This window comes from Pelmatolapia mariae, linkage group LG13 (genome assembly GCF_036321145.2).
Source record: "Pelmatolapia mariae isolate MD_Pm_ZW linkage group LG13, Pm_UMD_F_2, whole genome shotgun sequence".
NCBI classification, from domain to species: domain Eukaryota; kingdom Metazoa; phylum Chordata; class Actinopteri; order Cichliformes; family Cichlidae; genus Pelmatolapia; species Pelmatolapia mariae.
Window position 1 is genome coordinate 7549785 of NC_086238.1, and position 72089 is coordinate 7621873.

Below are 72089 nucleotides of genomic sequence, written 5' to 3' on the forward strand. Positions count from 1 at the left end.
CACATATGTGGACGCCAGGTCCTAGGAGGTTATAGATGAAAGAAATTTTAAGAAATTTTGACCCTGAAAAAGAGGTCAGAGGTGCAAACTAACATGAAAGTGAGAATTACGATACATCCCATTCCCTTTATGCCTATATGTTGTCAATACAAACAACAGCAGTAAGAATCATAGTTTTAAATAGCTCCTTTTAGTTATTATCACTTTGGACTTCAGATCAAGCAATTAACCTTGAAGGAGAGGTCAGAGGTCAAATGTGACATTTTTCTGTTGACAGAATACCCATACTTCTAAAAATCCTACTCTCTAAGTTATAAGGCTTTCTGTCTATTTTCGACCAATAAATCATTACGTTGAAGACCTTGGTGGATGTGAGCCAAATTTTTATGGACCTTTAATACAACCCTTCTCCATACCACTAAAATGTTTATAAGAATGCATTCAAAACATTTTGGGCTATTGTGTTCACAGGCAGAACAGCACACAGGCATGCACACACGCAAACACTACCAAACATGTAACCTTTTTGATAACAATTAGTAAGACATAGTAATAAGAGGGCGTCCTTGTAGTGCAGTTTTAGTACTGCACAAACTCAGCATTAATGAACATATATCATGATTTAAGCTATCAACATTTACCAAGATGCTTGCTTAAGGTCATCTTAATATTTTAGGTGTTTTTACACAAGTTTCTGTTAGGTATATTTTAAGGTATAATAGCTAGTATACAATTAGCATCAGGCACATTTTATAAACATTTTGTCATTTATGAAGATAAAATGATTTAAGCAGAAACTTAATATGAGCATAAGCTGCATATTATGAATAAGACCTTAAAAGTGAATTCATTACAGTCTTGGATACAGTGAATGCAAACACTTAAACACTTAAGCCCTGTCAAATGTAGATCTCTCTCTCTCTCTCTCTCTCTCTCTCTCTCTCTCTCTCTCTCTCTCTCTCTCTCTCTTTAAGTCTCTTTACCTGGGAGGACTTGCTAATGGAGAATAATCCCTTTAGAACTCCCCAAATCCTCTGTAAATCAAAATACAGGGGGATTTTGTGGGACATGTATTTACTTCAATGAAAAATGTCTTCAGAGCACACTAGTAAAATGATAAGCATCATAATCTGCTCCAGTTTGGGCTTTTTAGACCTAAATTCCATTTCTGAGTGCACTTTGAGTTTTTGTATACCCATGCTTTCCCCTAGTTCTCTAAAAAAAAAAAAATAACATTAATAGAAAATCCAGATTTAATGCAATTCCACATGACTGATGCTTTTAGCATCTTCCCAAACAGCCAGAGAACCTAAACACATCTTGCAATCTCTCCACTCTGCTGTTCCCTCCATAGGCAGAGGTGCGTGACAGGGGCATTATAGGTGCATTACTCTCCACTGATTCAAGATAGTCCATGCTAGTCCATGCACTGGGTCTGAGCATAGACTGAAGAAAACTGGGGCCATGTGTGTGTATTTTTTAACAATATTTTGTGTTTCTTTTTTTCTGCTGAGATGCAAAAAATCCATCACAGAGAGTCTGAGTTGAATCATTAAATGTATTACTTTATGTGGCTTAGTGAAAAAAAATGTACACAGCAGCAGCCATTAAAAAAAACGTACCTAGGAAAATACTTGATGTATTATAAAGAAGCAAAGTGGAGAATGAACAACGCACTGTAAAATGCATGCCATTACATTTAATTTTAAAACGCACTGGAACAAAGAGCATTAAAGCAAGAACCAATGACTTTTCTTCTTTTTCATTCTCACACTGCTCCCCTTTCCCCTGCTCTTTGTGTTGAAGAATGGAAACAGAGAGTGTGTAATAGTGTTCTCCACTATCAAAGACAATCATTCATGGAGCATGAGGGTCCATTAACCGGAGGTTTGCAGTGCAATTCAGGCCCACATTTTGTCTTATTGTTTTGCTACCCATGTTTGCTGAAGTCACACTAATAATAACAATGCAAGTTTTCAACTTACTTCCAGTTTTCTTTTTTTTACTTAAATATAACAATGTTTTTGAGAAACTTCAGTCTGGATCAGGCATATTGGTGTCTTATGAAAAAACATTACACTGATTAACGACCGCTTTTACCAGGTTTTCCCCTCTTGTAGAATCCTAATCTACAAATCTTCTCTTTTAGTGGTATCAGTGAAAAGATTTTGACTTTACAATGTATGTTTAGCTTTATTAGGGTAGATTGTGAGTAGATATCTGTAATCTGGGCTGTCTTTGGTGTGAATATGTTGGTGATTTAAATCTGAAATTGGTCTTTTTATCATGTGACTTGAAGGAATGACCTAACATGTATTCTGTCATTTCTCTAATTTACACTGAAAGGTGTTTGACATCAATTGCTGCAAGAGCTTTTAGTCAAAGTAGATATGTCTCCTTAACATGTCTTAAAATAATCATATACTATGTCAGTGTAAGTGAAATAATATACAAATAGAAGAGAAAGATGACTCTACTATGAACGAATGCCAAAATAATGTATTTTTTAAATAACCATACAGCCCATGGGAGTTTTTAAAGTGAACTGTCCCTTTAAGGGTCTAAGAAATATTGAAGTTAAAGTTATAAAATTAAATATTAAATTCAGGTGTGTGGTATGTGTGCTCTCACTGCATGAAAGTCAGGCGCCCTTTCCCTGCACTGGCACTGCATATTGGCAGTAAGTAATGAAATGTAGATTCATCTAATATGAATATAATTCCAATTTCCATTATCCTCAGTGCACCTCTTTTCCAGTCCAATTTCTCTTGGTTCTTTTGTAAATAAGTTTGTTAGTAAGCCTTTGAAGATATTGCAATTACGGCCCAGAAAATATCCATCCATTCATCCATGTTCATCCATCCGTCCATCTATCCTGCTTATCCAATTTAAGGCCCTGCTGGGCTAGACCCACTCCCGGCTGACATAAGGCACACCCTGCACAGGTGGCCAGTCTAATATAGGGAGACAGACAACCATTCACCTGTGGCCAATTTAGAATCACCGTTTAATATAACTAGCGCTGCTTAGGACTGTGCTTGAAGGTTGGAGTGCCTGAAGAAAAGCCACACACACACACACACACACACACACACACACACACACACACACACACACACACACACACACACACACACACACAGAGAGAGAGAGAACATGGAAACCCTTTGTGCTGTGAGGCAACAGTGCTAACCACAGTCCCACTGTGCCCATACCTAAAAAAAAACAACAAAACCCCCCACAAAATATAAATCCTTCCATCAGTGGAGTACAACAATACTATAATAATGTCATGAATAGCTTGAGTGCGCGAGAGGAACTTGCTTTGTTTTTCATGTCTACACTACAAAGGTTTGCAGGAAAATGGTTATTGTAAAATATAACTAGATTATTTGAGCACTATAAAAACGCAATTATCTTTTACCATGCAATCTGGATAATTATCTCTATTATCCGGCTTTCATTATTTGCCTTTGCTTACATTGTTTCTTTCTTTAGAATGGCAGAGTTGATAGAAGTGCTAATGTAACATTTAGGGATTCTACAGACACGAGTCTGGCAGGCGTCCTACTTTGATTTGTATGGAAGCCGTGATGCATGTGCAATGCCACTGGCTGAGTTAAAAAGAAGTGGTTCTAGTTGATGAGACTGAGGAATTGATAGGACTTAGCCCACTTAGATGGTGTGTCCAGAAAGCATAAGGAACACATATAGCACTTGGAAAATCACAATTTGGGGAAAGAACTCTGATTGCCTCAGTAAGTTGTAATTTCAGAAGTGACCCATGTTTAAGTGTGAGGTCTCTGCTTTGCTAGTGTGTGGCTGTTGTGTGGTTTCTCAGGTAACATAAAACTGAACTTTTTCTATATAATTGATGTATCTGGTAGAATGGCTCAACTTGTTCTCTGCAAATTGATAAGTAAAACTTCACAATTACATAGTTTGTGTTACAGTTTGAAATGTTTTTTCGTGGATGTGTGTGTGTGTGTGTGTGTGTGCCACCCGTGTTTGAGAGGTTGAAAGAGAGGAGAGGGGTTGGTATTTGCAAACTGAGCCGCACACATCGTGATGTCCCACTGTGCAGGTAAGAGGGCCTGTTGTATTCAGAGGCAAAAATGTTACGCATAATGTGATTATGGTCTCAGTAGAGACAAAATTGGAAACACATTTCAAGCCATTATTAGGAGCGCTACTCAAATGCTAAGCCAGAATTGTTTGTTCATGGCATAACATGTTTATTGTTTTGGTTTTTTTCCTTCTCAATATTTCCGTGCTGCTGAAGAGCTCTTCTGAGAGCAGCAGGTGCTTCTTGATCCCAGCAGTGCTACTCTGTTCCTCCCTGTGCTGCTTGTCAGAATGACATCTACCTCTGCACCCAGGTCTCGCCGCTGCGGTCTGTTTACCTGACAGAGAATTAATAAAGGTTCTCCACTGTACCTTACTCCTGCTCTGAAAGTCTGTGGTTTAGCCCGCTGTGCTTCAATTATCCCTCGTGCTTTTGACTCAATATACATACTGTAGAGTTGAGCAACTAAAATGGCTCAGAGAGTCTAATTTGTACACTTACAATTCAGACAAATGAATTAGTAATATAAAGTGTACTGTGGAACACTGATTGAAACTTGTAGTTGCCAGAGGGGGGAAAAGAGATTATTCTAGTAAGCAACTGAATGTTCAGTAAATCGCTGCCCTGAGGAGGAATTGTCCAATCATAGCTTAACCAATGTAAGCTGAGCCGACTTGTCAAGCTTTGTAATTCTGCTCATGCAAGAGTGACGTAAGAGTGATACTTCGAGCATAGTGTCTGTTTTTAGCAAACAAAATCAGAAACACAACAGCAAAAGTGTGAGGAATGGATTAGACTGTGCTCTAATCTGACATTTTTTGCATGTCCAACAAAGTGAACATTTAATGAACTTGCAATTTGTTGCCTTAGAAATGGTTGCTTTGAAGACAGAGACCAGGCCTGTGACCACCTGAAGTCGGTTGCCAACTTCAAAGTGTGATGAGGGCATGCTGTATGCTTTCCTGTTTGTCCTTCTATGTTGTCGTGCAGGTTGCTTGTTGGTAGTGTTCAATGGTGCAGCTAGGAGCACTCAGCCAGGCTCCATTCATCCAGTACCAGGTTGTGATGCATATTTCATGTATTGCTGATGTATTTTGATTGTGTGAATAGTGGTGGGCATTACGTATCGGAGACGTTTGTTTGCTCATTCGGAGGAAGTTGTTTCTCTGTCTCTTAGCGTTGCTTTGTCTACGTTCCACCTCTTTCAGGGATTCAGTTACGTTTATGTATCTTTCTCACTGGCTGGATGTCATGGCAACATTGCTCAACTAGCTTCAACCACACCGAGGGCTTGCCTGGGGACGCTTATCAGATGCATGCCGTGGTTTGGTTTTTAAACCCTGATTGATTGCTCCAAAGACAATGGTGCTGCTACTACAGTGTCCAGCTACACTGCTCACACACCCTATGCAGGTTATCATCCTGTTTTATTGTGGCGGGGGGGGGGGGGGGTTGTAGTGTGACTGAGCCATTATTCCGTACAGTATAGCTGCGATTAATCCAAGAAAGACAAAACAAACTAATTACATTAGTTTGTAGAATTAGAATGTGTAATGAAATGGCCCATTCATGACTACTACATCCACACTTTACCATTACCAGCTGGACATTCAGCTTTTTCAGCTAGGAACTTAATTGGTAAGCCAGCTGATAAAGTCTGCCAACTCCTGTTGTGACTTTCAGCTGGTAATTGCTGGCTAGAAAAGCAGAAAAGAAAAGCATTCTTTTGTGTACTTCTGTTTGAATCCAACCCCACTGTTCCAAATAAAGGTCGTTCCAAATAAAGCAGTAAGTCTCCTATCGTATTCCAACATTTCAATTTGAAAGCTTTAGCCAGGTGGCATGCTTAAACAGATGGTCAGTTGTTATAGGAGGAAAAAAAGTTTTTTGGCATCCCTGTCAAGTTTCCATCTGAGGACATCAAACCTTCATCCATGCTGACAGTGGCTGCTCTGGAAAACAAATGAAACATGACAGCACAAATTCCTTATGCTTAGATGCATCAATGGCCAGTTGCCAGAACATGTACTGGTCAACATCTGGACTTCTCATGAACTTCTTATAAGTGCAACTAAAGACAGCAGAGCAGTACTTCTCCTTCAGAGACATGGGAATAGACCAGTTCTTAAGTTACTTAACTGCAGTGATGTCCCTCCACTGATGGCTAGCATTATTTCATTATTTTTGACGTGATTAAAGGAAGCATGCAACATTTATCTGTGGGTTTTGTTCTGCTGACTGCTGTCAACCACATCCATTTCCTCTCAAGAAGGCCGATCAATATTTAATTGCCTCTTTTCTTTTGTGTTAGATGTCTAAAGTTCATCTCACCTCAAGCATGTGGCAAGGACTTTTGTCTGGTCATCAGCTCCTCTCGCTTCAAAGTGAACACCTAAAATATTTAGCAAGAACAGTCAGGTATTCAGATGCAAACCCTGTTCGGCCAGGAATCCTGGATGCTGGATGTACTTACCAAGCAAAACTTTTTCTAACACCTGAAGTTAGATGTAAACAAGTAAAAAATGTATGCTCCTTATAGCTTTCAATCCTCCATGAGTGCTGCATTTTGCACAGCTAGGTTCTTTTTTTCTAAGGTGTGTGTGTGTGTTGTTTACACCAGTTGACCGAAGGAATGACATCTAACTAGAACAAGCAATCCAAGCTACAGCCTTGTGATTAATAAAGCACATATTGTAGTTGAAGGGAATTGGTGGGATAAGGTGAGGCTGGGATGAGACAGCTTTCACTTAAGTGTTCACGCATTTTGGAAAATGTATTGGCTTACAATCCGAACAGAGGAAAGAAAGTATGGTCAAATCTCTGCAGATTTTAGTGAGTCTGAGACAGAATCGTTTTCTCCCTCAACAGGCAGCTTTATATTGTTTTGTCTTCCATATCCACTGTACACTCAGCCTCTCCTCTGTACACACCAACACCGTTTCAGGATTTGCAGATAAACAGTTGCCTGCAAATTACATTAAAGACCACTTGCTGTACATAAAAGGAATCAAGTGTAGATATGACCTAAATGTTAGGTGTTGCCTCTGGTATTTCTTAAATCTTATAAACGAAAAAGCCTCTTTTTTCATGAGCTGATAAGCGGCAGCTGCATCATGTGGCAGTGAAAAAAAATCACTTTTTTCTCCTGGGAGATTGTCGTCTTGTCTGAGCTGTGGTAAAGCTCCACTGGAAATCCCTGGTATGCTGATGAGGGTTTAAAAAGGAATAGCTCATATAATGGGGTGATCCTGGGTGACTTATCCAGATCCCTCACTCATCTTCTTTTATTGCTGTTCACTTTGTCCCCTGTGGCTGATCCACACATGGTGGGTGAGCAATGCTGGAGAAATCCTCAGTGTATTGCCTGTTAATTTTCGTCTGCTCAGGTTTTGTCTCATCGGAACAGACAGAGTTATCAAGAATGCATTTTAAATGATTTTGAGTACAACTTTTGCAACAGCCAAAACAGTGATGAATCAAGAATTTTGCCAGTGGAGATTTTAAAACCAATGAAAGGGACTATTATTTAATTTCCATTCATGGCTCAATTATTAAACTTGTAGACACAATTTGAAGGCATACAGGAAATCACAGTATAATACAGTGCTGCAAAGTCTTTTGAGGATACAAATCGTAAGATATCTACTGGCTCCTGCTTGTCATTTCAGCATTTAGCAAAATGTTCTCAGACTATTGTATCTTATCAGTTACTGCACTACACAGTTATTTTTCAATGCTAAAGTGTGGAAGATGAGTTCAGTAATCTCACAGCCTGAGGAAAGAAACCACTCCACAGTCTCCTGGTATGGCAGCAGATACTATTGTTTTCCAGGTGGTAGCTGAGTGAACAAATTGTGGCTGGAGTGAGCGTTGTCTTTTAGTATACTTTGGACTTCTCACTCCGCTGACTTCATTGATTTCTATTATAAAGGGTGCCAGCGATGTTCTGGATACTTTTCATCACCTGTTACACTCCAGCAGTTATGATGCTTTCTATCTAATACAAATCTGGTCTTCTATAATTTTATTAAACAGTTGTTTGTAAGCTTTCTGTACTGGGTAGGCCATGACATCATCTATGTGATATTGTTATAAATTGGTCAACCTAATATTGATGTAAACAGGAGTGTCTTAGACTCCTTTTTTTCATTTTCCTTAGGTTTGTTGATACTGAGCAGCAGGTTGTTCTCTGTGCACCACAGTGCAAGATGACTGATCATTGTTTGTAAAATTCCAATTTCAATACACAAAATAAAGTGTAAGCCACGTCATTAAAATCCAATTTCTATGAACAACTTTTCTATTGTACAGGTAACACGCTGAGACATTGTTTCCATTTCTGCTGCCAAACTGCGCAGAGGCTTTGCAGATTACAGTTTGTGTCCTCTGACTTATTTCTGGGATCAGTATAATATTTCGCAAGTCAGATCACCACAGATAAAATATTAATTTCACTGATTGCAAAGAATTCTAGATGGCAGACACAAAGATGCAGTTAATGTTCTGAGCCTCGTTGTGTTTGTGTAATTAGACTTTTGCAGGCCTTTATCGGCATAAGATGGTGTTTCTTTGCATCTCATTATAAGCCGTAGTTTCATGAATTAATCATTTTTTGCAAAATATCTGCCGGATCCAATTACATTGTTCCTTGCATGACCAATATTCAATTTGTCATCATGGCATATCTCTTACTAAACTTTTAAATTAGGCACACGATCTTTAATGACGATTCAGCAGCTAAATACAGGATAATTGCAATACGTAAGGATATTAATCAGAAGTGTCAGGTCATGTTTTACACGGAACCTTTTAAAACTTCAAATCAAAGACAGAGAGGACATGATGAGGGACGCTAGACGTTACACAGAAGAATGCTTCACTAACAGTTTTCTGACTCTTAAAAGGATCTAGTCAACTCTTGACAACGCTAACGTGGCTGTTAGCTATGTTCGAGTTGTATTTTCCATTTCTGGGGATATTGTTTTCCGTTACAATACAAAAATGAATTTTATATAATAGCTAAATTTACAAGTTGCACTATTTTGCAGTGTTATGTTCCAGTAAGTTTCAATCACCAATACATTACTGAATTTTAGTTTAGGCTGAAAAAGTTGACCTCGGCAAGGATGTCAAAGGAGAATGAACTTTGCAGTGGATTTCAACAGGAGCAGAGTAAACAGCAATATTTGACTTGTATTGACTATTTAAAGTAAGCTGCAGCCATTTGCTTTTGTAATGTTTCTAATACACATGCATAAAATGTTGTTGTTTTTTTCTTTATGTTTAGCCCTGCTTCATATGTTCAGTGAGCTCCATGCAGGCCTACTCCTCTCAATAAAGGTTATCTAATATTTGTTTTGGTAATGAGCAGGTATATAGGACTGACATAAACTTAACTGGATATGTCTGTGTTGCTTACATCTACTCTTTTATAGTTAAACTAAATGTTAAACTAAATTTAAATATAGATAGATAGAAAGATAAAGTGAGCACTGTATTCTTAATAATAGATATTATCAGTTAAGGTTTTATCCATGGGTACGGATGAGATAACATAATGAATGCCTCTAATTAAAATTCTGTGGAGAGGACAGTTAGGCCTCATCGTCATCCTGAAGTCAACTTGAACAATAAACAAAATGACTTAAAGTAAAAAAAAGTTGAAATTCCTGTTTGAGAGGATTGCATCAGACCAATAGACAGCGTTACTTAACGACCTCTCTGCAACCTTGAATATATTCACTGGGGCTTGTGCAAGAAGTGATGTTATCGTTAGCCCTGAATAAAATGCAAAGATTATGTCCTGAGGAAGATGTTCCTTTGAGAAAAAATGTAAATGTAACCCCAAACTAGTCCATTTAATTAATTCATCTTAACTATGGCCTGTAAAAAAAAAAAATATATACATCAAATGACTTTGCTCAGAATCTGCTCCAGTGTGTGCGCATTTGTAAGCCTGAGTTTCTGTGTGTATGCTAGAGCATGCAAATGCTGGCATGCGTGTCTCAGTGCTTGTTATGTTAGCTCGTAAAAAAAAAGAAAGAAAAGGCCTTTAGTTATGAGAGGATCTTTTCTCACCGGGAATATGACCATCCACATCTCGATGAGAGATGTTTGTGTGTAAATAAATCAGTAAAGGTCAAAACCTCCTCCAGTCTGGAACCACAATTAGAGCCAGTCCTGAACTCATGGGTCTCTTGAGTGCGGGGGCACAGTGTCTCTAACCCCCACCCCCCTGTTTCCCACCAGTGTAATGTCAGAAACCCAAGCAGAGAAAATCTGAGTGGGAGATAGATTCAATGGGAAGCTCTCACGCTGTTTACCACTTTTCATGCTGCACTGGGTGTGACTGGGTGTGATGCTGACATATGCAGCGGGATCCTCTTCTACTGTTAGAGCTTTGCTGACAAAACCTGTGTATGAGTCACGGATTGCCTAATAGTTACTTTTTGGAGTTGAGCTCGTGCACCGCTGTTATTAGATGTGAAATCTTTTCAATATTTAAAAGCCTCTACAGCAGACCAGGATCTGGCTGACAAATATGTTGGTGGTGAATAATTTAAAGGGAACAATTTACAAAGACTAGCCACAGCAGAGGTTATGAGTCTCTCTTTTTGTTTTCCTCTGCGGCATCCTGTTGAAATGAGAACAGGAATGAGACAGAGAGTTTTTGCATGGACGGTCTGTGTGCACATGCTTTAAAATCTATGCTTACATATGCATGTGTGCCAGATGAATGTCCTGCATCGCACTGTGTGGCATAAAGGGCCTGAAGCCATTTGTTAGTTTGCTGTGAAGGCAATTTCATAATGTCCTTGTATTACACAACAGTTTTTGTCTTTTTTCCCCCTCAATACATATATTCATGAAAGCTGAAAGCAGGATGGGGCTTTGTTATCAAGATACCCAATGTTTTATTTTCAGTTTTTGTATTTTTTATGAAGTGGAATGATAAGGCTGCTTCAAATTGTTGTTTATGGTACAGTGATGATGCAGCAAAACATTTTCAAGGTGAAATGCATATTACAAAATGGTGTTTATCACAGCAGGGGAGGACGCTTCCACCCATATACACTGCAAACTTATAAAATCTATATTTGTCATATTACAAGCCAAGATATCTTTCTTGTAAAAGTATACTATAAAATGAATCTCAGTGATGGAAGGAGTCATAGGCCAGTCAATTTATAAGGAAGAGACGGAGACGAGGGAGAGAAAGAGGGAGACAGGGTGAGAAAAGAGACTGATTGCCTTCTCTCTTTTTATATCATTGATTTATTCACACATGGAAATGGGGGCAAAACAGTATTTTGTCACAGTGATTAAAACTCAATAGAAAGATTGAGCCTCTTCTTCTTTGTCTTTGCACATTCATTTTGCTTCACATTTAAAGGGTAATTGATCATTGATAATCAATATTCAGCACCAAAGACACCAAAGACACCAAAGACCAATCAACCAATTGGAGACGGAGAGTCTCCCAGAGCCCACTAGACTGCAGACCCCAATTATGGGCTCACGAGAAGGAGGGATAGCTTGTGATGTATTGGATGTTGAAGATGGTAATAATGATTACATAATGAATATTTAGTGATGCTTGTGCTCACATTCATAAAAGACTATATTGAATGCAGCCCATGTAGCAAAGAAAGCTACTGTTCAAACAAAACCATGAGAAAGAAAGAGGAAAAACGTGGAAAAAGTAAACCAAACGGGCTATTATTAAATTAATTAAGCAGCATTTCATGTCTTGAATAGCCAAGGCATACATTTCGCCATCTGTTAGGTGAGGCGAGCCATGCTGCAGTGGAAATGCATGCTAATACAAAATGCAAACTTCTGACACTGGTCACACTCCAGGCATTTGCAATTAAAAAGTTGTTTATCACAGCTCCCAGTTATTGTATTGAAAAGCATAGCAATGAACTGCAGTGCTTTAATCAGACTTAGACAGTGCTAAGAATTAAACCGTGTGGGTGAAAGATGATGGCCACTGCTGGTTTTTATTATTAGCTTTATGACACCCGCTGAGCTTCGCTGAATAATTATAAGGTTTATTAATTATTATGAAATACTTCATTCCAACTCAGCTATATGAGAAAGATTTTGCCGAAGATGTTCTCTTGCTTATTGAAACATTTAAATTGTGTGCTGGTAATCTGGTGATAAATATGAATTGAAGATAGTCACTGTTAAGATATTAGGGTCGCTTGAATCTGCAAACAAACATTAGGGTTCTATGGTTTTACCAGAAGGTTCAGCAGTGTAAACTTTATCAGAAGGTGAGTGGTCACAGAGGTCAGCAACAATGCTTAGACATTATGTGGCAATCTAAACAATGCTCAGCTGGGACTCAGTGGCCCAAAGCATGCCAGGAAAATATTCTGCACACCTTTACACCACCACCACAAGCCTGAACTGTTACAAGGCAGGATGGCTCCAAGCTTTCAATGTAATGCAAAAGTGTGACCCTATCCTGTCACAGCAGAAATCAAGACTTATCAGACCAGGAAACATTTTCAAATATTCTGCTGTACAGTTTTGGTAAGCCTGCGTGAACTTATTTCCTTTTTTTAGTTGAAAGGATTGGCAGTTGGCATGGTCTTCTGCTGCTGTAGCCCATCTGCATCAAGTTATGCCTGTTGTACATGCAGATATGCTTTTCTGCATAGCTTCTGTGTGCTGCTCACTGGATATGTTCTCTTTTTCTGGCCATTCCCTGTAAGCCCCGGAGATGGTTATGCAGAAAAATCCCAGTAGATCAATATATTCTGAAATACTAAGTCCAGCCTGCCTGATTTCAACAAGTCACATTCACAGTCACTTAAACCATGAACTGAGATTATCTATCTATCTATCTGTGTGTGTGTATAATTTCATTTTGTTGATGTTCCTTGATTTGAAGGCGTCACCTCACTCCTCACAGCTAAAAAAAGCACAGTTTTACATGCAGTTGTTTGCAGCATTTGCTGTCGCTGAGCTTTAATTTCAAATACCACTGCAGTTTTATACTTTATTATGTTGCACTTTAGTTTCCCCTTGTCAATATTCCCGTTGCCGTTTCACATGACAAAAAACAAACGAACAAAAAAAAAAAACAACCATGCATTGTTCTGTCCAATATCTTAACTGCTGATTAAATTTAGAGCTGTGGGGGAAAAGGAAATCTTCCACAAAAAAGTATACCACTGTCTGTGTCATGTAGTGATATTTCTTGTTATTAAACAATGGACAGTAATCTTTTATGACAGCAGAAATGTTTAGTTCAGGTTTCAAGCAGGTTTATTACATTAGTAGCTGACAGCAGCCTTTAATTTGACTCACATCTGTATTTGTTGGCTACCCGGTGTGTGTGTGTGAAGACACAGGATATAGATTTACATAACAACAAAAGCATATCCAAAAAATATTCTGCTTTGCTTCACATCAAGCAGAATATGTTACAGATGCATAAACATCAGGACAGTTCTGCCTTTTTTTAAACTGTCAGATGAAAATGTCAAAACTACAATGAAATGCGATACAAAGGTTAGTCACTGAGAGCACACACACACAAACCTCTCCTTGCTATATTTAATTCATGCTGAGTGAACAAACTGTCCAAATGATTCTCCTCTGTTTATGTATGTGTCCTTTTAAATAATAAAAAAAAAAAACTGGATGTGCCACAGCTTTAGAGAGGTAATATTGCCTGTTATGGTTATCTGCCACATACTTAGGTGCAAGTTCTCAAGAGTGACTGACTCATTTTCCATCAGTCGTACAGTACTAAAACACTGCAGCAGGAACAGCAACAGCCTCATCGCTACTACAACAGATTTAAAAGCAAAAACACAAAGCTGTGAAACTGAGCAGCAGTGCAGCGTTTGCAAATGTCTGAACATCTATATGTGTGTAAAACCTCAAAGCTGAGAGAGCTTCAGTATGGACAAGCTTCTTCTCAGAGGCCACTCACTGTGTTACTCCTTTAATGAGTTTAGGCCATGTGGTAACAAGTTAGCTGATAGATGAGGCGATTATATCCCTCCTTCACTTCACTCGAGGACAGTCCCCAGTTTCTAATTGGTAAGAGAGCTTATGACAAGGGAAGAGACATCTCCCTCTTTTTCTCTCCTTTCCCCCCTCTGTCCCTTACTACTTCCCCAGTTCCCAGTCATTTAACTAATCTTGTTTTATCCCCTTGTCGACAGGCGCAGGACTCAGGCAGTAAAATGGAGTGCAGTAGAGATAACTTGCATGGCAGGGCCACAGTAATTTAATGGGAACAGATGTTTTCCCTGCCAGACTGACAGCAGATCCTTCTCCGGCTCCCTAAAGGGAGGAGCGGACACATTACAGATGGTTGTTGTGCCGCTGGTCATCATTACTAAGGCCCGGTTTTAGACTGGGCTCCAGTTTGGTTGAAGACATGAAAGCAGTGATGGACAGAAGAGCCCTAGGATAAAATGACTAAAGAAGTCTTGGGATTAACTCTTGAAGCAGAATCCATCGTGCAAAAGCATGGCAACTAGAAGAAGCAGAAAAAGGAGTCTAAATACTGAAATACAGCATGTGAGATTTTTGTGTGTGCGCGCGTGTGTGTCCTTGTTTCCATGAAGTCATTTTCCGTGTTTGTACTCAATGTGTGGGCTTTCCTTTATTTGTGTATGAGAGTACACGTGGGCATCTGAGACACAGTCTTCACAACGCTGTCACCAGAGATATCTGTGAGGCAGCAGACCCTGATCAGCTCAGGCACCGTACAACAAACAGTGGCAACAACACACAGCATTAACACTCCCAGAGAGACAAAAATGTGCCTGAAATGTATTCCTCTGCATTTTCTCTCTCTGTTCACATTCGAAAAGATGAATCCCTCGCTCTAACCTGCTCAAATTGAATTCTTTTCTTTTGTGCTGTGGGGAAAAAAAGAAAGCATTTCATCAAGCCATAGTTTTTTCTATCATGCTTGTAATTTGACTTGTCAGCTGTGCTCTGTAGGTCAGCCTCACACCACATTTTCTTGGCTGTTATGTCATTCACTTCTTCTATTTTAAGGTCAAATATGAAGATCTGATGAATTTTAATGTTTTACTTTTTTTAATCTAAGTTTCTAATAATATTTAAAGCCTATTTTTTAATCACCGAAAAACCCTGAGTGTGTGCACTTCAAGAAAAAACTTAATAAGAGATGAAAAAGTTGTAATTTATGATTCTGAGTCAACATGAACTAAATGCATTTGCGAATAAAAGCAGTAATACCTAATGCTATTTAGTTGATAAACACAAATCAAGTGGAATGACACTGTAAAGCTTATGATCATTAAAAAACTGCAACATTTACTGTAAATCCCATGGCCCCTGAGGAGGATGATAACACTTCCAAATCACACATCCACTCAATATTGGAGCTTTTCATTTTGATCATCTTGTCAGCTCATTCTGCACCGATATTTTTCAGTGATTGCACATCCTAACAGTTTCTCTGAAAGGTAATCCATTCAGGTAAACAAGGATTTTGGCAATCACTCCCTTTGCTTCTGTCCAAAACTCTTCAGCAAAAATGTATTTTATGATACAGTCTAGCCACACTGCACAAACGCTTCCCTTTTTTTTTCTTTTGTATGGACTGTAAAAGCTGTATTTTCTTTGTATCTCACATGTGTCTATTTTTCTTCATTACTTGTATTTCTGCAGCTTCCTGGTTAGCAGTTTTCAGTGGATTTTAAAGTGCAAAGAAAGCTTTAAAAGTGCATTTCTGTCTCTGCTCATATGACTCACAGTCAGTCTTTTCTTCAAATCTGTATTCAAACTGCTTGCTAGTACTTATTCTTATATATTCATCACACTGAACATTAACTTTTGCAGTTATTTATATGTATGGACAGTAAATTATGTATATAAGCATGTGCATGTACAAGTAGAAATCTTTTGATTGGATAACAATAGCATCAGAGCTGAAAGGAGTGCACCATGGGACTCCCAGAAACTTTCATCGTTAACTGACACATCCAGTGTCAAAAAGCCCCACCATACTGACTGTACAGTATATGTAAGCTCCCCAAAAGGCAAAAATGCAATTTATGTGCATATTAAATGCAAGATCACTCCTGGTTTCGGGAAAGAAAAGCTGTCATATTCGTAAGAGGATGTGCCAATTGGAAAGGTCACAAATGTCTATAGAGAACAAATGAGGCCGGTAATCGTTTTTCCTGCCAGCCTTCTACAGTCACATAAAAGACCAGGTGCTTGTCTGAATCTTGATGATCCCCTCTAAGTGAAATCATTGACGCACATCCAGCTCAATTAAGCAGCTACTATGGTGAGCAAGAAATGATCACATTCTGTAGTAGAAAAATTCACACTGTGCGACGAGCATCGTGAGGATACGTTAAATTACTGGCTATGATTGGCTGTAATGTAACAAATGACTCTGTGAGGAATTGTTCTTAAATCCTGTTTTGAAACAACTTATTCTCCCATGAAGTCCAGCAGGAGCAGCAGCAGTACATCTGACAGTAAGTATACCTCGGTGAGAACTCAGGAGCTATTAAAACAGCGTGTAGTGTTACACCTCAAGGTCGTGTGTAGCAGTGGGTGAGGAGGATTACAGGCCTAATGGACACTGCTCAAGTTTAATGAAGAGTCCTGATGAGGAAACAGATTGGTCCCTATCAACTGTTCAGGCGCTGCCATTTCCATTTTCATGGGTGCCCAGAAGCTTCAGGTGGGGGAGGGATGTTACAGCTGACTGCTGATCCCTGTGGACTAAATCTGTTGTTCAAACACATACACAGCGTGTGCATTTATGTGTTTGATTTTTACAGTAGGCGAGCCAAAACTAATCCATTTCAGATACGTTGGCGAGTTTATCCTGAATTGTTTCGCTGACTTCTTTGATCCTGATCTGGGTTTCACAGCTCTATCATGTCTGGAAGTTGTGGATCGTTCAGAAACACAATGTACTGAAAATAGGTTACAGGCTTTACTGTATGTCAGGCAGCCATACACACATATGAAGCTTATATGAAGACTATTTTTTTTTTTAAAAAAAAGAAACGGTTAGAACTTCTAGCCTGTGAAGAAAAAAAAATATCTGATGCAGCTTTTTTGCAGTCTGCAGAGCAGCTGGGAATGTGAATTGGATTGTGGTTGAGTCCATGATACTTAATCATTTTCTTATCAGTGGTTGCTGTCAGCGCCCAGCTAAGGAATGACCCCAAAAGAAAAAGGAGAAATGAAGGACGGAGGGCGCCTTATGTTAGCCTGTCTTCTTCCTTGAGCTCAGCAACACACCTGCCTATTGACACTGGTGCTTTATTCCACCTGAAATCCCCTCCTGATATTCACTCTGTGAAGGTTAATGGGGGATAAAGCATTTTGTCATAAAGCTCATAGCAGCACCTTTTCTCTTGCTCTGGCATTAGACCCAACAGGCAGCACAGAAAGAAAAATTTATATCACTGCCAGCGGTCACTAGTGAACAACTTGTCACGATGGCCTATTTCAGAACAATATGCCCGCTAGTGCCAAGCTGCAGATGTTTCAAGTACAAGGACACCGCTTAAGATGTGCGGCTAGGATTTGCCACAGACTACAAGCAGCATTCCTGTGTTAGGCATGAATGAACGAAATCAACACTGTAACTAAGCAATCTAAAGAAATAAAAAGAAACTGTGATGTTAAAGGCTTAAAGTCATGATGTGAAGAAATCGGTTCTTCACATGGGGTGAAAAGAAGTGATGAAGGTCAGGCTGAGGTGTTTTTCGGGACAGAAGTCTATTTGACATGCAGGTGGAAAACATTTTCCTCCCTAAAGGTCTCTTGAGCCTTGAGGAAGTGAATGTACATACAGCATAGTGTCTCATTGTCCACTGGCAAAATGACCTTCGCTAAAAGCCTCGGTCCTGTTCTCTGTGAAGGTGCAAACTTTTGTGAGAGAAGCCGAAACAGAGCAAAGGCCATCAAGTGATACACCAAACATTTGTCATTGGTTAAAACTTAATGAGAATGAGACAAATAAATTCTTTTAAAGTAACTATATTTAAAGGATCAGTCTTCCTTTTTAAAAAAAAAGAAAAAAAGAAGTGGTTTAAGTGTTTCCTCTGTGGCAACTAACATCTGGGCGCACAATCCTCGTGATTCACACACAGTTCAGTTTGGTTAATGAGCACAGAGCATGACAGCTGGATCGCTTTCTTTTACTTTCTGTGGAGCGAGCCAAAAATATATTATTGTGTGATTAAGTAAATCTGAGTGAATGGGTCATTGTTGCATACACACACAAGTTTTAATGACTCACTAAGCACGGCTCAGCATTAGCAGTGCTCCATGCAGAATTTTTAGAGCAACACTGCCCCCAGCTGAATGTGTCATGTGCAACTGGTGTTCAACACATTTCAAAATGTGTTTAAATGGCACACATATATTAAAAATGTCTTTAAGATGATAATGCATAAAGAACATGAAATGAGAGCTTCTTCAATTCTTTGCAACTTTTGAACTGTCATGATTATTCCAAAAACAGAGTTGCTACTTATTCTCAGTTCAGAAGCTACATTATGTTTGCAAATCCTGCAAAAATAAATGAGTCATCAGAATTACACAGCAGTTGAATCTTTTTCATTATATGTAATATGTATGTATGAAGTGCATTATTATTAATTATAGATTTTGCCATCTGTGTTGCAAAATGCTTAGTTATAGATTTATATGTAAACACTAAAGGGTCTTTTTTTATACTGTGCCCACTGTTATAAAGAGAAGTTGTATATTATATTACATATTTTTCTGCAGGCATCCACCCAGAACACTGTTAATTGTCTCAATCCAAGCGAACGTGTCTGTGGCCATTTCCACTTTGGAGGTATGAAGTATGACTGAGTATAAATGCAGCGAGTGGAATCGTTTTCAGTGAAATGAACAAAACTAAAATTACGTTTATATAAAACTGGAAAGCACGAGCTAATTTTCTGGAGACACAGATTTTATAACAGGTCTGCAACATAGCTTTCATGTCATTTGTGAGCCAGTCTAAAGTGTTATTGTCAGCCCTCAGTTGACTGTCTACAAGTCTAATTAACACATCAAATGCAGCGACAGACAAACCTCAAAACAAAGATACTCCATAATCATTTAAAATTTATCCCACAGCATTAACACATTTATTGACAAAATTCATTTTCCATAGCTTAAGACTTATTATTCTATTAACTGATATACCTTCCACTAGAGGTCAGCAAAGCTGCCCATTTATATTAAATGTTTTCACGTTATGATGCCACGGAGGATTATTCCATTAGAATATCTTTAAGAGGCACATTTTTTGTCACAACTAATTCTTAGAATGTAGATTTTGTTGATCTTGTTTCCACATGCGTATGTATGCGTATACATATTTATGTATACATGTATATGCACGTATGTGTGTATATGTATGTCTACATATTGGTTTGTTTGTTTTATATATATACAAAAGGTCATTATTATCACCATAATATTCAACAGCCTCTGCATACTTGAAATTTACCTTCAAATCTACGGGTCTGAGAGACACTTTCCCCCGACGCCCTTCAAATTTTTACCTTGGAGCACATGAGTCATAATGACTCCCATGCAAATGCCACTTGCTGTGCAGGAATTAATGTTAACTCAATGTGACTGCAAACATTTTCTGAGCAACAGTGGGCTGAAGACATATACATTAGGGATGATTCATGCAATATTAATTCGTACACTAACATCTACTTGTAAATACCATGCCCAGTGTACACATAAACCCAATATAATGCATTATTCATGAGTGTTCCATTACTTTATACACAAAACTGAAATAAAGTGTTGGATGACTTGCTAATATGAGAGAAAAACTAAGATGTATAAACCTTTTGTCAGAAATTCGGCGTAGCGTCATATAGCCGAGGTTAATATGTGGAAACATCATAAAGTTAAATAAGGTCACTTCTGAACTCCTAATGTAGAACCCTCAGAAGAATACTAAATGAAGGCGTTTTGAGCATTCTTTTGAGCAAACATAAACCTAAGATGCCAGCCGTAAAACGTGCCATAAGGAAGGAGACAAACTAAGGCCGGCTGAGCATTTATATGCAAAGGCCTGCCCTTTATCCTTCAGTGATGCAGGAATGTGAAGGATGCTGAGCGTCCACCTGATACAGCTCTGCGCCCGGGGGAGGGTCTCCAGTCTCCACTCTGGCTGCCATAATACGGCTCAGCGCATGTAGACAGGCAGGAGGGGGAAGCACATCCTCAGAGAGGTCTGCTGGAAACATGATCATCAGGGGAACCTAAACGCATTCTTCGGATCCTGTCAGATGATTCCACAACCGAGTGCGTTTTGTACTTTTCTCCAAACCACATAAGAAGAGACCGGCGTCCGGACGAACCGTGCAGAACGACACAAGCCGATATCAGCCGCCGCTACGTGTGAGGCGAGGTCACCGCAGTACCGCGGTAAGATACGCTGAAAAACACAGCGAAACCAGACAGGCTTATTTTTTTATTCCGTTTGCGTATTTATGCGTAAACACCGACTGTTTACCCTCGGTTATTAAGCAAAGCTTTCCAGCCGCTCCCGGTTGTCAGCGTAGCTTGCGTGCATCCCACTGCCTGTGTGTATCACACTGTCCATCAAGCAAAAATCATAAAAAGCATCTGCAAGAGCAGCAATCCAGAGAGGGGAACCGCTCGCAGGTCACGGAGACTGGACATTATATTTCTTCTACGGTGTCATTCCTGAACATTGGCAACATGGACTACAGTAAATGTGGGTTAGTGGAGCAATACCATGCACCCTGCTACCACCAGGATGCCCCATGTGATTTATATATATTTATAAAATAATTGCTTTTATATTCATTATACGGCGATCTGCAGTTTTTTAATCATTTATTTAGATATTTTACGTATAGGTAATTCTTCAGTCACAGTTTTTGTACTTGCTGCAGCATCCTCGCTGCTCTAGACTGAAAATATATATATAAAGGGATGAGTACACATGCAGTAGTAGGCAGGCCTCTAAGCTCCTTTGCAGTTGCACATCATGCTGTAGCTTGATCTGTTTTTGCTATATCGTGTGAGAAGAGAGTAATGTGTCAATTAATTTGTATGTGGCTGTTTTGATGAAAGGTCATGCTGTGCTCTAATTTTGAGTTTAAAAAATTATATTTTAGAAATTAAATAGCTTGTTTTGCTAATTGTGAGCTAATATGAAAATGCTGCAGTAGGAATCAAGAACAAGTGAGCACAGTACGGGCAGGGAGCTTCTATGTAGCTGGTGAAGATGTTTGGATGGTACTGTTTAAATGGGTGAATGAGAGAATGGGATCTCTATAATTGCATTAAGGAACTGATTCAAACGCCTTGTGTTCAAACATGAATTATAAATGCCCCTCATTCACCATAACCTCATTCACAATAACCTAACCTCCAGTTCCATCCCTGATTAAATGGGCCAGTAAAAGCTAATGGGAATTTTGGTATTACCTCACATTCCCCATCTGTTGGGTGAGTATCAAGCTACTTAGCCCACATCTTTTTCACCTTGGGAATACACGAGCTATAGTTAGACACATGTTAATAAAAAAAAGTTAATTTGCCGATGATGACTTTTCAGTATCCTAAGGTAAGAATGATGCTAAAAATGGCCTTTTTAAAACAGGTTTGCATAGCTGAAAGTAATGGCCAATGTTAAGTGTTTTGCATGGATGGATGAAACGGATGCCTGGTTATAAAGCTGAACATTAACTGAAGTGGTGAACACTGATATGGCAACTGTATGTGTAGAAAACATGTTATTGTTGAGTGAATATTACAGCATTATCCACTTTTCTGTTATTGTTTGCCCAAAGTGACATCCTTGAGGACCAATTCAGTGGTTGCCATAGATGCTGTCTCAGATGGAATTTGTAAAACCTAATTTGGGGTTTCGCTGGTGTCATGTGATGTGAGACAAGTGCTGAACACCACTGGTGAAGGAAAATAGAGAAAAAGTCTGGGGGAACATAAAGCTAATACATAACAATATATGCACTTTGTTTATTTTAAAATCCTACATACATATGCTGTTTAAAGGTGGGCACATATGTCCCCTGAAGTTGATTGTACTTGGTTTGTATCCATAGTTCACAGACTGTCCCATTGTTAAACCTTGAGCAGAACATTTTCACCATCTTGGTCATCAAGGGTATTCCTGACTAAGAAACTGAACAACACTACATGCTTGTATGTTAACAAGTTGGTTATCATACTGAAGAATGCCTTTCTTTAGTCACTTTTTTGGACTTTAGCAATTATAATTTACAAAAAACAAACAAACAAAAAAAGCCCATCATGTTGGATACATTAAGACTTGAAACTAGCAGCCAGTTCAAAAGTTCCCCCAGGAAAGCTTTTTTTGGACCAATTGGTTGCAAGAGACCTCATAACCTCATAAAACATTACAGTTGTGTGTAGATGACCGCACTCTCTTCAGTCATGATTATGATGAAGTGTGTCGAATGACAGTGACTGTCATTCTTACATATGCACTTAAGGCACACCTATACACGTTTATTTATTAAGAAGTCTGCATCTTGACAGACCATTTTTAAAACAAAGAAGCCTGCTCAAATTTATCTTATCACTCAAGTCTGTTTTTTGTTTATAGAATTGATATAATCACAGAGTCTGTTTCAAGCTCGGCTACTTGCCATGCTCACTCAGGGTTTCTTAAGTAAACCATGATTTGAGGTGCAGCTTGCTGTGAGAAGAGGAAGTGCTAGCCTTGTCAGTCTGTCTGTTAGTGGGGGAAGAAAGCCATTTTTCATTTTAATGAGACACTGCACTTAAACACAAAGATTGTTTCAGGCAACTCTCATGGTGAGGGAGTCAGAGAATACACCTGCATAAAGCAAATCTAAAGAGAGCCATATTAATTAGATGAGCAGTTTGGTGTGTCAAAATGAAGCTGAAAACGAAATAAAATATTGTGTCTAGCAATATGTGCCGCACGCGCTAAGTTTAGCTTTAAGTATATGATAGCCTAAAGCAGTTTTGCTCTGTTTGCTCACACTTTATGCCACTTGTAGTGGACTCCAGTAAAAGAAGCTAACTCATTATCCTTGGCTGAGCAGCAGGAGAACGAGTGGCGATGCTGTAATTGCAGTGATTATCATCTCTTGTCCCTGGTTTTACCTATACTGTGCCCTAGAAGTGTCACTTTCAGTGTCCTCAAACTGCAGGCTGGAGATTACTCTGCTCATTCTCTGATATGGGTGTATAAAAATAATATTTCACAGCTATTTCCCTTGGTAGTAATTGCTAATTTCAAAGCACTGGTGTTTGAGGCTCAGGCAATACTGACATGCTCAGTGAACAAGTCGTTAAAGGTTTATGGTTAGTGTGAGCAGAGAGGTTATGAAAAGTCTCAAACTCGCTATGCTTTAAATAAACACATAGGAGGCATTCTAACTTCCTTTTTCTCTTGCTGCAAAATCAGCGTTTTGTCTTGTCGTCCTGGCAGTTTTTCAGTGGGCAGCCCCACACACAAATGAAATCAAATTTGCAAACAGACAGGCTGTGTGATCTGCGTGAAATCAAATTTTCCAACCGACAACTAGCAAAATACAACCTCAGCTGCCTCTCCACACTAAGCATTATGAATGAAGGTGCCTGCAGACAGTTATATGCTCTCCGAAGACCTACTTTAAACATGAAATCAAGGAGTCATCATAACAGGGAACCATATGAGCCTCAGATATCAAAGCCATCAATTTTGTATTAATGGCTTAGGAAAGCAGGATTTGAATAGCACGATCATTTAAAATCGAGAGCATGTGAAAAGCACCCATCATTTTTGAATGGGGATTATAAATATTTTCATCACAGTATAATACTACTACTATTACTAATAATAATGATGATAATGATAATAATGAACAGATTATTTACTCCAAAACTGCTTAGCTACAGTTCCCAGGGTTGCCTGTTGTGGTATGAATTAATGATTGAATCACAGAGTGCTGGGTGATGATGCACTCACATCAAATTTTAATGACGTGCATGTTTCCTCTGTTAGTCAATGGGCAGAGCGGCACAGAAAGTGCTTTTGCCTGGGATAAATTGCATGCTCTGAACATGTCTCGCTTTTCTTTGGACTGAATGTTCAGGGCTGAAAGGACCAAAATACTAAGGCTGAAAAGCTGAAAATGATTGCCTAACTATCTCCGAAGAGACCTTTAAACACATGAAATACAGTATGAATAACTTAGCACATTTCATACATTTTTTATACCTATTATAATTTAACTCAGGCTTTTTACCATTCATAATAATATATTAACATTGTGAAAAACCCAACATAATTCTTTAGCGTGTATAACTTCAGTATACCACATTACCTATTTTCATCCATTATTAATGTCTTTTTTTTTACCACTGCTTAATAACTATACTTTTCTTAAACCCTCTGAAACAGTATTTTTTTTATAGATAGACAGCTGGGATTTCTACCAGAGAGCCCCAAGGAGCTCAGCTTCGAATGTGTTAACCAGGCAGGATCAAATCAAATCTACTAACTGGTTTAAAGTGGCAAAAACATATTACCTGAAATGATCTGTCAGTCTCATTTTAGCTGTATTGTCACCGAATGTCTCCAGAATTGAACTTCTTCTGGAAATGCCAGCCAGCAAAATACAGATTTAGGAGTGCTTTAAGAACACAGTCTTCTAATTGACATATTATTCACATTTGCCAGTTCTTCCTTTTTAGTAATAAAAAATCTTTTTAATTTGTCCCAGTGTTTATAGATTTAAAAGTCTGTCCGTTTGGGAATTTAAAACAATATTGCTCATAATTTAGTGCCATATATAAGGCCTATAGAGCCTTTAAGAAGCACACGCAAAAATTTAATATCCTTGGTGGGAAATTAATAAGTTCACTGCAATGACAAACCTGTCAGCTAAAATACTGTACACAGAAATGTAAGTTACTTTGTGACACTATCTTGTTCGGGAAGTGGTTAATTTGGTATCTGTGTTCCTTGAAAAAACAGAAAAACTATGGTGTATTTCTTGAAGATCTGCCATATTTATAGACATGCAGTTCAGAACCATTACTGATTACTAAAGTCTCAGATACAAAGGCGTTGCAGTTCTCAGGTCAAAATGCCAGCAGCTGTAAAGCACTTGGAAAACTTGCTCCTACTTCAAGGGGTAAAAGAGGTATTTTCCAAACCTTGCTCATTCATTTTCCTCACCGCAGCTCAGACGGACTGAGTGGGCTTATCCAGCTGGATAAGGTGACTAATTCATCTCTTCTCCTTGTGCTCTATTAAGCTGCGTTACAGTGGCAAGTGTTAACAATATGCCTTTGTGTCTCACACCTGTGGGCAGTGCAATACCGGTAAAGTAGGAGTGAGTGCGCAAAAAGGCCATGTTTTCTTTCTCTGACTTCAAGACAATAGAATATCATCACTTTTATATCTTTGTGAAAACAGTAAAGAAATAATTCCAACACATTTTGTGTGGTGGTTATTATTGTGTAGGCACATCTGTGGATGGGTACAAGGCCGTGTGTGGTGACAACTTTATTGGACAGTCCTGTTTGTAACCAACACCTTGTTGGAATTGAAGAAGATATGTTTGGTCAGAGATCGATAACGTCTTAACAGTTTTGGTTTGCAGTAGGATGTTATAGAAGAGAGGACTATACAGTATATGAATGCTGGGCATGCACAGTAAAGAAAGCTGCACATACACGTACTCATTCAGCTGATTAAATGCAATGCATATTCATTTTCTCTGGCGTATTTTACAGATGCAAACCCTACTCATTAACCCTGCCTTTTATTGTGCACTCATGCATTTCTCATGTGTTTGAGTCATCTGTAAAACACGAGTCATAGAAAAGCTACATTCATTATTGCTTAAGAATATAATACAGTACATACTGCATAACAGCAGGATGGTTAATACATGTCTAACTATTGTATTTTTGCTTTATTTTCCAGGTTTTCTCTTGTGACTTGATCCAAAGCCGAGAGTAACCTCAGGCACTGCCAACGACCTCGGTGATCTCTTGATTCAACGCTATTATCGGTGTCTTAAATGATGTGTAGGAGAAGGACTGGGTAGAAAACCCCCATAAAGCCAACAGAGAAAAGGAAAAGGAACTAGGATCACATGGTTGGTATGGACTGACGAGTCAGCTGAAAGCAGATCAGTGTGGCTTTGCTTGGAAGTGTAAGTCTTTTATTGCATCTGACCACAGAGCAGGTCAATTATCTTTTAGAGGATCAATTACAATTCAATTCATTAATGGGAAATAATTCAATGATGACTGTGTCCTCTTTGTAGATGAGACTAATTTAATTTCAAATTGTTTCTCCAAATTGATTCTTTCAGTCATTACTATGCAACAGGCAGGGATTTGAGCTGTAAACATGGTTTAAACGTTGAGATAAAGATACAATAGGATTCCCACTGTTAGGTTAAACGTCTTTCTGATAAAAAAGCTGTTGTAATATGATGTTTTATAAAATCTGTGACAGGTGTATTTTGAAAAGTTGCATTTAAAGATATGGCAGTGATTTCCCCAAACCTGTGAAGCATCATTTTTTTTTACTACCTCTGTATAGTAAGGATGTCTTCCATTATGATTGTTATCTGTGAACCCAGAATCTTGACATTTATCTCCTGCAGCTCAACTCCTCTCCTCCCTCTTCTCATCTCATCTCTTCTTTCATGTCTCCTGCCTCTCTGCTGTCACACTTTACTGACATGTGTTTGTGCTCTCATTCCATCCTTTTCCTCGGCGCTTGACAACGGAAGTGGTGGCTGTTTCTGTTATTCGTTTCTTTCCTTTTTTTGCACTGCCTTTGTTCTTCTGTTCCCTGGAAACCAAAAAAATCTTTTTATCCTTTTTATCCTTTCATGCCGAGCACACAATGTGAATCTATCTTGGAATTTTTATCGATCTGAGGAAACTGAGACACAATTGGATGTAGCCATCTATTTGGATTTTTTTGTTTTTGTTTATGAACAGTTTTTATATTTCTTTTTTTAAAAAAAGTTAAGTTTGCAGTAAATACTATCCATATTCTTTAAACACTTTAAACTGTGTTGGCCACATATATATAGTCATGCACTGCTCTTCTCTAGCACTTCTCTTGTTTCAGATTAGAAAACATAGTTCAATAAGCACTGCATCTGGCAAACAGCCATAGATGCCCTCTACACAGTGTCATTGATGGAGCATGTTGAATAATTTACAAATACATGCATTTTTCAAAGCAGTGGTGTTTTCAGTGGCAGTAAGCTTTCAGCAGGGTCAGCTCGGTGTACCTGCTATTTGTTAACCAGACATACAGACTGCGTAGTTGTAATATAGAGTGTCAACTGTAGTTAAAAAGTAAATAACCCCAATGAAATAGAAGAAAGTGCTATACTTTGTAAGTGTCCAGAGGCAATGTTGATCTGAATGTCGTTTGGGGTGAATAATGCTTAAACAAGCCATTTATGAGTGAAATGCCCCAACATCCTTGACATCAAATACATTTTAGACATTCACATTTTCTTTCATAGTACTAATTACAAATGCCAGCATGCTAGCTATCCTCCAAATGGCAGACTATACATTACAGTTGGTTTTAATTGGATCAGTTGGAGGCATTTGGAGAGTGCTTTGGGAGGCAATGTAAGGGCACTTGCTGTGATTGGTTATTATGTAGTTAACTGTATTTGATAAAAACCTTGAAAACTGTCACAGTATAGCATGTGTAGAGCCCAAATGCAGGAAATGAAGTCAAATGGTATAAAAGAAAAGTGCGGCTTATATTGGCTGTTAAAGTGCCAAAACTAAACTAAGACAAAAGCGGGATCAAAGTAGGAAATGAGGGAGACCTCAGCGAAGATTAATGGATGTAAGGAAGGAGGAAATGCAGAGGTTTGCTGTGACTGATGAAGATGTTAGGGATAGGGTGAAATAGAGGGAGATGATCTCTTTGTGGCAAGCCCGAAAGAGAGCTGCACATATGTTAATGCTGTCATTTTGGTCATGTTATAGCATGCTGATGTAAGTACAGTCACAGAGGCTTTAGGCTGTTAGCCTTGTTTAACCACACAGTGGCTAGGCAGGTGGTCATGTTAAACTACACAGTAAACTGCATTTACATTAAAATCATTTTATCTGCATGCATTTGACATCGACAGTGTGCTGCTGAATTGGATGGCACAGAAATCAAGTGAAATCAAAGTCGAGTGTTGACTTTGCTAAAGAAAAGAAAAGCTGTATGAGCAGAAACAGATGTGTTGTGACTATAAAAGCCGATTTATGCAGATATGGAATCAGGGTTGAGTAGCACATAATGTATGTGCAACAATAGACATGGTTGACGTCAGCAAATTTAAATAGTAGCATTGTATTAAAGACGGTCTGTTAAAACCTGCTGTAAACGCCAGCTCAGTCCAATTAGCTGTTATGTTGAATAGATTACACAGAAATAAACACCTGAAATGTATTGTTTGTTTCATACCAGTGCAGCATGAGAGTATATATACTAAAATAACAGAGCAAAAACAGTGACCACAGAGGAAGTGCATGAATGAAATGTTCAGTTTCCATGTGAACACTCAGAAACTGCCTTAAAAGATTTGAGAGATTCAAGTGGCCTCACGAGTCAGTCTAATTTGTATGTATCTTTTCTCCTTTTCTCTCCTTTTTCCCGTAGACTCAATCTCCCATAATTATGAATAGCAGCACAACATCACATTATGGAAACAGGATGACTCAAATAATCTAAAAATCATTATGCTTCCATGAATGGACATTGCAGTTGACAGATATTACAATTTGGGTCTGGGTCAGGACAAAGCAATATAAATCTATATATATATATATATATATATATATATATATATATATATATATATATATATATATATATATATATATATATATATATATAGATAGATAATAGATATAGAATATAGATATATAGATAGATATATCTTTGTCCTGCTTATCTGAGTCTGGGTCACAGACCCAGCAGTTTAAACAGAGAATCCCAGGCCTCCCTCTCCCAAGGCTACCTACTTCAGCTCATCTGGGTGTGATCCTGAGGCATTCCCAAGGTAGCCGAGGGACATAATCTCACTTAGAAGGCACCTGGGAGACATTCTGGTCAGAATACCTCAACCTTTTGATGTTGAGGAGTAGCACCTCCACTGTTAACCCGTTCAGAATGACCGAGCTCCTTACCCTATCACTAGAACTGAGCCCAGACACCCTTCGGAGGTCGTTCATTTCTGGAACCTCAGTCCTAAAGTCACAGCTTGTGGCCGTAGCTGAATCGCCACCTTGGGGAGGTTTTTTACCCTAGTGACCCCAGGAGCTGTGTCGCTCGGGGCAATTTGCTCCTGATAGGCTCTCCCAAGGCAAATTTTTCCTGGGTGAGGGGCCAGAAGAAGACAAATTCAGTGAACCCCCATGTAAAGAAAGCAAATAAAGTGAGCAAGTTACCCTGTTCATGAGAGGGCCACAAGAGCCCCAGAGGCATGCCTAGGAAATGTGGACTGTAATAAATAATTTTGAAGTTGCTGTATCTATCTATAGAAATCGATAGAAATAAGAAAATCCGATTTTTGTAAAACCTTCATATGATTTTATTCTCTCTGATCTGTGAATATAATAAATTATTTATAAAAAGGTGTTTAACTGACGTCAGATGGTAAGCCTCGAGGTGTGATGCTCTGCTTTATTTAAAATATGTTAAATTCTTCACCAGCATTTGCTCAAATAAACAGCAACAATAGGGAACATATTTGTGGTGGCTTCATACAGCTGTTGTTTTATTTAAGAAGACGTTGCCTGGCCACATCTGTGAGAATAAATACAAAACTAATTAAGAGTGAAGACAATCATTTTGATAACAGAACTAGGAAATTCTCTTACCCAGGTTAGCAACAGTTTTTCTTGCTTTATTTTGTGTTTTCTTTATTTTATTGTTGGAAACAGATCTTTTAGGATATCATAACTCCAGGAGGGGAGTGATTTGAAATTTATACTGCTGAAATCCAGCAGGGTCTGTTTCTGCAGCTGCCACACACATTTATTTTCATGTGCTGATCATTGTCTCCTCTGTGCTCACAAAGCAAAGTGGATCACAGATGAATAATGCATACTAATGCCCAAAAGTATTGCCCTCAAGTATTAGGCCAAGAAGTGTGCGTTCTGAATCTTTGCATTACATCATGCATGGATGGGATGATTTGCGTCTGCGCTCCCAACATAAGTGATGCAGTATAATTTTATTTCCTGGGAACATTTATGTCAACCAGGTGCTGCAGGTTGAAGTAATCACACTGCTGCAAGTATTTCATTGAAGAGAAAAAGCAGGCATCTGGAGTGAACGATGCAATACCTGCTAGGAATGACACAATCATCCATCCATTTGCTTCCGCTTATCCTTTTCTGGAGCATATCCCAGCTGTCATAGGGTACACCCTGGACAGGTCGCCAGTCTGTCGCAGGGCTAACACACAGGGACAGACAACCATTCGCACTCACACCTATGGGCAATTTAGACTTTTCAATTAATCTATCCCCACAAACTGTATGTCCTTGGACTGTGGGAGGAAGCTGGAGTACCCACACAAACACGGGGAGAACATGCAAACTCCAAACATGGTGATGGTGGAATTGAACTGAGGACCTTCTTGCTGTGAGGCAACAGTGCTAACCACCGTCCCACAGTGATGACACAATCAGTTATTTAAAATTGGGTTAGGCAACAAAGTTCAGCAAGTTCCCCTTTCTATGAGGGTTAAATGGCGGGGTCTACTAATTATGATATATATCGCCAACCGTAAGGTTAAAAAGTTATAAACGTGTTTTTGTTATGCTACAGCGTGTCAGTACAGCATATAAGCTGTGCTGTTCCTCTGTTGGTCACACTAGAGTTGCTTATCTTATCTTAAAATTCATTCACACTGTTCTATTTTCCACTTCTGCTTTTCTCTTTAGTGATACAAAAAGATATGTCTTACTGTTTCTTCCTTTTATGATTTTGCTCAAGGTAACAGAGCATTTGACATCTTTTCACAATGAAACTCTTTTCTCCTATTTCCTGGCTATGCGGTGTATATACAGGAGCTGCCAGAATATGACAGATATGCAATGACCTGTGCGGTGACCCCCATACGCGCAATATGCCTTACAACATCTAGTTGCGGGATGTACGATGTGAGTGAATGTGACTTGCCTCGTGGGGGAGAGCGGGGAACAGGTGCTGGCACTGTCAGCTTGTTAACACTGGGTAGAGAAGTGGCTCCTTCGACAGAGTGCTGCACATATGCAACACATTGCCTTTGGCTGTGGGGCTTACATTATGTGCAGGCATGCATACATGTGAAAAGGCAGTGAGCGTATGTGCATTGCACACAGTCATGCTTCTGGGCCATTGATTGGGTGGATTTATTTGATTTGTCTTCCTGGGGATTATTCAGGTAAAAAAGAAAAATGCACAGTAGCCTCAACTTTCTGTGTAAATGTGTGTCTTGATCATGGGTGTTGTGTAAGGTGTTACTGCAGAGAGAAATTGAAATACAAACAAAACACAGCCACTTATTTGTTGTCCAATAGTAATTTATAGGTTTTGGCATACATTTTGTTTTGGGAATATTGTTAGAGGGTTATTATGTAGCTCAGTTTTCTACAAAAGCTTTGGGAGCCATAGTTATATGAAACCCCCCTTGGGTTATGTGCAAAAAATTCTCTCAAACATCACAAATTAGGCCCCTAGATGACCCATTTCTAGAAGAACTAAATTGACACAATGAATTATTCCATCCAGTCTTGTGGCCTCTATAACAAGTCGGGGAGGTAGAACAGAGGATAAATTAGGACACTCAATTCTTGCTTCTCCCATTTATTCCATCAAAGCCATTTAGACAGATTTGCCCCATTTGCCCAATTTATTCTGTGATTTTTATACCCTCTCGTTTGGAGGATGGGGAAGAAAGAAGAAATGGATATGATTTTGGAGAAATTGGTACTTTGTAGATAAAAAAAGACAGACATAATGTGTTGGAATTAATTTAATTCTGGCGAAGTTGTAAGGAATTTGACATACTGTTTTCCTTTTTGTAAGGACACTCGTGGCACTCTGCCCCAAATACATCACTAAAAGCTTTCAGCTATAAAGCCAAAGGAAAGAGTTAGAATATAGTTTAGAGTAAAATTATGGTTCAGCGGAGAAAGAAACGGTGAAAGATGGAGAATATGGGAGAAGGTTCAGTGAGGCAGAAGTGTAACCTATTTAAATGTGCAACATGAACTTACTTTTGTAAAAATACAAAGTACAGTGAGTACAGCACGTGTGCCTTGTTGCTGCTAAGCTTTGCATAGTGCTGTACATCAAACAGAGCACAGCAAAACAAGATGGTCTCGAACAAATACTACTTGAGCTCAGCTTCACTGCCAAATCCTCTAGGTCCATAGGGTATATGGTTACTGTCACCTGTGGGTTAAAGCCTCCTCTCTGGTTTGATGTCTGAATATTAGGTTATTTGATGCTGCTCTTTCAAGTCAGCCTGACAGGACAAGACAGCAAGCAGATTTCCCACAAGTACTTTAACTGCTCAGCAGAGAGACATCTTCAAAGCCCAGCTCCCCTTTGTGCCCTCTATGTTTTATATCCAGCTGTAGGTGCATTTCATGTCAGTTTGGTGCCGTCTAGTGGAGTTTGTGTAGAATTGCAGGATTTATTCTGTTATTTTTTGTTTTTTTCTGTTGAAGTGACTGCTTTGGGTTTTTTTTTTCTTTTATCCACAGTGACAATGGTGTTGTTTCTGATTGGGATCTCTATTCCTGTGAATAATTCTTCTCATGAGAACCAAACTGCAGGTAACTGATGAAACAACTGAGCAATTATATTGTCTAAGAAATAAATGTTAAAGCCAGACTCTAGAAGGATACGATTTTTCTTTTCACATATAAAGGAAAACCAGATAAACTGACTTGAATTCACCTTTACTCGATCTTGTATATCTCGTACCTTATGACTTAATTAACAAACTTAAGACATATATTGCTGATCTTTTCTGTTACCCTATATTTTACTCTATTTTATGCGCCATTGTCATTTATGGCTTCAGTTACGATGTTTCAAAAAATGTACAAAGTCATGCTGTAAAGAAGAGATTCACATTTCACATAATAATGCTCTTTCTTAAGTTAGATGGACTGATCATTTTCACATCTGTCTGTCAAATCTAATACTAGCACCAGTTAGATTAGCACAAAATTGCACTGACTATTTCTAGACAGTGATTAGTGACTTCCAGCAAAAAATTGTCCAGGAAATGCCCTTAAAACCACTTTACAAATTAATTTGAATTAAATTTAAATAAAACAAGGAAAAAATAAATTGTCAATGAGTGATCTTTAAAGGTTAAAAAAAATTGATTTCAACCTTTGAAGAACAAAACCGAGCTAAGCTCTGCTTCATGTGCAAATAATGTATTTGCAGTATATTTCTTTAATATAGCCCCAGGTTGTCAAACACACAGTAAGCCCCAGGGGCCAGAATCAGCTGAGCAAAGACTCCAATCTGGCCAGCTGGATGGCTTTGGAAAATGTGAAGGCAAGCATAGATTTTGGACTTTTGACTGTATTTTCATAGGTTTTATAGCTTTTCCTACTCGTGAAGATCTCCACATTGCCAAGTAGTTAAGTAATAGATTAATAATAGATAAAAGACAGAAGAGTTTCTGTTTTTCATTACTGTACTATAGAAATGTCTGTTTCTTTTTACAATGGGTCAACAGTAAAAAATAAATAAATCCATAAGTCACTTTCTGTTTTGAAATTACAGGAGAGTCTGGACAATGAGCTACCAGAACACTAAATTTTTACACTTATATTTTTTATTCCTGATGACACATTTATTTCATTTACTCCACCAACATTTGTTTATGAAGTAGAAAAACTGAGATGTACTGTTGAAATTGCACTTTTTCTTGTATTAACAAATCTCAGTTATTTTAAATGTGTTGTTAAATGTCTTCACACTGACAGAAAGGGGTCAGTGTGGGCTACTTGTGGCCCTTGACATCCCAGATATAGTATATTCCTTAATATATGATATCTAGATTAGAAGCTTGTTTTGTTGTAAACTAATAGACTTTGTTCACTTTGTTTTTATCTAGGAAACTCCACCCATCAGGGTGTGCATGTGTTGCCTTCAACACTGGTTTTATCCCTTCTTCTTATCATCGTTGTCCTGCTGACAATCTACTGCCTGCGGTGAATAAATCTGTACATACACATTAACACTTTCTCACTCATTCCAGCTCCCTTTTCACGTGTATGTGCACGAGCATGAGGGTGAATACATCAGGTCGGGGCATCGGGGTGGGGTGGGGTGGTTTTTAAATAGGCGGTCAGCAGTGGCTTATGGATAAACAGCTGCTCTTCCACTAAGACAATAAACAAAGACGGCTAGGTCAAGTCACGCCAGAGACACTCATTCACTGACCAGCCAGCTGACAACAACATGAGGAGGAACAGCTTTGGTGCTATGAGATGGTTGATATTGGTTTTGGTATTTGTTGTTTACTTATGTGCTTAGTGGCACCATTGTAGAGATCAAGCTTAGCTCTTTTTTTCTCTTTAATAGATGGTTGTGCTTTTCTTCACCTCTCACCCTGTCTTTACTGTAGGTTCAAAAACCACAGGAAAGCTCTGGTTACCTCAGTGGATAAAAAAATTCCAAACGGCTTCTTGGAGGAGCAAGGTACGTCTGTGCTGTACTCAATATAACCACTGCATGAAAATATAAAGCAACCTTTTTGCTTTTTAAGCCTTTTTTTATTTGGTTTGTAAATTCAATCTCTTTATGGACAAGAAAGATTTCACGATCTGGAGTCCAAAGTAGCTGTGAAGGCTCTTACGCTGTAGGGAACCATATGAAGTTTCACTTCAAGTAAAAAAACGACATAAATAAACAGAAAGGCCAAATTCTGAGTTAAGACAGTTTTGTGCAGCAGGGACATGTTTATGGCTTAAGAAATCATTTCTGTCGTGATATACCCCCTGAAGTAGGAAATCTTAATAGCTATCAGGCTTGTTTTTGCAGGTGCTGTAAGAGCTTGTAATGTTCTCTACAGGGAGACATTAGCAGTCTGACCACCATATATTCTTTTAACCACAGGAGAGCAGACAGTGGTCCTCCTCCCCAGATCTCCTTCACCATCCAAGAGGTACTTCCCTATCCCTTTGGACTCATTGGAGGAGGAGTACCGGATACGCTCTGCAGATGATGGCAAGCTCTTCAGAGAAGAGTTCAATGTAAGCATGCATTTATTTGGTGTGGATTGAGATCTTTGTTCTGCAACCATACAGCAAAAAGTGTACAAAAACAGTACTAAGATTATATGTTAGCAGCCTTTGTACCCGTGGCTTTATTTTTATCTCATGAGGATTGGATTCTCTCTTTATAGTCACTGCCGTGTTACTACCACCATGGGTCCTTTGAGGAGGCGAGCAGAGAGCACAACAGAGAGAAAAACAGATATCCAAATATTTTACCATGTGAGTGAGGATCTATATTCTGCAGTTGGAGACAGTATTTCTGCAAAAGCCCTCTGGCTGCAGACTTATTGATAGCCAACATAAGGAAACGTGCTGTGGGCTGAAATGAAAATTAAGAACCACTTTTATTTACCTTTTTTCCCCTCTGTTCCACAGACGATCATTCAAGGGTGGTGTTAAGTCATCTCGATGGACACTTGTGCTCAGACTACATAAATGCATCTTACATAGATGTGAGTAGTAATTATGTTAAGCTATAAAGTGAATAAATATCCTCATCAAAATGTTCATTCACTACTGTTTTTTTTTTTATCACCACAGGGTTATAAAGAAAAGAACAAATTCATTGCAGCTCAAGGTAAATGCACATTTTCTCTCATCTTACCCAAGTCTATAACCATTTTCACTTTGGTTTTACTACATTTCTTGGTTCTGTTTTAGGTCCAAAACCTGAGACAGTGGCTGACTTCTGGCGGATGATTTGGGAACAGAAAACAGCAACTATAGTAATGCTGACGAATTTAAAAGAAAGGAAGGAGGTATTCTCTCTCTGCACTGCATTATTCTAAAGAAATATAAAATCCCTGTGCCTCCGATGCACATTTAGTGAAAACCCTTTTAAGTTCTCAAGACCCAAAGTCATGGACATAATTTATTCGACCCCCTCTCTTAACTGAGAATCCATGCAAAGTGTCACCCAGCAGATTACTTAGCATCGCATTAAATTTAGCCTCAAAGGGATGATCAATTGAGCGCTCAACAGCAGGTTTGATGGGGCAGAATAGAGGCAATGGGGATCAATGATGAAATAATTGTTGATAAGATCCTAGGAGGCTTCATGATAATTAGTCTGAGAATGTATTTAATGAGTTGAAACGTCATTGTGAAGATCTTATTGACTGAAAGAGTAGCACAAAGTCGCTGTGAGTGCCTTTGAATTTGTAAAAGGCACACATCAAATAGATAGTTTTATATGTAGCTATAGTATATACAAAATAGATGCATGTCTATAGCAACAATTGCAAGGACAAATGAACTCCTATGCATTTTTAGTGGCATTCATTTTCCTTCCAGTACCACAAAAATAATTTGTATTGTTTTTCTCCATTACCAGGAAAAATGTTATCAGTACTGGCCAGAAAAAGGCTGCTGGATGTACGGGAACATCAGGGTGGCATTAGAGGATGTCATTGTACTGGTGGACTACACCATTAGAAAATTTTGTGTTCAATATGTAAGTAAAATATGTGAATCTACACATACTACAAATGTACACGTTAGTCTTACAGGAGCTGCTAGGCCATGTAAACCATGGCATGAAGCACAGAGTGCACAGAGGTTTAGAAACTATTAGTTTTAAAGTCAGGACAGCGTTGGAGTCTTTTACACACTATGCACCTTAGCACTTGCCTTGTAGTAAAACTGTAGCACTTATACGTGATAGCGGAATATCTATGAGGGAAGAAATTGCACAAAGATTCATGACGAGGTGCTTGATTTTATACAGCCGTGGCAATGGGACTGAAAACACCCAAATTCACAAATTAAGAGGTGTGACCCAATACTTTTGTGCATATTGTGTATAAACACCTGCCAAAGTACTGAAAAACATCTTTGTGGTAATTCCTGCTAGAGTAGGTGTTTCCAGGAGTATATTTCACACACTGGTGTGCGTGTGTGATATGGTTTTGCAGCTGTTAAATACTGTACTGTAAGGAAAGGAAAAATAAACTTACATTACTGCTTTTATTTAAACATCTACACATGGTTTAAAAGTAATAGTGTAATTTTACAAGTTATTCTTAATATTCTTTTTAATTACTGTAATAATGTAACAACCTATGTGTGTAGTTGCTAGGTTCTTATTAAATATTGAAGATGAAACTAAGCCGCGTTGAGATGGTGCAAAAATGGTCCCCATGGGGAAATTGGAGCATTTTAGCAAACGTTAATAGGATCCAAAATATAATAAATAAATGAAAAACCAGTATGGAAACATATTAGAGAATATCAAAGGCTACAGATAACAGACACAGCATAAATTATAAATATGTAGGTGTATTTAAAATACAGCGAGAACTGTATTAATATGCAGTGTTTGGCTCCGTCATTTTATCTTTCGAAATTCATACACATACAGTATCTGTATTTTTTCTTGTCTTTTTGACTGTCGAGTTGGATGCCAACTCAGTGTACTGCGAAGCCTTCAGATTCCAAAATTCACTTTGTTCCCTCTCCATCTGAAGCTAGACGAGCACAGATATCCTCTCTGACTCTAAAAACTGTGACTGCTGTAGCTCTTCAGTACAAGCTGACAGACTGGGTGCTTTAACATTCAGCTCTCAGAACACAAAGCAACCAAGTGTTCAAGAGAATGGAATTCTGATCTCTAGAGTATCGATGAGAAATGAAAGTGAGGCAAAGTGTTTAATAATTACATTCTACCCCAAAAAGCAAAATGACAAAAAAATCAATAAAACTGAAGTTCCTTTTCTAGTAGGTATCAGTTTGTGGTTGGCTGGCTTTGTAAAAAATAAAAAGACAGATGACTTATTTGTGCCTTCAAAGCATTATTTATGCACCGATATGAACCTTGTGCGTCTTTGCTTCACAGCAGGGCAGCGATGGTCCCAGAGCTCCCCGGCTGGTCACCCAGCTTCACTTTACCAGCTGGCCAGACTTCGGAGTGCCATTCTCACCCATCGGCATGCTGAAATTCCTCAAGAAGGTCAAAGCTGTCAATCCATCCTACGCTGGACCTATTGTTGTGCACTGCAGGTAAAATGTGCAGTAAAAAGGAGGCCAGAAGAAGGCATCTGAGCACAGTTATATAAATCCGGTGTGAGCTGATGCATTTCATTGTTAGGATGCAGGAAAGACTTTTTCAGTGCTCATAGTTATGAGTAAAGGTAACAAATTTAATAAAAACTGCAGTTAAGCCCATTGTGGATGAATAAAAATCCTTGCATAGGGTGTATATATGTTGCCTGACCAACCAGTGTTAAGCCCCACCAAAGAAATCTGCAGCCAACTGTAGCAACTGCTGCAACAGGTGCTCAGGGAGGTGGAACTGTTGTTCTTGAATGGGGCCCATTGAAAAGACCTCAACACCCCACCGTGGAATCCAAGCTCTGTGCTCCCAGAGGTGTCGTCTGCTGAAATGACCCCTGTAAATTTATTAGGGCTGTGCTTGGGCTTCAGAGGTGAAGTACTTCTACATATGGTTGTAGCTGCTCACAATTGACTTCTATGTTGAGAGAAATATAATAACTTGTGCCAAAAAAAAAGTGCTTAGAAAATGTAATGTTCAGGTGTTTGTGGTATGTATACATTCACTCCTGTGAAGGCTCTTGCACATGTAAATATAATATTACATTCAAGCCTTTCCAAACACATTTTTCGGTGTTCTGTACACTTTGCTGTTTGTTACAGAGAAGACCTTGAGGCTTCTTGTTTGTGTTTCCACAGTGCCGGGGTTGGGCGGACTGGGACATTCATTGTCATTGACAGCATGATCGACATGATGCACATAGAACAGAGAGTGGATGTCTTTGGGTTTGTGAGCAGAATACGAGAACAGCGCTGTCAACTGATCCAGACAGATGTAAGTATTGACCCTTTCCGACCTGTTGTACCTTGGACTGACAGCTCAACTCGCTGCTCTGGTCGTGGCATAAACAAGCGAGGGCATAGGAAACAACAATGTCTGTGATGCAAAAATAGTGGGAAATAGTTTGGCAAACCAAAGCAACTACTTCTACAACTTCGTCTTCTTGTCTTCCTCTTTCTTAGATGCAGTACTCCTTTATCTACCAGGCTCTGCTGGAGTACTATCTGTATGGAGATACAGAGCTAGATGTGTGCTCTCTGGAGGGCCATCTGCAGAGGCTTCACAACACCAGGGCTCCCCACGACAGGCTGGGCCTGGAGGAGGAGTTCAGGGTACGAAGAAAGAAGCTCTCTCTTAAACATTTCAGTCAGTAATGAATCGTGCCCATCACCCTGCGCCCTGCATGGGTATATTTTCATGGAAAACTTGCCCAGGGTGCAGCTCTTGGCAGTAGTAACATAAATAACAATGCTTTGGATCAACTAAACTTTATAAGGCACTACCATCTGCCTCATAGAATTTACTGTAGCTCTGTGAAAATTTCACGTTTTTGCTACAAAGTATCTTCACAGTTCCCTACACACTAGAAGGAATTATTCCCCAGTGCCTCTTCTTCACCTCTTCTTCGTCTCTACCTTAATGTTTTTTGTCCAGCTTCTTGGCTTTTACTTGTTACAAGTATGGAAATGTTCCAGCGTCATCTGCTTTTAAAAAAAATCACCAGCTTTATTAGCATTGTACTTTCCTATATGTACTTTTTCATCATTTCCGTCTGTGCGTGTTTTCTCCCATCAGAAGCTGACCAACGTTCGCATAATGAAGGAGAACATGAGAACTGGGAACCTTCCTGCCAACATGAAGAAGAACCGTGTGCTTCAGATCATTCCGTGTAAGGACTCACTCATACTCGGAACAGTTTCATAATACATCACATCTAAGTAACATCAAAGTATCACCCTGCTGGTGATTTTATAGATGCCGTACACAGATATCTGGATAATCAGCTCATGTCTCTGTGATCAGTGACATTTAAATTGGGCTTCTATCTTTACTTTATGTTGCAGTTGGAGTAGGAAAAGTAAGCCTGGGTACAACTTTTTACACTGAAAACAGATATAGACTGCGGCGCGTTTGGCCTTAATAACACAGCTAAAGTTTTAGCTCGGCTAGGATTTTTTTTTTTTCGTCAGCCCTTTTCAAAGTTTTATTTTATTAGGAATCACTTGTGAAAAGTTTCATTTTCCTTTTTTCTGTTTGCAGATGATTTCAACCGAGTAATACTCTCAGTGAAAAGAGGACAGGAGTTCACCGACTACATCAATGCCTCCTTTATTGATGTAAGCACTCCCTCACGACCTCCTGTATAGATTTCCCATAGAAGTATATATAAAGCTCATTGTTTCCTTTACAAACAATGCAAAATATTATGTTTGCTGCACTCTCAAGTGTTGTTTACCAGATGATCTGCCCTCCAGGGCTACAGGCAGAAGGACTATTTTATCGCAACCCAGGGCCCACTGTCTCACACAGTGGAGGACTTCTGGAGGATGGTGTGGGAGTGGAGGTGCCATTCAATCGTTATGCTCACCGAACTCAAAGAGAGGGAGCAGGTACAGTATGGTGTTCTTGCAAAAGTACAGGTTGAAAAGCAGAGTTGAGCATTTAAACCATATATTATTATTTAATTTTTCATATTTATTTTCCATACAGTTTGCATACTTGTCAATGTGTGTTGTGGTTTTGTCTTTATTAATTTTCATGTTATAATAACCAAACACTATATAAACCAGTTAACTGTAGCCCATTTGCGTTTCCATTTGAACTCTTCAAACAGGAAAAGTGTTACCGGTATTGGCCATCAGAGGGCAGTGTAACATTTGGAGATTATACGGTGGAGCTGACTGGAGATACACAGTGTGAAACCTTCACTCTCAAAGACATGGTTCTCACCTACAGACCAGTGCGTAATGTTTAATTAAAACACTTAACAATATTAAAATTGACATTTCACTTGAACAAATTTCCCAACCTGTTTTCTTTGTGCTGTTATCATCAAAGCAAATTAAAGTTCATGTCATTTCATTCCATTTACATTTTTTAATTAGATGAAAATAACAATCAGATTTGCCCAACACCAGGAAAAGCAGTCACAACATGTCCGACACTTCCACTTCCACGGATGGCCTGAGATTGGAATACCAGCCGAGGGAAGAGGGATGATTGACATTATTGCCGCTGTGCAGAGGCAGCAGCAGCAGTCTGGAAACCGTCCCATAATTGTGCACTGCAGGTGAGGAACTTCAATTTGAGAATTCTGCAGCGTAGTGCACATCATCAGATGGAAATTATATACACTATATTACACTTTGTGGCTGTCCACTCATGCTTTTTAATATAACCCGTTTCATTTTCCCTACTTTTTGCTCCTACAAATGTCTGTTACAATAAATTGTACATTTTTCCTCTCCTCAGTAGGCTTGGTGTTCTATGCCTAAACCACTTATGTGATCCCTTATAAAGACTTAGCTGTGAAAGCTTTGATCAGAACCTAGCTTCAGGTGAAGTGATTCTAAAGCAGCATGCCCCTGTGGGATTGATCCAATCCACTGATTCACAGTCAATTAAAACCTCTCAAAGTGAAATCTCCTCTGACTCCCACTATGATTAATCTGATAAGATGAGCTAACGACAGGAAATGGTGTCATCACTCTCTTCTATTCCTTCATCACCACTTGTCTAAGAGGGGCTTTTTAAAGCTTTTTCTCTGTCTCTTGGGAATGGGGCTAACCCGCTGCAATCCCTAACGTCTCTCTACACTTCTCTTCCAAATCGCACATCGCTCTCGCGCTCACTCCTTGTCTCTCTCTGTCTTTCTCCCTCCATCCCACCATCATTGTAAACATTGACTCAGTCAAACACTGAGCTTCCAGACTGATTAGTGTTAGCGTTTGGATTAGCCTCTCTTTAAGTGGGGATAATTATTAGCACCATTACACAGAGGTCACCTTTTTCTCCCGCTAACTTTTTTTTAGTTAAATGGAAAAAGGATGTGGTGAGATTACAAGAGTTTCATTGCAGTTTTACTCTTAAGAAATGGTTCCTTTTCTTGTTGTTCATCTTCTGCGGTGTGTTTTATAATTATCTGTAGTTCCTCTGCAAAGTTTTAATGTTCACATTTTATGATGAGATTCCTAATATTTTTGTCCTAATGACCTCAGTGCCGGTGCAGGACGAACGGGTACCTTCATTGCCCTCAGTAACATTCTGGAAAGAGTGAAAGCTGAAGGCCTCCTGGACGTTTTTCAGACAGTCAAGAGTTTACGCATGCAGAGACCACACATGGTTCAGACCGTGGTAGGTGAAAAACTACATAACATCAAACCTGCTGTGCATAAACATGTTTGGAATCATTTCTGCACGGTGACACTTTTTCTTTCGCTTTTCTCTGCAGGAGCAATACGACTTCTGCTACAGAGTGGTCCAGGATTTTGTTGACATTTTCTCAGACTACGCCAATTTCAAATAGTGTAATAATGCTCTGTATGCTTTGTGTCAAATTAACATATGCAATTTTTTCTGAATGTTGTTTTCTAAAGCAAGCAATTTTAGTATTTTGCACTTGAGTACAGATTTAAACTAAATGGTGTAATATACTTTAATATAACTGAAAACATGTGGTCCACAAAAAAGTCTGTCTCTTATGAGAATGTTTGATCTTCAAGTACCCCATTGTAAAATGTAGTAATTCAAATTTTACTTAATGGCTTGGATAAATTATAAAAAAAAAATTTATAATGCAAAAATACAACATTTTAGAATTGTTAAAGAGAGTATTAATTGAATTGCAACATTATCAACATTATATGTATATATATATATATATATATATATATATATATATATATATATATATATATATATATATATATATATATATGTATATATATATGAACCCAGTGCATTGTACAGTGCACCTGTTTTCATTTTAGTTACTGGGCACAATGCCTTGAGTTTACATTGTACTTTATGTTGCACACTTAACATGTTTAATTGGTGTGAAGAGCAAAAAAAGTGTGTTTCACGAATACAGTAGGATGCAATTAATAATGTTTTTTCTAAAATAATATTGACCAGTATGTGTAACTAGTATTTATGATCTACTTTTATTTCAAAGTAAAACATAAAATTTCAGACACAATTCATTCTGTTAGACGCTGCAAATTACCTCACTTCTGTCTGGGAATAACTTAACAGCTGCTGCCTGCTGCAATATTATTCAACTTCACCAACTTTCTTTTTGCCTGTGGCAATATTACTTAGTGGATTCGTGCCTGACTCTGCAAAATGTAATTAGCCCACATTGGAACAGGCAGAAAATATTGTATTATTACATGAATTCAAATGTATCATTGCAGTCACATTTTACTTAAAAAACATTTTTATACACCTTTTTGCATGTTTGCATAAAGCAGTGCCATACTGATTAGAAGTTCTAGTCGTGAAAGACTTGTCACCAAGTGACACAATTTTAATAAAGATAAGACAGATGTTTACTGTATGTTTAATTTAGATATTATATATACATTTTTAAAAATGCATTGTTTTTCAATGGTGGTCTCATGTATGGATCATCGGCTAACTGTTTGTAGAGACACTTCTCAGAATATAAATTATATATATATAAGTGTGTAAGAAAAGAAAGGAAAAACACAGTAGAAACAGCTGATAATTGATGCAGCTAAACCTTTTTCATTCACTGGAAGCAAGAAGTGAGAAGAAAGCATTGATCTCAAATAACAATGCTCGGGCAAAATATGAATCATGCACACGCTGGCATTTTTTGACTGTAATAGCTACAGTTGTCTTGGTTTCATATTTAAATGGCAAAAACAAAGCATATATTTTTGCAAGGCTTCTACTTAATTATTTTTCAACAGTATGCTCGGGAGTTTTGGTGAAGAGCTTTCTACTGTGTTTGTACTTTCATTATCGTAACTTTGTAAGATTGGTTCATTCATGACACACTGATCATTTTCTTCAGTTAATTTAGTCTGTACATAAATACTAGTGGCCATTGATCATCACTAAGGTTTACTGCAATGTTGACTTTAATCTTTTGTCATGCAGAAGGAATGTTATGAAGTAAGGGTATTGACAGTGAGACCTTGCTGCAGATGTTAGAAATGCACAAGCATCTTGTTTCACTGATGTTTCTGCCTTTTCCATCTGTATGGATTTGAACGTTATTTCTGAAAGCTGAATCCAATAAATAATTGATGGTAAGGAACATCGGAGTTCATCTTAATGTTGTCTTTTTGTCTGCCTCTTTACTGCAAGCACAGTGATGTTTGTTGTTATATTTTTAATGCTGTGTGAACTGTCACGGTGATGTCAGCATATCTGAGCACTTAGCCAACTCCATTAGTAGTATTTTGTGTCCCATTAGTCAGTGAATGTGTCACACCTGCAGATGGGGATTATAATCCTGACAGCAGCCTTGTACAACACCTATAAAATCCCCCCACTGCCTAATGCGACACATGCTAACAAGGCAAATACAGAGGTGAGTCAGTAGTCACTTAAATTTGTTCAATGTTCATTAAGTTAAAAGTACTCCTCTCCTTAATTACTATCTAAAATGTTTACTAGTGTCTGGTGATGCTTTACAGTCCCCGCTCTGCAAGCCAAGGAGCTGTGAGCAAGGATACTGTGGCATTACTGTTTCTTTTTGGGGGTTTTTACTACAATTTTGGCTTCCCCTGCAGTTCTAATGGAAGCAGGCAGCAGAGTTATAATGCAGGTGTTGTTGCTGGCGTTGGTGGTTCAGGTCACCCTGTCCCAGCACTGGTCCTATGGATGGCTACCAGGTGGAAAGAGAAGTGTGGGAGAACTTGAGGCAACCATTAGGGTGAGTAATTATTATATGTGGAACTGAATGAAATGTTAAATAAGAGCAAAATGTAACAGGAACGACTAAAACACTTCAAACCTGCTGTTAATGGGATCAGATTGGAACATCTTCTAAATTCTCTTTTACTCTACATAGATGATGGGCACAGGAGGGGTGGTGTCTCTTCCCGATGAGGCAAATGCCCAAACCCAAGAGAGACTTAGACCATACAATATAGTAAGTGCCTATTATGCATAATTTATCACCAATGTCTAGTTCAATTGTACAATATTAATGTACACTACACCACTGTGTGCCAGTGTGTTCCAAAGCGGCAATGACAATATACAAACTGCTCAGTGACTGTTTTTATTTTTCCCTCTTCGCATGAAAGAATATGGGTGTGACTCCTTTTAGTTTTGGGAGTGGTGATAGATGTAGTGCAAATTTTTCTCTCTTGTTTGATATCTACTGAGCCTACATATCAATTCAAATTGACATATTTTTAGATTAAATATTTAAAGAAGCAGCTCGAATGACTGACTCGTGTTTAATTTTAATCTCTTCAGATTAATGATGATTCCAGTCACTTTGACCGAAAAAAAAGGTTCCCTAATAATTGAAGAGCTACATCATTATCAGCAGCACAAGGGAAAGATCGCCCGGCAACAAGATGGTGACTTCAGCAAATCATTTGTTACGCAGATGTTAATTATTTGTTATCGGTGGTTAAAGCCTTGTAAAACTGTAATAAACTTTAAACTCCAGATTAGCTAATTGTGTATTGCTCAGTGTGTTTTTTTATAGATCTTGTTGATCTTGTTATTGGAGATTAAATCATATAAAATGCTCTTTTAAAGCCTTTAAATAGATTCAGCTGCCTTTGTAAAGCAGACACGACCGACAAGCATGACAAACTTGTGACACAACAATCTTAGCATGACAACAGCTGGTGATTAAGCCAATTTATTAGAAATCAATGACTTAATTGAATTTGTTACAGTTTTGGTAATTCCATTTTCTGCCACACCAGTCACTTGCATATGCAATATGGAAAATCTCACCAGCTGATTTTCCTGCTCACACTTGAATATTGATTAGACACCTACCTAAATATTTTCTGCTTTTAATGTCCGCAGCTGCTTTCTGCTAATTTAGGATAACTGCAGTCATCCAAAACAGACCAAGAGTAGAACTTTATTTCCCCCCCTCTCTGTACAGGAAATTGGTGTTCATTAAAAAAATTGGAATTTCATATCAGGAAAGGAAAAGAATCAGCAGGGGGCATATGTTTTAAAGAGAACTCATTTTCTGGCAAAGCCCCACAGACAGAGCACCATACTAATCGCCTGGTGCATAAGGGGCTAGGATTCATGAACTGTGCTGACACCGGGGAGGCCCGGCATTGTTAGAGCGTGGTTGTAATGCACACCAATGAACCCAAACCCGCTGGCACAACTGGGAAAAGGTGAACATTATAAAAGCACATAGAATTAAAGCGAAATTAAACCACATTCCATTGCACTTCCAGAACAATGCTTGTTCATTTGTGATACTTCACGTCATTGGTTTAATATTCATGGTTGTACTTTGCATAGCACAATCATTTCCTTTGATGAGGAAAGACTTAAGTATTTTTGAAAAGTGTTATATTATACTTTAGCTCCTTTGACAAAGTTACAGGGGAAACTATTATCCTGGGTATTTTCTTCTGAAAGTCACGATGAGACTTCCTTGAATTGATTTACTTGAGTTTATGCTTCGTGGCGTTTTCAGTAATTTTGCAACATCTTCATAAAAGATAATCGTGCTTTTATAACATTTCCTAAAATACAGTTTTTATTCAATTTGGTACACTTTTGTGGGGATAATTAATGTTCACAGATAAAACATAAAATCCCATAAATTCCCTTTAAATAATCCCAAAGCATTTGCAGTGAAAGCCAACTTTCTCCCTCCCAGTGTCCTCATCAAGGACCTGCCTAATTGCACGTATATCAGGACAACAAAACCTGCTGGTATCTATGTTTCCAAATTTGATTTAACCTCACTTTCTCCTTCCCAGACCCCCTGGTGGATATTCACTTTGTTTACCTCAAATTAAACTTCATATTGTTTACAGCCTCCTGGTCCCTGAACATTTTATAGCATTTTAGAATTATTTCTTTATTTATTTTTTGTAATGATTGTAGAGTTGGGATTCATTTGAATGTTTCCCTCATCTGCATGAAAATTATATAATTAACTTTTGATTAACCAGCTCAGTTGAGTTGGTTCCCCCATGCACACTGGTGAATAGTACCCACCGCATTTTAATGACTGTTTTCCAATTGAGTGGCGACCTTTTCATCAAAGAGCCACAACTGGGGCTAAACAACGGATAGAAAATAATCACGGCGAAGACAATAGTAGAGGCCGACAGGCTAGGATGTCATCCTTAAATATAACAACAAAGATGAAAGCAGCTTTACTGCATGTAGTGGCTGCGGCGAGAGAAGCCAAGTGCTTATGCTGCTGGATGCCCCATTGTTAAAGCAGTGGAGGTCACGTCCATTGGCATAGAGAGGGAAAGCACAGGAAGCTGAGAATGGCCCATTGTTACATGTCCTTGCTCAGAGGGAATTCCATTATGAAGGGCAATACATTTTTGATACTTTGATTTTTGTGCCATTCATTTGTTTGAAAAACAGAACATATTTGGATAATGGCTTCAGGAAAAAGGGGGTCTCAGAGCACCTCCATCCAAGGCTACGGCGCAGCATTAACACACCTGCCAATCAAGCACATCCGAGCAGATGTGCATCCTCGCGCTGCCTACCATCAAATAAGCATTCTATCATATGCATAATATAGTTTTCATTTCATCACTATTATGCCCCTTGCACCGTGTGTGTTTCTGATGGGTCATAGGAAACTTTTATTGAAGCGGAGTGTATAATAAAGTCATTTTCCAGGTGCTTGTTGTGGCTCTTATTATGAACAGAATGATAATTTCCCCTGGAGGAATCTGGCACTGCATATCAATTGAAGTTTAGTGTGGGTCTTACTATGTTCCCGCAGGCTATAGTAGAAGGCAAAGTCATCTTCAGAGAGAGTCTAAATGTCAGGGAGGTCTTCAAACACTTTTTTCCCAGAGCCTTACTGAAAAGGGTCTTTGGAACGGCTGTGTCTTGGAATTGATATGGTAGACGTCAGGTAAAGAGAGTGGCTGAAGGCTTATTGTAAAACAGGTGAAATTTAATTGGAGAAAATGTATTTTAAAGACTAAGGAAAGGTTAATAGAAGAAATGAAAATATTAATGCTTTTCTAGAGCCGTGTTCTGAGGTAAAGCATTTGTTCAGACAGCTGCTCAGGGACTTTTTTTTTGCTATGTCGCCTCATCTCCACATGGTGACACTCTTGAGCTGTGTGTTTTGAATCAGCTTGTGGATGCCCATCTCTCAGCAATTCCATCACTTAAGTTGGAGAAACTGTTATTCCTCTAAATCTAACAAAGGCTTCATTCAATCATCCCAAACTCTTCGAAAATTGCTCATTTTTGATCCCACTGTCTGATGGAGTTTGTGTTTTATTTTGCACAGTTTTGCAGCAGGCCTGCACACTGCCGAGAACTAAGCTCTCTGTAAAATGTGGAAATTCGCATTTCATCTATGGAAAGTCATGAATTTCTCAAGCGTTCTTAGTTTTGCATTTGCAAGGCATTCATTTATTTTATGCTACTTTTCTCCCCTTGTTTCATTGAGTGAAGTCTTCAACTACAGCTAGCTATATGGTAACATGTACAGTAGTGGATTGGCCTTCCTTCTCCTTCTTGGCTGGCAGGGAACCTTCCTGTTGTGATCCGACTTCTCTCCTTTGATCAAAGAACAGTGTTAAAGCACTGGGAGAAGGAGGAGATATGAAATATGAATGAATACAGCTGTGTTTTGATGGATATGTCTCAAAGTATCCCAGTAAGAGACTGCTAAAGGCCAGGAAATCTGTTTGTGTTGTGGAAATAGGCTCTTCCTCGCTTGTTTCTTTACCAGCTTCATCTTGGGTAGCTTTTCACTTCATATTTTAGAGATCCTTTGTTAGGAGAGAGATCAACCCCTTATCCATGCATTTGTAGGAAACTGTTCTAAGAGGCCCTAGTTCATAATATATATCATTAATGACACCATTTCTTTTGTTTGGTCTTGAAAACACCTTTTGAACAAAAGAGCGGCAGCCATGAGAGGGGGATATTTATTATTTTTCTAGGGTAGACCCAAAGTTCTCACAGATGGAATGAGATCTTATATGAGGTGATGGAGGCTTTGTCACTCGTTATGTCTGTGATTCCATTTCCTTTTCTAAAACCCCATCGGGGAGCTCTGACTCATTTTAAAGTTGGAAGCTGATACTGTGGTGTAAAACTAACATTCCCATATGAATTAGGAAACTGTCAGCGCTCTGAGAGATTTCAGATTTTTAGAGTTAGATGAACTCATCTTTTAAATTACTCTTCTTTAATAAACAACGATAATAAAAAGAGGTGCTCGTAAAAACAATTATTAAGAGAGACTGTAAATGAGAATGGGTGCCTATAGATGTGTTTTACTCCGCAGCACGGCTCGGCTGTCTAATTAACAGTCATTTAAAGACTCTCTTTAGTCATTTAGGTTTATATTAACTAAGATACAGCCTTTGGACTCATGTCAGGACAATGTCTCTGGGCTACTGGAGGTTCAAAACTTTCTGCATGGGCTTTATTAGCCTCACTAATAGCTGAGTTCCCCAAATGCCAGGCTCCACCTCTGCTGGGAATAAGGTCTCAGATCCTGTCAGAGAGGGGTCGCGCTAACCAACTGTAATCTTTAGGGTTCTCCACTCCTGCTGACCTACATCTAACACCAGCTCCATCCCCCCCGCTTACCTCCAACCGCTATCCTTTCCCTCCCCAATCTGGTCTACCCATCCCACGTCAGTTATGCCACCCTTGGCTCTCCCTCCCACATCTTACCACCCTTGTGTGATAGTATCCCTCCACCCAACCCACCCCATGCTTGTTCCAGCCTTGTCCGGCTGGCCACAGCGAGGAGCACGCCTTATCCTGTGGTAACAGCAATTAGCAGAGTAAAGCAAGCTGTGGAGAAGACTGGATCCCTGTCCACGTTTCAACCCCAGATCATGAGTCTCCAGCCCGACTTCAAGGCAAACCATGCAATTAGCTACAATAATGATAATGTGTTGTAGGGGAACAAAGAGAGGGTAAAACAGACTACTGGTGTGAGGGAGAGAGGGGTGCTAATAGTAGGGGGGTTATTTGAATGCCCTAGTGCAGATAGGAGACCAAATCAGACTGATTATCAAACGTATGATGAATTACATTTTTCCTCTAATTATCCGTGCCTTTTATGTGTAAACCAACTGAGTGAATTTTGCATTCTAGACATCTACGGTCAGTGGTCTTTGGGCATCACACTGGGGTTACAGCTTTTATTTCCTCTAAGAAACATACAAGGAGTTACTCATGTGGCTAAGCTGATGGGAAGAGGGGAAAGATGTACTGACAATTTTCTTAGTTGACTTAATTAGATACTTTCAGAAATGTTTGGCAGCGGTACAGGAACGGAAAAAGGGAAAGTATGTGGTTTGATGTCTGACTATCGCAGATGTGTTGACACAGAGTCAAAACATGCTGGAAACAAACCACAAAACCCAGACCACAAATAACAGCATTTCAAGTCAAGGTTGTGAGCAGATACAGTTGAGAAGCAGACGCGCTGCCTTGGTTGGAACACAAAAGTGCAGCACCTATTCTCTCCGCTGTGAGCAGAGACCATTCCTACAGTCTTACATCCAGAGGTTTATAGAGGATATTTTGCTGGGTGTTGTGCAAAACGAACCGTGTCCCCAGAGCAGCAGCAACTTCACCTTGGCGGAGTAATGCTGTGATATTCTGTTTATTCTTCACTCACTTCATTTTACTCAGAGGAAATCCTCTGGAGATGGCTTATCTTGGAGCTGGAACAGGTGCACTCTAATTTACTCCTATTGCTTGGGGAGCCCAGGGGCCCCTGTAGAGAAGAAAGTAGCGATGTAGCACACTCCACTGTAAAGCACAAACAGCCAGAGAAAGAGCATTTAATCGAAAGAGAAGAAAACTGTGAGCTTTGAGAGCAGCCGTATCATTTGGATGCAGAAAATCTCCCCTACTTTTTTTTTCTTTTTTTGAGTTTTCCTGAAGAAAATGGACCTGTCATTTAATTTAATTTTCATTTCACCAACAGTGTTTACTTTGTTTGAAACTGTCATGCTACATTTGGCAAAGCACCAGATGACATAAAGGACCTGTTGTGTTACCCCCGCATCATAATACATTTCCTCGGCATCCATTCCTGAAATATCTGCACCATTTAAGGCTTAAAAAGGGTTTTATAGTATCTCTGATATGTGCCTCTTAAGTTTAAGTGTACGCAAATGTGTATGCTATCGCCTATTTGTTTTAGTAATATTGCACATTTTCAGCCAGGAGAAAAAGTTTGTTTCATCTTTTACCCTCATCCCTGCATTCACCACGAAAGAGCTAAGCTTTCAACTTTGAATTTACTCTCCAATTCCTTTTCTTTAGAGAACTATGGTTTTGAAGAGTGGAGCTGGTATGTTATTTGTTCGGTATATTATAAGTCTGAATTCAGTCAGTATTTTTGTTTTGTGTTGTTCGTCTCTTGGGAATTATGCAATCAAAGCAGATGCCTCAAGCAGTCTAGAAAGCGCCCCTTGTGAATAAGAGAAAATCTTGTACACAGCATTTTTTGTATGTGTGTATGAGGAAGGGGGGCATGACAACAAAGCAAATATATGGCATTGTTCTCTGTACACTATACCCGTATGCTGCACCTTTTTTAAAAGTGAATATAACCATCACACCTGCATACATTTAAGTGGTGAGGAGGGGGAGTGTCTGACCATTTGACTCTGCTCAAATGACAATTTTGAGCCCAGCTGATGAAGTGCATAACTACAATGTGTGCACCGCTTTGACTGATGCAATGGAGGTTCAACCGTCAATGCAGTGGATCCCTATGATGGAAAATAGGCTTGAAAACTGTGTTGCTACTGGAATTCCACATTGTACAAACAGACATTTCTCAGAAAACACATACTAACACCAGAGAGACAAACGCTTTGCCCCCCCCCCCCCCCCCCCCATCCCTGCAACAAAAAGAAAAAACAATAGTGAACACAAACAAGAGACAGTAATACAAGGACAACAAGAGAAATATTATATACACTTTTAATGAGTGTGCCTGCTCCAAGCTTCTGTTTTTAATCACCTTTCCATGTGACATAATTTGCTGCAAGATTGTATATGCTTGAGGGACTTTCAGTTCTTGTCAACTCAAGAGCATTTGAACCAATCAATACCTGTCTATCCTGTGGCACACTCATAGTTGGCCATTAGGAAAGAGCTGCTTAAAGTAAGCTCAGCCAATACCATTAGCCCTAGCCTAAGGGCAGTTCCATGCCTTAGTCAGGGTAGGCACCTGCCCCCGTCACCCCCACCTCACCCCCTTAACCCCCCTCCACCCCTCCCCCTACCATTAAGAACCTCCCCTGAGACATCATTTGGACACATCGGCCAAAGAGCACTTCTTTATTCCCTCTCTTTTCTTTCCCTGGCTCCACCAAAAATCAATACATCTCCCCTTTTTCTTATTTTCACAATTTTGCCTCAATATTATTCTCTCCTACTGCCAGAAACCAATGGGTTATCCTCTTTTTTTTTGTCTTTTTATCTACAATTTCCTGTGACTAATGTCTCCACACCTCCTGTTTCAAGGGAAAGAATGGGAAAATAATTAAATTATCTTGTCATGCTGATATCAAACAGAGCGTGCGTGGAGAAACATTTTGAAAGCACCCAGTCATTCTACATTTACTTGCTCCTTTTTTTAACCCTTTATATATGTATATAGATACATCATATATATATATATATATATATGTGTGTGTGTGTGTGTGTGTGTGTGCGTGTGTGTGTGCCATTAAGAAAGTTGCTTTGCAAACTCAGCAGATTGTGTAGCTGTGCTTAAACTGAATCCTTTATTTTTGACACTCAATAAGGGAGACATCAGAGCTCAGATATCTTTGCAGTAATGAGTGAACTTCCTCTGTGTCAGTGTTTTTCTGCTTCAACCATGTCATAATACCAGGCCCCAGAGAACAGTGCAGCGTACACTGTAATGATTCCTGACTGCTTCTAATTTTATAGCAAGGCAATGACTCCACACAGCACAAAGTTTGAGAACAAGTCATACAATATAATGTCCTTAGAAGGGTCTCGGTCACTCTGTTATGGTCCTCCCAACCCTCTATTTTCAATAGAAGCAGCAAAAGTGGGGTACTGCCCTAAATCTTGGCCAGAGCTGTTTACGATAATAACTCTGAAGAGTGATAGCTGGTTCCGCAGCGCTGGCGATTTCTGTGGCCGCCTATATCGATCGGGGGGTCCTAATGAGCAGCAGCGGAGCTGTGGCTAATGGTGTTGTGTCTGGTGTCCGTGGTAAACGCCCACGTTGAGATTATCATTCCCAGGGGGGAGTGAGAAAGGTTTTGCCAGCCCAAGCCCTCGGGGTGTGAGCGACACACTTCAGGGGTCAAGGTAAACTATCAAATGAACAGCCAGGCCTTTCCCTCCTTTGCTTTGAGTACTAGGCTATACCATACTACACTCCTACTGTTACACTTGAGTTTCTGTACAGACCTGTGTGATCCAAAGTCAAAACCACATGCATTCCTTGAGATTTTTTTTACTTATTTCAGTTCAAACACAAGAAGAGATTATAATCTCACCACCCTGTTGCAACCATGCTTTATCTCTTCAGTTCTTTGTCTCATTTCTCTACAGTAGTTGTAAAAAGCAATTACTGGGGCATTGATAGAGACTTCACCAAACTGCCTAACTGTTATTAAGAGACCTGAAATGAGACCTGGCTTGACAGACTGATAATGGCTTATTTGACTTCAGAGATCGCCCTGGCACAAACACTCTAGCCCCTTCAGATACCCATGGCAGTCATTGTCCTTTGCTATGCACGGCCATTCTGGCGGTCTTGAGTGACGTCCAACAAGTTCAGCAGATTCAGAATGTAAGTGCACACCAGACAGTACGTAGTATCTTCAAAGAAGGAGCTGAAACAGTCCCATTGTAATGAAGGGAGGTGCTGCTCCCTTCATAAACCTGGCTTGGAAATGAAACCTGCTGTCTGCTCACATGTGGGAAGGGGAAACTCTTTAAGCTATGTGGACAATTAAGTTGCGATAAAAGCGCAGCAAAAACCCATCTTTATTACCGCAACCACCTTGTTGATTCCACAGACATTCCTCTGTGGATTATGCTTGATGGTATTCAGCTCAGGGTGCGTGCAGAGCATTAGTAGGGCACATTCTAATGAAGTCAAACCAACACGCGGCACCTCTCAGAGTCATGCCCTGTTTGGAGCCACACTTCCATGTCCTGGCAAATGCTGAGCATGTAAAACAGAACTGTCAATTATTCAACACGAACACGAGGATGTATGGAGTGACACGGGGGGTGGACAGGGGCCGACTAAGCCTCGGGCACATAGGGGGTACCACTTTGATGTGAGTGTGTGGGCCTGCAGAGTTGAGCAAGGTGCACTGGGTAATCTGCTAGAACACACCCATCCCACCTCGAGCCGCGGCGCTACTTCATTTTTCTTTCTCCTCCCTCCCAATGCCGAGCCTCTCCGCACCCTTTATGTCCTGCCCCGTTTTCCCCTCTGACACACGCTCCCTCTCTCGCTTCATCCCTGCTTTGCACAGGCATAAACAAACCCATGTGCAGACGCACAAGCACACACACACATGCAGCGCACGCACATGTGCGTACACACATGTAGCGACATGAAAGCAAGCCCCCTTTGTTCATTAACCAAACAAGAGCAGGCAGCACTTGTTACAGATAATAAAGTTGTGAATGGCTGATTTTTGGGGAAACAGCGTTGTTGCAGTGTCACAGGAATGGCATTACTCATTTATACAATGAATACTAAAAGTTCCTCTCTCTAGAGTCTCCTCTCGTAGTCATACAATAGCAAGCTTAATTACATTAAGTTCTGAGAAGAGAGAAGTTAATGGATGACATTTTGCTACACCATGAGTGCTCCTTCCAATAACAATAGAAACCCAAATAAGACCTAATTAATATGCATAGCAGAGCCAATGAACTTAATTGTCAAGTTGCTTTTATCAACCTGTCAAAGGATTGACAATTAAAACAGCCTCCGTTAAAACTTTAATGAGAAGCAAGTAGGATAGAGGGATGATGAGGGAACAAAAAGACGCAAGCTTCATCCGTCATGAAAGACGCTACAAGACAACTACCCATTATTATTTCCTATCAGGATAAAACTATGCAAATCATATTATGCATTTTTAAATAATGAGTCAATGAGTAATATTTAATTTATTACCTATACTCTTAGAATGAATATTTAACGCTGTTTTTAAGTTGATGAATTCATTAGATAATTTAGTGTTGAGTTGTAACAGGAAGTCTTTTTTTTTCTTTCTTTCCTTTTTTTTGCTACTTACAGTGTCCTTCAGCATGTGTCAGTTTTCAAGTTCAACAAGTAAACTTCTTGAAGTCTTCTCTCAAGGAGGCCAGAGAGCCTCCTCAATTTCAGCAGAGCCCGAGCAGAGGTAAGGTCTGTACCTGAGCTCAGGCTAAGGCAGCATTTTGACTTGAGTTTTTATCCCAACATTGACACCAGCATGTCTATGTTTCAGAGGGGAGTTAAAACTGCTGACTCACTCCCACTGCGCTGGTTGTTGTTCTCCCTTACAGATGTGACCGTTAATAGGCCTGCATCCATAATCATTAGTGTGTCTCAGTGCACAGGTACCCGATGGGCCCCATGCGTCTGCCATTTGGTCTCGGTTCACTGTGCTTGCCTGCAGATGTGAGCGAGACACACACCTGCTCAGGGGCTCTCAAACAGACCGGCGCCATCCGTCACAGCTCACGCTACACTCGGTCTGTCGGAACAAGGCCTTGGTTCCGGTCCAATGGCCCTCAGACTGTAGGTCAGTGGCCGTCTCTCGTGATGAACCCACCCTACCATGAATCATATTCTCTCGTCCCTTTATACCCACTCCACTCCATCCAACCCAGCCCTCATCGCCCCTGTTCATGGTTCGCTCTTTTCTCAAACAAGCACTCAAGCGCACTGTGATCGCCCAGGTGAGCCAGGTAAAGACAGCACCTTAAAGAGAGACATAAACTAATGATCATGTTTTCCCACATCATGCACTCTCTCTGCCCATAAGCCACTGTGCACTCAATAAAAAAAAAAAAAGAAAGATGGGGGGGGGAGAAAAAAAAAACTTTCGTGTGGGTCTTTCACGGGCATCAGGCCACGCTTCACACTACATTTGTTGATGTGTGCATGCATGTGCACGTCTCATGCCAGCCCGCCTCCCATCAAGTCCTAATGAGGCCAGCTGGCTCTGTGCTTGGACCAAACCAAACTGGAGAGACGGCACAGTCCTGGCTCTCTCCGCCTTGTACACCCCTCCTCCCAGAAGCCTCACGCCTACCCTCCCTCTCCTCCAGATATCTTGGAGAACCATGGACGGCTGAGCACACAAGGCAGATTTGGAAATGGCCAGTGTGTTTGTTAAAATCGACGATGTCTCCCAGATCCCTTGGCCAGGGCCTGAATTAGAAAGTCCACGGCTGCAACCCCAGACCTGCCTCCCTGGTTGCTTACCACTACACAGTTTTCTGCATCTACAACAGCAGTGATGTTGAGGTCTGCTGTGGAAAAGCGGAAAGGAGGAGATACCCTGAGGCATAGTCAAGGGAATATTCTACCTGACTATGGAAACAGAAACAGCCAATGTTACATATACCTACAGTAACTACAATAAAAACCCAGACAGATAAAACAGATCCTAGACTACATGTCATAATGTACTTTTTTAAGAAGCTAAAAAAATAAAAATCGAACAGCCACAGATATAATTCCAAGTTTAGGGTTTGTAATTTTTTAGCTGCTTTCTTTTTTAATATTTTTTTAATATGCATTTTTATCTTATTATCGAGAAGAGCATTTGTTATTGGACTACAGCACTTAACTTCACTGCAGACTAATTAGAGCCATTTTACAACTATTATTGTTGATAAGGGCCAAAGAGGTCTGCAGAGAGACTTGTATTGTCCAGGCTATTTCTTGGCATGCAGTTATGTCCATGTGGGTGAGTAATTCTAGCTCCCTTGCAATGTCTCCTTGACAACTAACAATAATACACCTCCTCCTAATAGCGCAAGAAATCACACACAAGATGTGTTGAGGCACACTTGGAATGTGTGTGTGTGTCTGCTGTGTATCTGTAAACGTGCATGCATTGGTCACACATAAATAATGCACCTTTACGTACATGCAAAAACACCTTTATGCAGTCAGACCTTAGATCGTGTTCACGACAGCAGCCTACATGTGAGTTTTTTTGCCCAGGAAGAGAGACTGGACCAGGGGGAACACCTTAACAGGTAGCCCTGGGGTGCTTAACAGAGTTCGGGCAGCCAGGGGGAGAGAGTGGCTCTGGGAAGCCGTACCACCACTATCCTCTCTGTCCACTGATTATGAAGCAGGTCCCAGACGGGTGCCTTTAGGAACCCCCCAGGCTACTCACAGCCTCCTTCTCCTCTGTTACAGGATCTGTCGCTGGGGGATTCGACTGAAGTGTGAAGAGGGGTGTATGCAGGAGACATGCTGAGAATTCTAAATAGGTACGTGCTGATTTCATTTATCTCTGTGTAAAGTTTTGTTCTGGTTACAAATTTGATGGGAAAAAAAATTACAGTGTTCGCCTCCTGTGTGGGATTGATTTCAGATCATTTTTGAATTCACTTGTGTATTCCCCAGGTGTAACTCTGCATGTCTCAGCTGTTGATATAGTCAAACTCCAAACCAAAAATGTCTCGTGTAAGTGCTACAAAAGCTGTGAGGAAAAGGTCTCAACACTTGGGCTCAGCTATAACCCTGTCTTGAGTTATGATGACGTCCCAAGTTTGCAAAAGCCCTCTGGCTTCAACTATCTCTGATGTGTGTGCGTGTGCATGTATGTGTGTGTGTGTACGTGTGTGTAAAACTCCTTGCAAAGTCCAAAAAAGAAAGAAAAAAATCATAACTAATGAGCCCATTTAGCGCCCAGCACCTGACTTTGGCCCGTGATCTCCGGGAGACATTAGAGGCAATTTGCCATCGACTTCAGGGCTCTTGTCCCAAACGTTATCAATGAGCTTGTCAGGTAGAGACCTAACCTCCCTTTGTTTCCTCCCACACCCCCCTCTCTGCTCCAGTCCCCCAGCCAGCTCCCCGGGCCCCCGAAGAGGAACCAGCGGCATGATGTCACACACCTGTTTGGCTGGAGGCTGCGGCCCGGCGATGCTTGCAGCCGTGGGTGTCGCGCTGGCACCCCTCGGCCTCCCCCAACCCCACCTCACCCCACCCTTGTCGCTGCCTGCTACGCCCCGTGGATGTGTCAAAATGGCAGATGATGGTTGGGGTGTGTGCAGCTGCTTGGGAAGAGGAGTGCCAAGGGCGCTCATTTCCTGCGGTGAGTTTTAATTTGCTCTACCCGCGTCTTCTGAAGAACCCTACCCCCACCACACACACACACACACACACACACATATGCACACACATTCATCTATTCCTATAAACTTACCTCATGTTACACACACTTGCAATAAACACACATACTGTATACAAGTCTGCCACCACCCAAGGGGGCAAAAGCCCCACATGCCCAAATAGAGGTGAGTGCAGAGGAGGGGGATAACAGGATGGTGCCAGACTATAGTTTTGGAGGCACACTTTTCTTGAAACTTGCTCAGATGATCAAACCGGTGCCTGTACAAATCACTTTTCATAGGCGTTCAGTTGGGTAAAAAGAGACAAGTCACAAAACCTGCGGATAGAATATGCGGCTAGCATTGCTACGCTATGCGAAGGGTCTGTGTCTCTTGACATCTGCTGTGCAGTTGTCACTGGTAACTTAAATCCCCATTGATCAGACAGCTAGAGTGAATTTGTGTTGCTGTTTTTTTCTAACTCCCACTTTGCCAACAAACCCATTTTCACACGGGGCACACGCATATACCTGACAGTTACACCCAAACAAGCCTTGCTGTTTACTTGAGAACAAACACATAGACGCCAACCAGCAAATCTATTCTCAATACACACATCACCCTAGACGTAAAGAGATTCAATTTTCGCCTACCGGGAGTGTTTCCATTTTTTTTACGCAACAATTTTTTTCTTTCTCTCCTGTGTCAAGACAGCTGCCTTTGATGTTAGCATCTAATATACAGGGCTAAAAAACTATAGTTTGCTGTGAGCTGACAGATAAAACAGTGCAAGACGCCATTACCCCGCAAAGCGGAATAATGAGGAGACCTGAACACACAGAAGACAGGAGCCCAGTTGAATTACCGTGGTCTCTCATCCAAGGTGGGAGCTTTTTGACAGCTTTCCAGGCAGCACAACACATTACCATACTGACGCTGCTCTGTAGTGCCAAAGAAAAGCTTTGATGAAAACATAACTGGGAAACTGGGAAATCTTTATATGTGTGTGAGTGCATTTGTGTGTGTAAAAGCACATGCATGCGTGCGCGTGTCTGTGTTTGTGTGCGTGCGCACGCGCGCGTGTTCTGCTCAGGCATGTCTATGCATTCATGTGCCATTCAGTGAGTGCGATTGTGCATGTCTGTGAGAGCCCGTGTGTGCGTAACAACAAAGACAGGACAACAATGGGAAACCAAGCAGTGTCAAGCTGCAACTTTATGTTCTCTAATTACTAAGTGGATACTGTATTCTTGAGTGTGTTCCTATTGGCTGAGATACAAGGGCCTCTTTTTTGATTTATATTCATGTTGATGATTCAGTTGAATTATCAAAGTATCAAACCCATCTGACAATATGTCTAAAAGAAATTCTTCAAGTGGAGCGTAATGCTGCCAAATTTATTCTGCCATTTCATTAATGTGGTTAGCTAGTTAGTTATCCATATTCTAACAGAGTAGGCTTGATGTTAGATCTTTGGCAAGGACACCCTGTACTGAGTTTTGGCACGGTACTGTGCCGCAGTATGCTGCTGACTCTGGGTCTTAACGACAGGCTAAACGAAGCGGGCGTTACGGCCCCCTGGATAGGTCATTACTCGTCCGTGGCCAAGAGCTAAACTGGAGCAGGGCTTTTTAAAGAGGGGAGCAGGTGTGTTTCACCATAGGGGCTGGAGCCGGCCCAAGACCAAACAGCCTTAACGGTCTTTATCTCCTTCATAATGAGGCCACGCTCTCCACACATCCGAACTCTGCCCACATGGGCTAATGCTGGAGGTATGGAGACCCAGCCCTCCCCCCGGTTAAATGGTGACACTTTCAAAATGACCCATGCCCCAAGCGATGGAGGAACAGTGGCATGTCATGAATGTCTATGGACAGAAAATGATAGGGGACTATGCCATTTAATATGAGCTTGTTTTTTTTTAAAAAAGAATTTAACAAAGTTAATTAACAAAAAAAACCTCTACAGAGGAAGAAATTAACTTTTAGTACACAAATGACATGCTGACCTTTTCCTGTTTAAAATGCTTAAATAACTGTACACTGGATAAGGGTTTCTCTGCATTCGTGTATGTGCGTGAGTCATTGGGTGTGTGTTTGTATGTGTGAGTAGCAGCGTACGTGAGTGTGTCTGAGTGGTATTGTCCCTCTCCTCTTTCACCTGTCTGAGTAGGTTCTCTAGTATGGTCCCTGTGCTCCCCACAGTCTTCTCAGCCCTGTCAGCCGAGTTGAACTTGATCAACATCAAACGGCATAGCATTCAAAAGTATTAGTGTTCTCTGTTGATGGGCCCACTTGCTATCACAAATCAGTCCCTGAGCTACTTCATTATTTATCTCTAATTCATCAGTGTTTTCTCCTTGCACACGGGCAGTAATGCACACACATACTCAGTGTGAGCGCACACATGCACACACACGCAGGACCCACACTGCACATCAGCACATTAATCTCTGCTTACCTTCAGCTGTGCTTTTGTTTTTGTGATACACTATGTCATCATGATTTAGCTACAAAAAAAATAATAATTTTTTTCTCGAGTTGTTTTTCCTTCTACCTTTTCCTCAGGTCAGTGCAAAGCCAAAATATTCCTGAGGAGTGATTAGGCTCATGCTTGTACTTTCAAAATGCTGATTATTGCAGGGACCCGACAGGCCTTGTGTTTTTCTCCAAGCATTCTGGGGATGTGAGTCCGAAAGTAGCCCCATGGTGCCGTGACCCCTGACCTAGCGTGGGCGATCCCACCAGATGTGGAGTGTGTGCTGGGACAGTGGCGAGGGGCAGCTCGGTCTCACGCGGGGAGGCCCTGTCTCCCCAAACTGCCACAGAGAGCATGGCCAGAGGGGTTCTGTCAGCACCGTTATCAATCATACTCCCTCCCTGTCTCTCTTTCTCTTTCTCTACCACTTTTCCTCTCTCTCACTCTCTCTTTCACACTGTTTCCTTTTTGCACTGTCTCTCACTTTACCCCATTCTCTGTATTTCCCTGTTCTACTCTCTGCTTTTGTTTTTCCTCTCACTTTTTCTCTTAGCTCTCTCAGATATCCTCTTTTCCACTTAGACAACCAGCTCTTTCGTTTTCAGTAACATTCTGTACGTGCCTTCAACTCCCCCCCTCCCTCACATATACACACTTTAACCTTCCTAGTGTGACTTATTTTTTTCTTTCTTTGCTCTCTAATCTGTTTCACCCCTACCATGCTCCAGTCTTAGTACAAACTTTTAGTTAAATAAAAAAAATTTTTTTACTTGTCCTTTAAATTGACAAAGCAGATGCTCTGGAAGGACATGATACGTTGTTCCAACTTCAGCAGGAATAAATAGACCGTGATTTATCATGCCCAGGGAATAAAGTGAAGAAGAAATGGAGAAGTGGACAAAAGAGCAAATAAAAAGGACTAAAATGAGCATGAGAAAAAAAAATATAAAGGGCACGTAGAGGAAATGTTCACTTAGCTTAAGTTCGGAAAGAACTTAATTTTTAAGATTCTTGATGCTGTGTAATGGGACCTGGAGGCAGGGGTTAAGGTTTGAGGAATGGATGCCAGTTCTCCCTGCCATCCGGTGTGAGGTGTTCTTTGACACATGGCACTTTGAAGGCCTCAGTCCCTCCTATCGCTGCTATCCTTTACATCTGCAATCAGGGCAAATGGGTTACAGCCAGCACAACAGACAACAACTAAATAAACAACATACCTGGGGTGGATCCCCTCCAATTCCGGACTGCCAGTCTGGCTTTGGTGCATTTTTAAAACATCACTAGGTAATTGAACTCGAATGTTCACACTGACACATTTGCATGGGGTAAAGGGGGGTTGGTGTAAGCAATGGAGCAGCTGGTACGCACCAGTACGACTCCGGCTCAACCAGTCCTTCTGACTTCATATGTAGCACTTAATTGGTTCCCAAGGCAAGAATGAAATATTTAGCTCGCACGTCCTTTAAAATGCGATTGATTTTGATCTGACAGCTGTGCCTGTCCCGCGCAAGGGAGTGAGAGAGAGAGAGTAAGAAAGAGAGAGAGAGAGAGGAAAGGAGAGGGTGAGGGCTGTCTGGGCTCGTTGCCTGAGAATAACGCGACAACACCCACTCACCCGTACACAAACACCAGTATATGACCACTGAATGTAAAGGATCACTCATGGATGCCATATGCTTTCAACTGAAGCCTCCTTTTAAACCCCCCCTCTACCGTTTAACCTTTAAGATACAACAACCTTCAAGCTTTGGACCATCATGAGGAGAAGCTGCTTTTTTTTCTTTTTTTTAATCTCTGCATGTTCAAAGCACGGCTGCAGTATATAAAATGCATATTCTCTCTCTTCTGCATCATAAAAATAATTAAATGAGGTTGTTTTTTGGGGTTTTTTTGCATGCTACACGAAAACTAAAAATTTTAAATAGAGCTTTAACACACTTGATCACACTTAGTAGTAACCTTCTATGTGTAGGTACAGCTTTTACTCAGAAGTAATACTCTTACCAGACTGAGGCAGATATCCAATCAAATTGGATTAATGTCACTAATTATATGGCAGAACTGAACGATGCAAGGCGCTGGTGTGGTCACGCCATAACATGATAGAAATGCATTAAATGGAAACCTGCATGGGATCCATGGCTGGGAACCTCCCCCCTGTCAAATTGACTAAGCTGCAAATTACGTACAAACGGATATATCCTTTATATAACAGCAGTGATTTTCTCCACTTTATCCTACCTGTCAAGCTCAGAACATCACAGGCTAATTCTTTATTAAGTGAAAGGGCATCGGGGACCAGATGATCCAATTTAAGTACATTGGGCAGAATAGAAGACTAATTAAAACCCATATTTTTACATTATTAATTTTGGAACTTCACTTTTAATGAATGTGAAATGACAGGCCTTCCATTTATACACACATACTCTTTGGGCTGCTCAACAAGGGAATAAGAGTTACGGGTATACTGGAGGGGCTAAGAAGAATTTTTAAGCATCCATGACAGACTTAATATCAAAGTTTAGACAAAGGTGTGCATAGCTAACTTCTGCATCATAAACATGGCTTTTAATTGAGTGTATAGGTTTAGTGCCTTTGGTTTATTTGGGTCTGCTGTGAAGCTTGAGACAAAAAGTAATCAGGACGTCTGTTGCCGGGGGTGCAACCTTGTCATTTAGCCCTCATTCCTCCTCTCAGTACCTGGAGAAAGAAAGAAAGAAAGAGAGAGAGGCACCTACATCCCATTTAATAATGTGCCCCATTTCCAGTCACCTCTGCTCAAAAGCAGTCCACTTTTTTAGCAGCGTCACCCTTAATTGTCCATCATGCCCTCTAATCAGAACATGACCCTGTTTTAGTGTTCACGTAATTATTATAGGGACTAGTATTGTGAAGCTCCTTCCATCCAAGGTTTTTTGCATGGTCTCCATTAGATTCATGCTTAAACATTAAAGACATCTTGTTCCACACTAGATAAAAAAAATCATTTGCAATGCATATTACATGTTGGAAAAAGCAGCTAAGGTGAATGAGAAGCTGCTGTGTGAAAAAAAATATGAAAATAGGGAAGGTGGATCTTGTGTTTACCCTTCATAAAAACATTTCTTTCTATTCACATTTCATTCCCCACAGGCTAACACATCCTCACTTCCACAAATAGGCACAAGTCAAAGGGCAGTGAGTTTGTAAAATTGAGTCAAATATACAAAACAGCAGTATTTAATGGCGTTTCTTTTTTCACATCAAGTGACCCCTGCATGGAAACCGATCTTTTTTTTTTCCTCCGGTTTCAGGAAACTCTTGGAAGGCAAAAGCAACATCCTGAGTTGGTGAGGAGACAGGAGAGGTGCTGACATGCCGACAGGCAGGGGATCCTGGGAAAAGCCACAGACAGGAAGAGCCTGACTGACTTTGACCCCTGAGGTCAAGGCTGGGGGCTCGGCAACTGAAAGATGTTTCCAAGCCACACTCAGACTATCATAGAGTTTTACAGGAAATAGCTTAGAAATACTGTACGCTGTGAAATGTGGGAGATCTTTTTATTGCTTGCTCTTTTGTTTTGCTCTCTGTGATATAAAATGCATTTTGGCCCTGAGCTATATTTGACTTATTTGTTTGAGGGTTACCATATGTAATTGAGTTGAGCTCTAGTCTATTTGTTTTCTCTATAATGTGAAAAACTACATCCATACATATATGTGTATATATATATATATATATATATATATATATATATATATATATATATATATATATATATATATATATATATATGTATACGTAAAAATATATAGGGGTTTTTTTTTGTCTGTGAATTTGCAGTGACTAATAGAATTACAGCTAATGGGGAACGTGGAGGTTTGTGTGACAGAATTCAGGCTGGGATAAAAGCTTAGTGTTACTACAGTGCTCCAGTTTCTGACATGTGTTTTGAATATAGAGAAGTTTCTCTACTTTTTAGGCTTTGTGCCGTGGGTCCCCAAAGACCCTTTACAGTTAAATCAAATTGGGTGAAAGAAGATTGTCCTTTTCTCAGTTTCACAGAAGCACCCATAAATCAAGGCATCCATCGTTTGTCACACCTCTGTCTCCCAGCTCGTTGCTCAGGCCCACCGCGTTCAACTCTGAGTTTTTACGGCACAAATGTATCCATCAACCCCACCGAGTGGCCGCCAGCCGCCAAGCCGCCTCAGCGATCGATGGGTGCGATGTACCCTCCCTCTCGGCCTATGTGGAGCTCTCGCTGCGTGGGAAGGGGTAAGAGGAACCTCATTTTAGCTGGTTTTAGCCTCGGGCCACTACTGTGATTTTACCCCATGCTCCTGGCCTGACGTCATTAAAGATGCATGATGATGGATACCGTGAAGTCAACCTCTCCGAGGGGGTTTTGAGGTGGAAGAAAAAAAAACCTTGCTTGTTTTTCAGATCACACTAAGAATAAATCAAGACTGTTTAAATGTAGAGGTTGCAACTGGATGCATGTGACTAATCTTTCAATGCACATCAGAGGAGAGAGTAGTAAGGTATTTAATGGTGAGGCATGTTTTGACCAGTTGGTGGTGCTCCTGTCACAGTAAATTCACAAGCTTGGATATCTCTGTGACTCGCATAAATACACTCTCGGCAGTTTCCAAACCGCGTTGAAAACACAAAACACAATGATGCAAATTTAGATTTTTAGAGCAAGACATGTTTGAGAAATTGTTTTTCCTTTCTCCTCTTTTGCAATAGAAACTTGTATTTGCTGTTGCTAATTTTAGAAGTCTTTCACACCCACTTTTCATTAGCCGATACACGTCTTCCCCTCCCACTACATGTACATGTTTAAGATGATGGAAGATATTCATGAAGTCCCACTACAGCGCATTTTGCAAAATTAAGAAAAAGTGAATGTATGTATGCTCAGTATTTTCAGATTTAGAATTTCAGTACAGCATTAACATGTTTTTAATGGTTGATGTCTCTCCATATGCACTGTATGCCTAATCTTGATTTTGCTACTTGATTTATGTGAGCTTCTTAGTCCAACGCAAGAAATGTGGTAATATTGTGTGTGTGTGTGTGTTGTTGATTCATGGCAACAGAGTGTGTGTGTGTGTGTGTCATTTCTTGTGAAGAATCAGTGGGTCTCCAAAGGGAATGACAGGAGAGACATTTGACAGCTGTGCTCCTCAGGTTCAAAGGTCATGTCAAGTCCTGGATGAGTCTAAGGTAAAATGCTTCACAGGGCCCGTACCGGTCAATGGGTATCGTTTGCCTCAATAGCAAACAGGGTTGGAGGTAATGGGACCTCAGTCATGTGTCAGCGCCTGCAAGAAAAGTCAAATACCATGAGGCCGCGTTTACAGGCTCCCAAAACAAAAGAGAAAGTGAAAAGATTGAACTTTTAAACTCTCCAATTTATAGCTCAAAGGTGTCATATGCATGGCAAACTCTCCTGGTAGCATCTATTATCAGTCAACACCTCTCTCTTTCACTCAGCCTCTTCCCTCAATCTCTTCTCCTGCTTTCCCCTTTTACTTTCTCCGTCCCACCCTCCCCTCTCAGTGTTTCAGCTCTAACTGCAGTTTCTAGCATCTCCCTTAACCGGCACGGTCCATGCCGTCCCTGCTGGGGAGTAGAATCCAGCCCCTCACTGGAAGACCCTGAAATAAGGCCTTTATCAGCCAACCCCACACAGTATCAGGGGGCCCCCCGCTCCTCCAGCAGCCTCTGATGTGAAGGAGAGATGGACAGAGCTCTGTGGTCCTCTGGTCGAGCACCAGAACAGGATTCAGCCCATTGTACCATTCAAATTAAGCAGGCATCAAAAGGGAAGAGGAAGCTGTTGTTGATGTATTGTCTCGTGTTATTTTAACCGGCTTAACTCAAGCCTCTTCATGGTGGAGTGTTGTGGCGCTGGATGCCGATGATGATAAGTGGTGGATTCTCTGTTAAGACTGCTAAGCTGCTGTGCTGGCTGAACGGGGGGCTCTGGCTCCGTCGGCTGTCGTAGCCGATTTTGGCTGTGGTTGAACCATTTCAATAGGTTACCATGGATTTATCCACTCAAAACCGCTGACTTGGCTGTCCATGTTCAGCCTCTTCATGTCACCAGTGGGACCTCTGTTTATTTCATAACGCTGACATTTTTTTTGAGAAGATTTGATGAAAAATTAAAGTTCAACACAACAACACACACAAAGAAAAACTTTTTCGTCAGTTGCACAGTTTTAAACAGCACAACCTAAAACCGCCGTTTTCATGTTAACTTTATTTTTTTAACAAAATTAATTGAAAAAAACCTCTTTTTACGTTTTAAAAGATTGCACCACATCATTCAGAGTGCAATAAAAGCCAACAGCTGAATTCCTGGGCCTTCAAATTCCAAACAAACTCAGCCGTCTTTTTAATAATGACACCAATAACATGTAAATAGGTGCTATAAACATACATGTGAAAGGAAATATGTTTTCCATAGACTTAAATTGCGGCATTTTATTTGCTGGCCTGGTAAATAATCACCCTGTAACGACAGTTCAGTCAGCTCTGAGTACTTGTGAATAGCGCTCTCCATTCTCCACTGAAAGCTGTCTATTTAATTTCTCTCGTCTGTCCTCAGAGCAGTAGCTATTAAGTGCCTTCATATGTCAAGCCAGTGACACCTCCTCCATTCTCTTCAGCTTGTTTAAGCGTGCCCCTGTATTGTTGCCCGCCGTGCTTGACGTGTTAATAGCTTAATAACGTAATCTGGCAAATAATGACACCTCATCACAAAGACCGAGGCCAAATGTTTACAAGGGAAGCCGTAATGTATGATGACAGTAATCTGAATAAAAATGAATTTACTGGCATCGTCTCATTTGCAGTAAATTTTCACTTCTTCCGTGCACAACTGATGCTCCGCGGACACCTTCCTTTGCTCTCTAGCTGTCTCATTACCCTGCCTTTCAAGTGGTGGGAGAAAGGGAGAGACGGAGAGAAAAGAGATGGGAGAAAGGGTGAGAGTGCGTGAGAGGGAGAAAGAGGGAGGGAGGAGAAAGGGGTAAAGGAAGAAAGACGGAGAGGGCAAGGAGGAGATAGGCACTGATAGAGCTTGTTATTTTCAAAGCTATTTCCCTCTCTATTGTTTGCTGTGGAACAGGAATAAGGAAAAAAGGAGAAGTTCACACCGATTTCAAAAAAGTCTCACTTCCTTTTTGACAGATGTGGTGTCAGCTTTGCTGTTTAATTAAAAGGAAATGGAGGTGATGATTGCAACACAGACGTGATCTGATATGATAATGTATTTACAATCATCAAGATGATCGTCATTAAGGATGTGTCAAGGACGAATTCATTGTGGGATTTGGGGTCCTGAGCTGTCAAGTGTATTTTTCTGAGGCAGTTGTGTGATTGTCGGGAGGATGCTGTGACTATGACAGTCACAATTAATAATTTGCTAAAAGAATGTGATTGAGTTTTATACACAGTTTTGTCGTGGCGATTTTCAGAGCCCAGAACATTTATAGCAGCAGCGTGAGGGAGGAGAGAAAATAAAGGCCCAGGAAAGACCGAAACAACAGATATATATATTTTTAAAAAACACCATGATGCAAACACTATATGGAAATCTGTTATTCTATACCTTTGAATTATTTTATGCACACCATGTTAAATTCTTCATAAGAGGTGCATATGGAAGGTTCATCAAAACAAATTGTTTGATTTTGACAATTACTACAACAATCACACCCTCCTTTCACTGCACCTGTTTGAAAATGAATAATTTGAAGTCATTTTAATTGCTTATGTGACAGCTAATCATCAAGGCATTAATTTATTTATCGAGCTTCATTTGAACTTCCTCCTTAGTGATAACATATCCAGCCTTACTCTCTAGAGTAACAAGATACTGATTAAACTGTAGCAACCTCCTTCAGTATTATGCAGATGCAGAGCAGTAAGCCCAGAGTGCCTGTAATAATAAGATGCATGATCCACACTGAGTCAAAATTAACCATGTATTGGTCATAGGAACGAAAGGCAGAAAAAATACAACTTGTTGATTTTGTCATTAAACTTTAAACCCCGGGGAGGTCGGTCGGTATCATTGTGGTTAGTAAAAACGTACGGGGTATAAAGATTTCAAATGTTCTTTTAATCACGATGCTATTTTTACTAGATAAACCAAAAAAAAAGAAAAAATCTGCGAACACTCTAAATGAAAAGACAAACTTGACAGTGTTAAGTTACGTGACAAAACACAAAAAGTGTGGAACATCTGCCCCGAACTCTCAGAGAAGCGGAGCATTAGCCTGAATGTTTCTAGCTGCTGGTGGCTCATCTGCAGTTGGTGGTGTGCCGGGATTGGTGCGATGGCAATGGGGAAATCAGCCACTGTTCTCTCTCTCTGGGTCCCAAGCATGGCCATTAACTGACTGCCAGCAGCTCTGGGAAGAGGAACAACAGATGCCAGCAACTGAAAAGCCTCCAGCTCTTCAGCTAAACCAATCCCAACTGAGTCGGGACGGGCCTCTGTAGATTTTTGGACATACAGCGAACAAATGTGGACATGAAAGGGGGAAGAGGAGGGCTGTTCTGGAGGTAAAGATTTGTTAACCCTCTTGAACTTGACAAGAGACAGGACTGAGGCACAGATTAGCCTCTCAAAGCTGGCTTTTGCAAAAGGTTGCTGTGAATATGCGAACATTGGTGTGAAGTGGCGCGTGTGTGAGTGTGTGCGCGCATATGTTGGTGTGTTTGTGTGTGCCTGTGCATTTGTGTTTAAACAAGTTTGCCTGTTTGCACATACTATATGCAGACATGTACAGTTGTAATGACAGCCGCACATTAAACGGTATGTAATTACAGTGATGAAACCATTTAATTATGTTGTAATTACATTTTACTTCTCTGCCATTACCATATGTGTCGACAGCAAAGATTTCTTTTTCATTTGATGTCATTAGATATCATTGCAACTATTTGGCAGGGCTGCACCACAGCTTAACTTTCATTAATTCACCGAAAGAAGGAAAACACATCGACCCAAAAAAGTCCCCACATGTTTAAATGATTCAAATACTTCTAAATGGAAATATCTAATGGGGCTAAACTATTGAGGCGCTAATACTACCTTTATGCACGGGGGTCACGGGCTTCAACATCACATTACTTTTTAAGAACAAAAAAAAAAAACATGTAGGAAAAGTCCAATGATTTTGACCACATCAAGCAACAAAGCAACAAGGGAATGAGGAAATGACAGGACAGTGAAGTAGGAAGAGGAGGTGGAGAGTGGGGTGGGGGAGCAAGAAAGCACAAAGCCTGGGTAAACACAGCTAGGTCTGCATCTGGAACCAACTAAAAAGATGCTTAATAATGCAGAGCCGTGCAGGCGGGCCCTGTGCAGCTGTTGTGTGCGCAGGACCATGAAAGACTCTCCATCTGACAGCTGGCTCCATCTAGCTGGCTCCATCACCCTCTCCGTCTCTTTCTCTCTCACTCGCTCTCTCTCACTTGCTTCCCTCTCTCCTCTGTGGTCCAGAATGGCAAGGAGACAGCAGATTAGGGATTAGCCAATCCCTGCCATCCTCATCTGTCCCATCTGCTTGCCAAGCAGCCAAGCTTCTGATTCCAGGGAGAGACGGGACATTACTGGGAGAAGTGGGGAGAAGGGGATGTGAGACAACAGAGGAGACAGCAGGAGTGAACGGGGGAAAGTGTGGAGAACCGAGACGAGGCAGAATGACACAGGTTGATGCTGGAGTGGGAGCAAAGCCGGACCGAAGAATGGGTGGGTGTCAGACACGGGACGGCAAGACGAGAGTGGGATAGACAGAGATTCCCCTGCTAGGTGGACCACAGCTGGGGAATAAAAAATTAGAGATTTGACCATTTCAATGATCTTCAGGCTACTTTAACAATTTAAGTCAATGCCACGATACATGCCGTGGCTCTGTAATCTCATAAAACATTCAAAGAACCTGCCACTCTGAATATTCAACAACTTTTCAATCACCCTATCTCAATCGGCGACTCTTTGCTACAAGCGGCACATGAACGTATATTACATTCTGTGAAGAGATTTCACCTGAACAAAGCTGGCAACCCTTTATAGTTGCTAAAAATACACTCTTGTATTTTGTCTCAGTATCAAAGAGACCACTTGTCTTTTTAATAATCTGCCAGCTCACATTTGGCAGACACCAGAAAGCACACTCAGAGAAATAATTGCTGTTATCTGTTAGAGTCAATAAAACCTCTACAATTGCACTATTTGAGATAAGAGTGCACTCCTCGCCATGTGTTCCCCCCTAAACGAAGTCCCGCTAAATGATTTAGATATACGCTCACTAAGTATCTGCTTATACATTATGAGTGTAATAAGCTCCAGGCAATTGCAGGCTATTGGAAGCATCAGTCATTGAACTAAATTGCAAGGAAATAGACACACATGCAAATGCAGTTTTGGCCCAAAATCATTTAGATATCAATATTATGGTTTCTTTTCATTTTCTGAACGTTTCACGGTATTTCACATATTTATCTTTGGCAACAAGTTAATGTACTGTAAACGTATATCCTGTAAGTATTACACTGTCAGATGCACATTAACGTAAATAGCAGAAGCATTACAGTTTTTGTTTAATATCATATGAATGGTTTGGATTTAAGGGACCAAGGTCTGCTCAGCAGCTGGGGAATTATTTTTTTTTTAAGTTTGCTTTTTTTTTTCTCTAGAAAGGCACCCGGTAGCTTAACAGGCCCTTAGCTCCAGTACCTGGTTCCCTCTGTGCACACCTTTAAATCACACCCAGGATAGTTGCCTTGTCAAAGCTCTCTCAGTAAGCCAGGCATCTGAGAAACATTAAAACACTTCCT

The 72089-nt window shown here is 40.1% G+C and overlaps 1 protein-coding gene across 3 annotated transcripts; it reads left to right on the forward strand.

Annotated features, from left to right (window-relative positions):
• The first annotated feature begins 20236 nt into the window (after nt 1–20236).
• LOC134639776 (receptor-type tyrosine-protein phosphatase epsilon-like) lies at nt 20237–43078 on the forward strand. 3 transcript variants are annotated; one of them, XM_063491168.1, is made up of 21 exons: nt 20237–20515; nt 26052–26283; nt 32873–32944; nt 34249–34345; nt 34762–34835; nt 35253–35389; nt 35542–35632; nt 35789–35865; nt 35954–35990; nt 36074–36171; nt 36747–36866; nt 38247–38410; nt 39101–39236; nt 39425–39574; nt 40038–40131; nt 40503–40579; nt 40718–40852; nt 41077–41202; nt 41381–41532; nt 42461–42596; nt 42694–43078. In XM_063491168.1, the coding sequence occupies exons 3-21, from the start codon at nt 32878–32880 to the stop codon at nt 42766–42768; spliced, it is 2043 nt and encodes a 680-aa protein (XP_063347238.1). In that variant the 5' UTR covers nt 20237–20515; nt 26052–26283; nt 32873–32877; the 3' UTR covers nt 42769–43078. The 3 variants fall into 3 exon arrangements, with proteins under 3 accessions (XP_063347238.1, XP_063347239.1, XP_063347240.1); XM_063491169.1 differs by having other exon boundaries at nt 26052–26226; XM_063491170.1 differs by lacking the exons at nt 20237–20515; nt 26052–26283; nt 32873–32944; nt 34249–34345 and adding an exon at nt 34584–34627.
• The last annotated feature ends 29011 nt before the right edge of the window (nt 43079–72089 follow it).

What these genes read in the sequence shown, in the direction of transcription:
- LOC134639776 (XM_063491168.1), top strand. Translation starts at nt 32,878, where the DNA reads ATGGTGTTGTTTCTGATTGGGATCTCTATTCCTGTGAATAATTCTTCT. An exon ending in CAAATTCATTGCAGCTCAAG is followed by an intron (nt 35,991 to 36,073) that starts GTAAATGCACAT and finishes GTTCTGTTTTAG; the next exon opens with GTCCAAAACCTGAGACAGTG. An exon ending in TGTGCTTCAGATCATTCCGT is followed by an intron (nt 40,132 to 40,502) that starts GTAAGGACTCAC and finishes TTCTGTTTGCAG; the next exon opens with ATGATTTCAACCGAGTAATA.